Consider the following 60,948-nt stretch of genomic DNA (forward strand, 5'->3'; position numbering starts at 1 on the left):
GACTAATCAACCTCCAGGCTGTCAGGTTGAATCTGTGCAGATCTGGGCAGAGATGAGTGTCCCACGACACCAGGGTCTGCTCTGGGGGGAGTCTCCAATATTGTCCCCGACTCATCTGAATGAGCTGGGTAAACCAGGATCTCCTGGGCCAAAATGGTATGATGGCTATTACCGAGGCCTGATCCTGACGGATTTTCATCAATACCCTCGGTATCATGGAAAAAGGAAGGAAGATGTAAGCCAGCCTGAACCTCCACGGTATCGTCAGAGCGTCTATCGCCAGGGGGTTGTCCTCCCTGTATAGGGAACAGAACCTCTGCATCTTGGCGTTGAACCTTGGCGTTCCCATGAGATCCACCTCTGGCATGCCCCATCTGTGGACTAACTGCCTGAAGATCTCCGGATGCAGTGACCACTCCATGCTCGGTAAGCCGCGACTTAGGCGATCCACAATGATGTTGAGGGAGCCTCGGATGTGAGTGGCAGATACATGGGATAGGTTCAGCTCTGCCCACCGCAGAATTACCCCGATCTCTGAAAGAAGGGGTAAGGATCTTGTGCCTCCCTGCTTGTTTATATAAAGCACCGCAGTCATGTTGTCTGACTGGAGTTTCGCTGCCTTGCCCCGGATCTGAGGGGCGAAGTGGAGGAGGGCTAGCCGGATAGCGTGCATCTCGCGGAGATTCGAAGAAAGATGCCACTGCTGAGGATACCAAGATCCCCGAACTGGGGATCCGTCTAAATGGGCGCCCCAGCCTACAAAAGAAGCGTCTGTTGTCAATATGAGCCAATCTGGTTGGGTCATAGACTTTCATGCTGGCAGATGGAACCATCTGAGGGAATTCCGGGTTTGATTGGATAGGGAGCACAGGGAATCTAGTCCCGCAGGGCTGCCGTTCCATTTGTCTAAGAGCTCCGATTGAATAGGACGGAGGTGCCATAAAGCCCAAGGGACTGCATCCGCAGCCGCTGACATGAGCCCCAGCATCTTCATGAGAGTCCGGATGGAGACTCAACGTGGGACAGAAAGGATCCTCGCCAGGTCCTGAATCCGCGCTCTTCTTTCTGGCGTCAACTGGAGGGACATCTCCAAAGAGTCGACCACGAATCCTAAGTAATGGATTGAAGTCGATGGACTCACATTCGACTTCTGCCAGTTGATGATCCAGCCTAGGCGGAGCAGAAAGGAAATTGCGACATGAAGATGATGGGTAAGTATTGGAACTGAAGAGGCTAGAAGAAACCAATCATCCAAGTAGGGAACAATGGTCAGTCCCTGAAGTCTCAGAGCTGCCACCACCGACACTACCACCTTGGTGAAGATAAGAGGGGCAGATGAGATTCCGAAAGGAGGGTGGCAAACTGAAAATGCCTGCGCACTCCTGAAATCTGGACCGCGATCCTGAGAAATTTCCGAAAGGAGGGGTGGATCGGGATGTGGAGGTAAGCATCCTTGAGGTCCAGAGTAGCCATCACGTCTCCAGGGTTGAGGATGTGGCTGACTGACCTTATGGTTTCCATCCGGAACCTGGTTCTCCTTACGAATCGATTGAGAAATCTCAAATCTATGATCATCCAGAGATCTCCTGTTTTCTTGGGCACCAGGAATACTGGAGAATAAATCCCTAGACCCCTCTCCCCTGCTGGTACCTCCTCCAGGGCTCCCTTGGAAATGTAGTCCTGAATATAGGACTCTAGGATCCTCTGTTTGGCAGGCAGCGATGAATCTTTCTGGGGGGAGAGAAACAAGATCTATTAGATAACCGGCAGAAACTAAGCTTTGAACCCAGGAGTCTGAAATTTCCTGGGCCCATACATGTTTGAAGTGGGAAAGACGTCCCCCCACGGGAAGCTGGGGGAGGGGTATGGGAAAATCCAGAGGCGTAACGACAGGGGCAGCAGGGTTTAACCAAGAGCCTCTGAGAGGCCCATAGTCAGGAGGGTTTTGCCTCCTTGATGGGTTTGCGGGAGCATCTCGAGGATCTTCGAGACTGCCCCCCCCCCAATCTCTACGTGCCCTGGCCTGCTGTCCGGATCTGCCTCCGCAATCTTGCCTGCCACGACCCCGAAAGGGCTGTTGGGGGAGACTCTTCCCTTTCTTATCAGAGAGTCCCTCCATGATCTTGTCTAATTTCGAACCGAACAGGCGGTCCGGCTCGAAGGGGAGCCCACACAAATTGTATTTAGAAGCGTTATCCGCATTCCAGGGTTTCAGCCATAAAGGTCTTCGGGCAGCCGACACTAGGGCCAGTGTTTTGGCTGCCAACTTCAGTTGTAACTAGGACGTGTCACATAAGAAGTCCATGCCCAAATTAACCGATTTAAATGCGGCCAGGATATCGTCCCGGGAGACACTCTGGTCAACATCTGTTTGAATCTGGTTCAACTTGGAAAGCAAAAAGGAAGTGACCTCCGTAGCCGCAATAGACGTTGAGGCCGAGGCTGCGGCCGCCGAGTAGCTCCTTCTCAGGGTGCACTCTGCCCTCCTATCGAGAGGGTCCTGCAGACTAGACCCATCATCCGCAGGGACTAGAGTGCGCCTGGACAATTTGGCTATAGCCATGTCCACCTTGGGAATGGAACCCCATGATTCCACCAAGGGTTTGGCCATCGGGAACATCAATTTAAACTTTCTGGTGAGGACTGGACCTTTTTCCGGTTTCCTCCATTCTGTGTGCATCACAGAAAGAAGGGTCTCATCTGCCTTGAAGACACGCTGTGTCCAACCGGCGGGATCGGAGGACTCTCCTGTGTCAACATCATGGTCCCCCGACCTGATAGACTTCAATAACTTCTGTGTTTTTTCGGGTGGGAAAAAGCACGAAGTTGATTCCTCATCCTCAGAGGAAGATGACCCCACTGAAAAGGGCGTGGGTCTGTCAGCAGGGGCGGCAACTTCCATCGGAGTCTGGGAGGGAACCGGTAGCCTCTCATTCAGTAAACGCACTACCCCCTTGATAGAGTTGTCCACATACGTCTTCGCCCACTGGTACATATCTTACATAGTGGGTTCAGTGGTGGTGCGGGAACGACAACTGTCACACCTGGAGTAGGGGCAACTGTCGTCCAAGGGCGTGTTGCAGTCATAACAGGCCAGGTGTTTCCTCTTGGCCGATGACTTCCGCTGCTGATCTGACTCTCTAGGAGAACCCATCACTGTAACGAAAGGAAAGATTAAAACATCCCTAAAGCCCAACAACAGGGAGTTAAAAAACAAAAAATAACATAACGGTATGCCCACCAACTCTGGAAAAAAAACAGTGGCTGAAGAAATCACAGCCAAAAGACAGAGAAACTCTCAGTCAAAGCGCAAAAGGACTCTGGAGCTAGCTTGTCAAAGCAGCGAAACCAGAGACAGAATGATGGGATCAGGAAGCTTAAAAAGGAAAAGCTCCGCCCAGGGGTGGGATTTCCTGTTGAAATCCATCCCCCTGAAAGCATCACCCCCACCGTCTATACACACTCACCTAAAGAATTATTAGGAACACCATACTAATACGGTGTTGGACCCGCTTTTGCCTTCAGAACTGCCTTAATTCTATGTTGCATTGATTCAACAAGGTGCTGATAGCATTCTTTAGAAATGTTGGCCCATATTGATAGGATAGCATCTTGCAGTTGATGGAGATTTGAGGGATGCACATCCAGGGCACGAAGCTCCGTTCCACCACATCCCAAAGATGCTCTATTGGGTTGAGATCTGGTGACTGTGGGGGCCATTTTAGTACAGTGAACTCATTGTCATGTTCAAGAAACCAATTTGAAATGATTCGAGCTTTGTGACATGGTGCATTATCCTGCTGGAAGTAGCCATCAGAGGATAGGTACATGGTGGTCATGAAGGGATAGACATGGTCAGAAACAATTCTCAGGTAGCCCGTGGCATTTAAACGATGGCCAATTGGCACTAAGGGGCCTAAAGTGTGCCCAGAAAACATCCCCACACCATTACACCACCACCACCAGCCTGCACAGTGGTAACAAGGCATAATAGATACATGTTCTCATTCTGTTTACGCCAAATTCGGACTCTACCATTTGAATGTCTCAACAGAAATCGAGACTCATCAGACCAGGCAACATTTTTCCAGTCTTCAACAGTCCAATTTTGGTGAGCTCGTGAAAATTGTAGCCTCTTTTTCCTATTTGTAGTGGAGATGAGTGGTACCTGGTGGGGTCTTCTTCTGTTATAGCCCATCCGCCTCAAGGTTGTGCGTGTTGTGGCTTCACAAATGCTTTGCTGCATACCTTGGTTGTAACGAGTGGTTATTTCAATCAACGTTGCTCTTCTACCAGCTTGAATCAGTCGGCCCATTCTCCTCTGACCTCTAGCATCAACAAGGCATTTTTGCCCACAGGACTGCCGCATACTGGATGTTTTTCCCTTTTCACACCATTCTTTGTAAACCCTAGAAATGGTTGTGCGTGAAAATCCCAGTAACTGAGCAGATTGTGAAATACTCAGACTGGCCCGTCTGGCACCAACAACCATGCCACGCTCAAAATTGCTTAAATCACCTTTCTTTCCCATTCTGACATTCAGTTTGGAGTTCAGAAGATTGTCTTGACCAGGACCACAACCCTACATGCATTGAAGCAACTGCCATGTGATTGGTTGACTAGATAATCGCATTAATGAGAAATAGAACAGGTCTTCCTAATAATTCTTTAGGTGAGTGTATAATTTAGGTTTAAAATAACCTAATATTATCTTTATATTTAATAATAATAATAAAAGAAATGCCCCCCCTGTGAAATGCTCCAGGCCGGCAGCAGGAGAAAGCGCCGCCGGCCGGGAACGGAGAAACCGGAAGTGACGTCGCCGCTGGCCACGCGTCACCTCCTGTTATGGCGACGCCCATGCCCCGCCGGCATCGGAGCGCCGGGAGAGAGCGCGGCACCGCCAGCCACAGGAGGAGAGCGCCGCACCAAGAAATGTTACCGCACTACCCCCAAGTAAGCCGTAGGACCAGAGGTAGGTCCGATGGGGGGGAAAAAAGAGCGCAACAATAAGCGCAGACAGCAAAGAAAAAAGGAGACAAATGGGGGAGAAAAAAAGAAAGAAACCCCCATTTAAAAATACAGCCTCCTGCTCCCCCAAAAAGAGGGGGGAGCACCTCGCCAGTTCACCTGTCCAAAGGACAGAAAAAAAGCACGGTGGGCTGGGGGGTGATCCCCTCCCTTTATGGGAGCTGGAGTTTGTTCATTGGTTCTTTTGGGCTCATTAAAATTCCGTTGGTCCTACCAGTCCACAGGGGGCAGTTAACCCCATCTGTGCTGCTGGTAGGACGTAAGGGAATCCCTAATACCGGAGTCAATAACCTCTGGCAGTCCAACTGTTGTGAAACTACAAATCCAAGCATGCTCCATTCACTTTTATGGAAGTTCTGAGAACGGCCAAGTAAGTGTGCACTCTGAGAGTTGTAGTTTCACCACATCTGACTCCTGACGTAAGAGGTAGATCATCTACAGTAACCATGTTGGCTTCTACATATTGTTAAACCTATACAAAAGGCATGAGTTATTAAAACTTGTTACAGATGGTACACAAAATTGTAACAATGCTTCTAACACGCGATTCAGAAGAATAAATATATTGAAGCAACACGTCCCATCCAAGGCTATGTTCACAGTCAGATTAGCCTACCAGAGCTCACCATATCCAGTATTGCTGGATATGACAGTGTACTGCTGGATCCCTATTGATTATAATGGAATTTGGATGCTTTTCTGGCATTTGTGTCGAATCACCATGCCGCAGATGTGAACCCAGCTGAAAGCCTCCTTCACAGATCTCATTATCCAAAGCACCTCACCTGATGTTCATAAAAATGACGCACTACACTCGTCCCATTCAACTATTCTTCATCTGTTCCATCATTCACCTGTTTTCAATTCTCAGGATCCATTCTAACGTAGGAATGATGTTCTTTTAATTATACTCTAATCTGCCTGGCCGTTTGTGCTACTTATGCTTTTCTGCATGGATATTTTAATAGAGACACTACACAAAAAGTTAGGGATATTTGGCTTTTGGATGAAATTTATGGAAACTGTAGACTTTCCACTACAGTGATATTATACCATGAAAGTAAGGCATTTAAGTAGAAGCATGCAATGGTGATTTCATCATCTCAAACAATTTATTGAAGCATAAGCCAACAACAGTGGTGGGTATACCATCACAAAAATGTCAATGTCTCAAAAACTTGTCATGTGGCCTTGAGCATCGCCATCACATGCTGTTCACAAGTCGACTTATTGTCTGCTGAGGCATGGCATCCCACTCTTCTTGAAGGGCGGCCCTCAGGTCATTGAGGTTCTGGGGTACAGAGTTATGAACTATTAGAGGGGGGCAGTAACTAAATAAAACATCACTTTTAATAGATATAAGGATAAAAAAAAGGCCCCTACAGACAGACAAACATATAAGGAATGGTGGTATAGAGGCCCGTATGGTCATGGATTTAAGACCATATAGGGCTTCAATAGGACTGTCAAGTGGAGGAGATGCCCACACACCTGAAATGAGTAATTACCGGATACCAAGAGAGTGCTAAAAATATCACCGTGGGCACTAATAATGGACTAGCAAGTGATAAGAACCAAGTAGGGGAATGGTGGTGGGTGATAGTATGGTGTGTACACTGACCCTAGTAGAACCCTACTTGGCCTAATCCACCCTACGAATGTATCCTTGGAACAGGGTAAAAAAAAAAACCGCAAGGGGTGGCCCCGGCTGGAACTCTGGTCCTACGCTGGACGCCCTGTTGAGGCCATAAACAGTGATTGAAAGAACCATATACCAGTAAGGGGATACAGATTAGGGCTAAAAAAGCTTGATTAGGCTTGTAGATAAGAATGAAAAGTGTCCCGACGCATTTCATCAAAATGAGCCCCTAGATTCTTCAGGGGACACGGGGCATAACGATAGTACCCCCAGCTGGCGTATGGCTCAACAATAGGGGGTAGCCTAAAACATAACAGAGAAAGAAAAAACACATGAGGATAATGACCATAAAAACCCACATTTGTCCACATAAAGGATGATGGGGGAAGTGGCAACTTACTGTTTGATGGTTGCAGTCAGCGTATGGCAGTGGACCCAGTGGGGGGGAAACCAAGGTGATGGTGTCCACCTAGATGGAAAGACCTGCGGCCTCTGTGGCTGAGCGGCCCCATTAAAAAGGCAGAGGGGCCAGGTGAGACGCATACCTGCGAAACCCGCGTCACATGACCGGACGTCCGCTGATCACGTCAGTGAACGCAACCGCACCATTGCGGTCACGTGATCGAAAGTACAGCGGTCACGTGACCACACATGTGCAAGAAGACAGCCCCAGTATGCAAGCCGGCGGTGACTTCCGTATCACGTGACCGGTCGCCGACCGCTGACGTCAAGGGCAGCGACGGCGCCTTCATGGCCACGTGATCGAGAGACCGCCGGCCACGCATGCGCAAAGATGCAGCAGTGAGATATGTAAAGCACCCGAAGACTGGTAAATGCTAACAGGTGAAAAGAACAGTCCCTAGCCGCCGCATGTATGTGCCATATAACAAATAACCATATGTATATATGGCACAGTACCAACGGTGCCCCCTATTGGTCACATAGTAAAAATATAACCAAAAGAAGGGCATAAACCCGGTGTCAACAATTACAGGTGGGAGGGGGTGGGGGAGAGGAGGAAAAGATACCTCACACTGGGTTTAGGGGACCACAACCCCAACCAACGACCACCATAAATGCTGAGGGACACAACAATATACATAATGCCCCTCTAAGCAGACCGTTAGAAAGAATTATTAATCGACAGGATATAAGACCAAGGGACTGACGAAAAACAAGAATGATCATAAAAAGCTACCAAAATTAAATTGCTCGTTGGGGCCATAGGGGTTGATAGTATTTAATGTGAAGGTCCACCAGCATTCTTTTTGAAGAATATGCTTGTCCCAGTCCCCGCCCCGTTGTGGTTTTTTGATATGTTCGATGGCCATAAAACTGATTGATTAAATACGGCCATTATGAGAGCTCTGTACGTGTCGCGCTATAGTAGTGTCCTTGTTGTTCCGTATATCACTGAAGTGTTCACACATGCGCCTGCGCAGTTCTCTAAAAGGTCTTACCGACATAGCGTAAGGACCTCCGCCAGATCCGTGTCCATCAGTAATGTGTCCCAGTGGCGTGCTAAGATCTTTTTGACTTGGGATGCAGCTGCATCATATGTACCTATGACCCGAATAGTGTCTTGTGGTTTCTGCACTGTATGAGTCAGCTGAAGCAGTTCTGTATGTGTGAGTACTTGTGCTCGTTGGTAGGCTAATCTCAAAGTCTTATCAGGATACCCCCTTTCTTGAAATCTGTTTCTTAAGTCCCTTGCCTGGCACTTAAAGTCAATTTCCTCTGAGCAATTCCGTTTCAATCTAAGATATTAAGTGGGACAGGGTGACAACTGTCCCACCTAAGGAGGGAATTGGTAGATGTAGGCTTCCGATAGATAGATAGATAGATAGATAGATAGATAGATGTGCACAGTCCGCCCTTATCATCTCTGGAAATGAGAACATCCAAAAAGGGGAGACAGCCTTTAACAATAACTGAGGTGAATCTGAGATTTAGATTATTTTTATTCAGCTCAGAAACAAGTCTATTGAATTCGCTCTCTGACCCGTTCCACAACAAAAAAATGTCATCGATGTAGCGGGACCAGAGAGTGATATGATCGATAAACCACCGTGAGGGTTCACCAAAGACAACGGATTCTTCCCACCAGCCCAGGAGCTAATTTGCGTATGAGGGCGCACAAGAACTGCCAGATTGGTACATAGCCATTTTACCCGCCCAGAAAGACCTCGTACATGGTTGGATATGCCATTGACAGGTTGTTACAGATGCGGTTATTACAGCTTCTGTGACTACCTATCACAAGGGAAAACTTTTAGGGGCGAACCTAATGAGACCGTTTATCATATACGAGATTTTATAAATTGCCGCACAACTAGCGTAATTTATTTAATGACATGCATCTGTGGACTACGCTATGTCGGTAAGACCTTTAGAGAACTGCGCAAGCGCATGTGTGAACACATTAGTGATATACGGAACAACAAGGACACTACTATAGCGCGACACGTACAGAGCTCTCATAATGACCGTATTTAATCAATCAGTTTTATGGCCATCGAACATATAAAAAAAAACACAATGGGGCGGGGACTGAGACAAGCATATTCTTCAAAAAGAATTCTGGTGGACCTTCACATTAAATACTATCACCCCCATGGCCTCAACGAGCAATTTAATTTTGGTGTCTTTTTATGATCATTCTTGTTTTTCGTCAGTCCCTTGGTCTTATATCCGGTCGATTAATAATTCTTTATTACGGTCTGCTTAGAGGGGAATTATGTATATTGTTGAGTCCCTCAGCATTTATGGCGGTCGTTGGTTGGGGTTGTGGTCTCCTAAACCCAGTGTGAGGTATCTTTCCCCCCTCCCACCTGTAATTGTTGACACCGGGTTTATGCCCTTCTTTTGGTCATATTTTTACTATGTGACCAATAGGGGGCGCCCTTGGTACTGTGCCATATATACATATGGTTATTTGTTATATGGCACATACATGCGGCGGCTAGGGACTGTTCTTTTTACCTGTTAGCATTTACCAGGCTTCGGGTGCTTTACATGTCTCACCGCCGCATCTTTGTGCATGCGCGGCCGGTGGTCTCCCGATCACGTGGCAGTGAAGGCGCCGTCGCTACCCTTGACATCAGTGGTCAGCGCCCGGTCACATGATACGGAAGTCACTGCCGGCTTGCGTTCTACCAGGCCTCTTGGTATATACTGGGGCTGTCTTCTTGCGCATGTGCGGTCATGTGACCGCAATGGTGCGGTTGCATTCACCGACGTGATCAGCAGACGTCCGGTTATGTGACGCGGATGTCGCAAGTATGCGCCTCACCTGGCCCCTCTGCCTATTTAATGGGGCTGCTCGGCCACAGAGGCCGCTGGTCTTTCCATCTAGGTGGACACCATCACCTTGGTTTCCCCCCCACTGGGTCCACAGCCATACTCTGACTGCAGCCATCAAACAGTAAGTTGCCACTTCCCCCATCGTCCTTTAGGTGGACGAATGTGGGTTTTTATGGTCATTATCCTCATGTGGTTTTTATTTCTCTGTTATGTTTTAGGCTACCCCCTATTGTTGATCCATACGCCAGCTGGGGGTACTATCGTTATGCCCCGTGTCCCCTGAAGAATCTAGGGGCTCATTTTGATGAAACGTGTCGGGACACTTTTCATTCTTATCTACTAAGCCTAATCAAGCTTTTTTAGCCCTAATCTGTATCCCCTTACTGGTATATGGTTCTTTCAAATCGCTGTTTCGGGCCTCAACAGGGGGCGTCCAGAGTAGGACCAGAGTTTCAGCCGGGGCCACCCCTTGCAGGTTTTTTTGGGACCCTGTTCCAAGGATACATTCGTAGGGTGGACTAGGCCAAGTAGGGTTCTACTAGGGTCAGTGTACACACTATACTATCACCCACTACCATTCCCCTACTTGGCTCTTGTCACTTGCTAGTCCATTATTAGTGCCTACGGTGATATTTTTAGCACCTACTTGGTATCCTGTCATTCCTCATTTCAGGTATATAGTTGAGTGCTCTATTCAGTGCTACGCACTGTGTGGGCACCTCCTCCACTTGACGGTCCTATTGAAGCCCTATATGGTCTTAAATCCATGACCATACGGGCCTCTATACCACCATTCCTTATATGTTTGTGTCTCTGTAGGGGCCTTTTTTATCCTTATATTAAAAGTGATGTTTTATTTAGTTACTGCCCCCCTCTAATAGTTCAATTTTCAGCCTTGGAGCAGTGCTCAGGAAAGGCCTTATCCGCCTATCCTGTTTGACCTTCTTTAGTACAGAGTTACGAGCCTCTACATTGCGACTCAGCTGACCCCATAGGTTTTCTATGGGATTCAGGTCTGAAGAAAGTGCAGGCCAATCCATTTGAGGTACCCCAGTCTCCAGCTGCCGTTCCCTAATGTTTTGACCTCGATGAGCTGGCGCATTGTTGTCCATAAAGATGAAATTAGGCCTGTGTTGTTGATGCAGAGGCACAATGGCTGGATTAATGATGTTATTAAAGTACCGTAGTATGGGCTTGTCACTGTAGCATTCACAAAGTGTAGGGCAGTTCTGTATTGAATAGACACCGGCCCATACTGTAACACCACCACCAAAGACTCTTCTGGTGACAACAGTGGCTGATGCATAGCGCTCTCCTTGACATCTTCAACATGGTTGGCGGCCATAATTTCTGCTCAGCGTGAATAGACTTTCATCAGTGAACAGTAGTGAGGTAGGTGCTCCCTGGCCCATATAAGACAATGACGCCTGTGTCTGGTCAGGTACTAGCACGCAGACCACACTGAAGTAAACGGTTTTGACTGGTCTGATGTGACACTTGGGTGCCTCTCACCTCCCTTAAATCTGCCTGAAGTTGTGTGGCATTCATCATCCAGTTCCGCAGGGCATTGTTCACAATGAAGCGTTCATCAGTGTGGGATGTGGCCAAAGGATATCCACTTCAATGCCTTTCTGTGACTCTTCCAGTCTCTTTGTATCTCTGTTGCCGATAATACTGCTGTGACACTCTAAGCTCTGAGAACATCCTGCTTAAAGCCTCGCAATGGCGAGGTACTGTTGATCAATTGTTAGGTGTTGTCTTGGTCTCATGATGTCAAAATTTGAACAGCATGATGAGGAGCACTGTAAATACCAACTCTAATTAAACCAGGAAATTTATTGGGCAATTCATGGATGAAAAAACTGTTGTGAATTTTGCCGTTAAGCTCCTTATAAGAGAACAGCAAGTTGTGTAAAAAGTACTGAAACATTGAACAGTTGGACATGTGCATTCTAAAGTTTAGAGAAGGCCACATTATGTTCACCTATAAAAGGTTAGACTGCATTTTAGGTTCATCTTGAAATTTCACCCACAATCCAAATATCCCTAACTTGTTGTGAGTAGTGTATATCAAATTTACTGCTATCGCATGTAGAAAAACGGAATGATATGTAAATCCCTTCACAGGGTGATATACACAGCGCCGTTTGATGACGAAAGTGCCTTTAAGCTAGTTACATACGAGCATGTTCGGTGCAGGAAACACATCATCATGACTTATAATGATGCAAGTTCCTGTCTGACCATGGGTCTACTGTACACAGTGTAATTTGTGAGTACAGCACAATAGACCCAAGGCCAGGCAGGAATGGCACTAAGATGCTTTGGGAGTGTAACCATTTTTCAGAGGTTCCTCTGCAGGAAATCAGTGGCTTAGGGTTTGTGCTGTGAATTAACACATTTCTTTATTTAAAGACGAAGATGGAAAAGCCTGGCCTTCAGTGTTAGCATGAATAATTAGACTTGAAAGACATGTAATTCAGTCCATCTTCCTGCTCCTCGGGGGTGGAGCTAGCAGCACATCAAGGTTATCAAGAGCAAGAGCTGCAGTGTTTCAGCCTGTCACAGATCAGTGGCAAATATGAGGAATGAGTAAAAGTGGATAAGAACTGAGATTCTAGCTGCAGATAGTCCTCAGTCTGTGGCACAATAACCTGAATCCTAGGGGGGAAAAAACAAACACCCCCTTGTCCTTTATTCCAACACACTCATAGTGCATAACTTGGCGGGCAATCTCCTCATGTCATGGGTCCAGTGCCGTGCCCATCTTCTGCACAATGTCAATAGGCTTTACAAATATGTAAATGGAGATGTCCCAGGGTTCCTTTCAATGTCCTTCTTCACTGGCCTACAAGATGAGAAGTGCAGACGGTTTGCGCTGACAGCTGCTGTTCAAGCTTCTGTGACGCTGAGAGGGAGAAAACTACAGATTAGTCTGATGCCTAAATATTAACACATCTCACACTATACATTAGAATAAAATTACATGCCACCCTGTAATGAAATGCTCTACATCAGGGAAGCCCAACCTGCGGCCCTCCAGCTGTTGCAAAACTACAACGTCCATCATCCCTGGACAGCCTACAGCTATCAGGGCATGCTGGGACTTGTAGTTTTGCAACAGCTGGAGGGCAGCAGGTTGGGCATCACTGCTTTACATTATCCAGATCTCTGGTTTCTGTCAGTAAATAGGAGCATTCTTGCTTACCATACAATCACAGACTGAAAACCTGCCCAGAACTCACACAATTCACAGCTGAAGATTTGCCACAACTATATTCAATCCAGACAATCTGAGGTAATTACAACAGCCACATAAATCTACTCCTGTCCTGCGAAAGCGTTACAATGTGTCAGTGTAAGGTGTTTCGCTCAAACAGGATTGTCTAGACTTGGAAGAAATTGCAGCAAACCCTCAGCTGTGTGAAATAAATCATCAGGAAGGGTTTTTAAGCAGAAATCTGGTGGTGAGGAAACAAAACACAAAGCATGTTAGAAAGTTGCAGAACTAAAAACCCCAGTCACACGGAACTGAAAATTCTGCAGGGTTCTTGGCGGCTCTCAGGCTAAATGCAACAACTACTTACCGATTCTGCGGAGTATGCTCCACTGTGGAGCATTGTGGGAGATACAGAGGGACATTTATCAAGACTGATGCATCCATACGCCAGTCTCGATCTCCCTACACTGGTAAGGATGAGCCTTATTTATTAACCTTGACGTGGTGAGCGGCTTATTACGCTTTGGCCAAAATGTACACCAATGCCTTATTCAACATCCAGCATAAAGGCAGGGCAGAGTGCTGGTTGCAGAGTGCGATTGCATTTTGTGCTTTTGCGTTTGTATCTGTATTTCGCCATAGCAATCTGCACCTGCTAGGAGTTGTGCGGGCTGAATCCCCCATATTTTTTCTTTGTAGTATATATTGGAGGCGTGGCGATCTCCATGCAGTCATGCACACCTGACCTAGTTAATCTGCCCCCTGGAGGCTGGTTTTAAAGTCAGTATAAAACTGAGTCTGCTTATATAGCACCTACCAGTAGCCATTAGGCTCCAGGAGAAGTATATAGTGGGCTCAGCATGCATGTTGGTACTTGCATCCCTGGATCCGATGAAAGCTGTAATGGCACCGGACGGGGTTAAAAGCAGAGTGTGCTTGGCATGCATGCTGTACCTGCGCTCCCTGGACTTTGTGTGGCTGTCATGGCCCATAAAAAGGTAGGAACTAGTGTTAGGGACCACTCATTAAGGTGACCTTGACGTGGTGAGTGGCTTATTACTCTTTGGCCAAAATGTACACCAATGCCTTATTCAACATCCAGCATTAAGGCAGGGCAGAGTGCTGGTTGCAGAGTGTGATTGCATTTTGTGTTTTTGCGTTTGTATCATTATTTATTAAGAGGCCTCTTAATAAATTAGGCACATCTCTGCCCTGCCCTGTGCCAGATACGGACATCTATGCCAGCTACAAACTGGCATAGACTTCAGCTATATCTGCTGCCACTTTCTGGTGAAAGTTATAGTAAATGCGGCAGGTGACGCAAAGCTCGCCCCCTCTCTCTAAGCTCTGCCCCTTTTCTCAGCACTTCGGAAAAGTGCCAAGAAGTTTAAAAAGACACATATTATGGTGCACATATAATGTGGACAGTGTCCCTCACAGTGTTCACACCGAGCACCGCACAGCAGTCTGCATGTTACAAAACCTATTATAGAGGGGCACATACAGCAGAGACCTCAAGGTGTCACAAGTCAGTAGTCTATAAGCTACCCATAAAGGTGAATGGCAGCAGGTGCACAGAATAGGGTTTAGGGCAGGGATGGCCAACCTGTGGCTCTCCAGCTGTTGTAAAACTACAACTCCCACCATGCCCTGCTGTAGGCTGATAGCTGTAGGTAGAGCCTCAGGTTGGCCATCCCTGGTTTAGGGGCACCCGATTTGGATAGACGTGTAGTTTTTGCACCTGGCCCCTATTAATCAGCGGCTCTGCTCCAATCACCTTCACCGAAAACACTGCCTGGAGAAGAGCCGCCAGTTCACATATTACAGGAGCAGCAGAACAGGAAGGATGGATTCGGCACATAGCGGTGCAGAACAGAGCCTACAGATCCCTTATACTATAATGGGGTCCGGTAGATTTCTGTTCAGGGGATCGATTTTGTAGAGGAGATGAAAGTCCTGCATGCTCAACTTTTGTCTCCGCTACAAAAACCTTCCTCTGAACAGAAACCTACCACACTCCATTATAGTCTATGGGGTCTGTAGGCTCCGTTCAACTTAAGTTATGTGCTGAATCCAGTCCTTTCCATTCTTCTGCTCCTATAACAGAGCAGAAGAACGGAAAAGAGAACGTAGATGTGATAGCAGCCTAAGACCCCATTCACACGACCATATTTTTGGTCCACATTCGATTCATATTTTTTGCGTGTCCTATTCTTGTCCGTTTTAAGGAAAAGAATAGACCTTGTTACATTGGGTCAGAAAAAAAGGAGATTTTTGTATAACTTACCAGTTAAATCTCTTTCTCGCTCTTCCTTGGGGGACACAGACCTTGGGTATAGCTCAGCTCCCTAGGAGGCGTGACACTAAGTAAAACTGTTAAGCCCCTCCTCCATCAGCTATACCCTCAGCCTGGAGATAGAGGCTACCAGTTGCGTGTCCAAGTAGTGAAAGGATAACAACCAATAACGGAAACAACCAGCCAGCAACCCAACGGGGCGCCAGACCATAACCCTGTAACCAAACACAGAAGGGTGGGTGCTGTGTCCCCCAAGGAAGAGCGAGAAAGAGATTTAACTGGTAAGTTATACAAAAATCTCCTTTTCTCGCCCATTTTCCTTGGGGGACACAGACCTTGGGACGTTCAAGAGCAGTCCAAGAAGGGAGGGACCACAAACCCAAGGCGGAACACCACCAGAGCATCAGGAAACCGCTGCCTGCAAAACCAGGCGGCCCAAAGCAGCATCCGCTGATGCATGCGTATGCACCCTATAGAACTTTGTGAAAGTGTGCAGAGAGGACCAAGTGGCTGCTTTGCACAACTGTTCAGCCGAGGCCCGATGCCTCTGCGCCCAGGAAGCTCCGACTGCTCTGGTGGAATGAGCAGTGACGCCGAAAGGCGGAGGTCTGCCCTTGGCTCGATAAGCCTCAGACACCGCCAGTTTAATGAAACGGGCAATAGCCACCTTGGAGACCGCCAACCCTTTGCGCGAACCCTCCGGAACCACAAACAGGGAGTCCGTGCTCCGAAAGGACCCGGTGACCTCCAAGTAAATCCTCAACACCCTGACCACATCCAGACGGTGCAGTTCCCGTTCTCTGGGGTGGGAAGGAGAGGGACAGAGCGACGGAAGGACGATGTCCTCATTGATGTGAAAGGCGGAGACCACCTTTGGCAGGAAAGTCGGGACAGGCCGAAGCACAACCTTATCCTGGTGGAAGATCAGGAAAGGTTCGGAGCAAGAAAGAGCCGCTAACTCCGACACCCGTCGGAGAGACGTGACGGCCACAAGAAAGATGACCTTGCAGGACAGAAGGCGAAGGGAGACCTCCCGTAAAGGCTCGAAGGGGGCTGATTGGAGCGCCGAGAGCACCACATTCAGGTCCCAGGAAGGAACTGGAGGGCGGTACGGCAGAACAGAGTGAGCCACCCCTTGTAAAAAGGTCTTAATTGGCCCTAGAGGGGCCAGGGGACGCTGGAGAAGAATAGACAGCGCCGAAATCTGACCCTTCAGAGAACTGAGGCACAGCCCCAGGTCCAGACCCGACTGGAGGAAGGACAGGATTGTGGGAAGAGAAAACCGGAGAGGTGGGATGCTCCGGGACTCACAGAACCCCAGATAGGACCTCCAAACCCGATAGTAGATCCTAGAGGATACGGGCTTACGAGCCCGGATCATGGTGCGGACTACGTCCGCGGAGAAACCCCGTCGCGTTAAGACGGCGGTCTCAATAGCCACGCCGTCAAACGTAGCGAGCCTAAATGCTCGTGGAAGATCGGTCCCTGAGAGAGAAGGTCTTCCCTGGAGGGCAATGGCCACGGTGCGTCTGCCAACAGCAACATTAGGTCGGCGTACCAAGACCGGCGGGGCCAATCTGGGGCGATTAGAATCGCGGGGACGCCCTCTGCCGCGATCCTCCGAAGAACCCGTGGCAGGAGGGGAAAAGGAGGAAAGACGTACAGAAGGGAGAATTCGCGCCACGGAAGGACGAGCGCGTCGGCGCCGTATGCCTTCGGGTCCCGTGCCCTGGCCAGGTATAGGGGGACCTTGTGGTTGAATTTGGAGGCCATGAGGTCCACGTCGGGGCGACCCCAGCGAAGACAAAGGGCTTCGAACACCTCTGGGTGCAGGGACCATTCTCCCGGGTCGATGGTGGACCGGCTGAGGAAATCCGCCGCCCAGTTGTCCACCCCCGGGATGTAAATCGCAGATAAGGCCGGCACGTGCGTCTCCGCCCAGAGGAGAATGAGGGTCACCTCTTGCATCGCTGCGAGTGCCTCCCTGATGGTTTATGTATGCCACAGCCGTGGCATTGTCCGATTGGATCCGAACAGGGTGGCCCCTCAGCAGATGGGTCCAGTGTCTGAGGGACAGAAGAATCGCCCTCAGTTCCAGAATATTGATTGGAAGTCTGGACTCCGATAGAGACCAAACGCCCTGGACGGACCGGGGAGGGAAAACCCCCCCCCACCCCCGTAAGCTGGCATCTGTGGTAATCACCAGCCAGTTCAGTGGACGGAAGGACTTCCCCCTTAGAGGGATATGCAACCACCAGCCGAGGGAAGCCCGAGCCAGGGGAGGCAGAAGAAAGGTCCTGTCCAGACTCCTCGGTGATTTGTCCCAGGCCGACAGAATTGCCCTCTGAAAGGTGCGGGATCGGAATTGTGCGAACGGCACCGCTTCGAAACAGGCAACCATCTTTCCCAACAACCGCATGCTGGATCTGAGGGAAGGGCGGTGATGACGGAGGAGACTGCGAACCGACCCGCGAAGGGCCAGACGCTTGTCCGACGGAAGGCGGACCTCCGCCAACTCTGTATCCAGGAGCATCCCCAGGAAGATCAGCCGTCTGGAGGGGGTAAGGGAAGATTTGGGGTGGTTGATAATCCAACCTAACCGCGTCAGGGTCTCCAGAGTGAGTTCCACACTGCGGGATGTCTGAGAGAAGGAGGGTGCCTTGACCAGGATGTCGTCCAAGTATGGGAGAAGAAAAACACTTCTTGAACGTAGAAGGGCCAAGACAGGGGCCAGGACCTTGGTGAACACTCGAGGAGCCGTCGCCAGACCAAAGGGAAGGGCGACGAATTGGAAGTGATCGTCCCCCACCGCGAAGCGCAGGAAGCGGTGATGACATGGAGCAACCGGAACGTGGAGGTATGCATCCTGAATGTCAATTGAGGCCATGAAATCCCCTCTTTCCAGGGAGGCCACTGCGGACCTGAGAGACTCCATCCGGAATCTCTGCAGTCGGAGAAAACGGTTCAGGCGTTTTAGGTCCAAGATCGGACGCACTGAGCCTTCCTTCTTGGGAACCACAAAGAGGTTCGAGTAGAACCCCCTGAACCTTTCCGTCGGAGGCACGGGGGCGACGACACCCTTGTCCATTAGAGAGTGAATGGCCGCGAAGAAGGCGGCCACTCGTACGGGATCTCGCGGAGGACGGGATCGGAAGAAACGGTCTGGCGGAATGGACGCAAATTCGATTTTGTATCCGCAAGATACAATCTCGAGCGCCCATGCGTCTGAGATGTGGGCCCGCCATACGTTCCTGAATAGGAGAAGGTGGGGGCGCACCTTCAGGCAGAGGGCTGCTGGCCTGTGGGAGCCCGTGCAGGCTGGGACTTGCGCCAGGTAGGTTGCGTCCGAAAAAACGGCTTCTTGCGTCTATCCTGGGCTGGGCCAGAGGAAGAAGAACTGGCCGCGGGTCTAGACCCGGTGGGCTTGCGAAAGGACCGAAAATGGGACGAACCAGCGCGACCACGGGGGGCGCCCATTGGCCTGGACTGGGGGAGGTGAGTACTCTTCCCACCCGTGGCCTCTGATATAAGTTCGTCCAGACGGGTTCCGAACAGGCGGGAACCCGTGAATGGTAGGCCGGCCAAAGAGCGTTTGGAAGCGGCGTCCGCCACCCAAACCTTCAGCCAGAGTTCCCTCCTGACAGAAACTGCCAGGGCAGAGGAACGGGCAATGAGGGCACCCGCATCAAGGGAGGCCTCACAGACGAATTTTCCGGCCTGAACAATTAGTTGGGCTAAGGAACGGAGGTCCTGAACAGGGACGTCCGACCCTAACTCCCGTTCCAGTTGCAAACCCCATTCAGAGACCGCTTTGCCAACCCAGGCGGAGGCAAAGACCGGTCTAAGGGCCGAACCAGAGGCAGTAAATATGGCCTTGGAGAGGGATTCCGTACGACGGTCCTCAACAGACTGGAGGGAAGATCCGTCCTGTACAGGAATAGTAGTGCTTTTGGACAGGCGAGCCACGGGAGGATCAACCTTAGGCGGGGATGTCCACGTGGTCACAGAATCCGCTGGAAAGGGATAACAAATGTCCAGCTTTTTGGGTGTAATAAAGCGGACGTTAGGCCGAGTCCAAGCCTTGGATACCACAGAAGAAAAATCAGCGTGTATGGGAAAAACCTTGGAGGCCTGTTTGGGGCGGAGAAAGGACACGCCGGCCTGTTCAGAGCTGGGGGGGTCATCGTGTAGCTGAAAGGTATCACGGATGCTAGTGACAAGATGCCCCACCGCGGACGCCAATTTGGACGGAAGCTCTGAGTCCATGTCCACGTCCGAATCCGCCAGTCCTCCCTCAGAAAGCGTATCCCTTTGAGAGGATAGACTTGACTGAGCTCGCACGCATGGCGGAGAGAGCGAAGCATCTGGAGAAGATGTGCGCTCAACCCTTGAACGTTTCTGAGTATGCCGGGCCCTGGAAGATTCGCTGGGAGGCAGGGAACCAGTGGGGGCGGCAGAAACGGTAGTCCCAGCGGGTGCGACAGGGATTGTGGCAGCCTGCGGGAGAGGCGGTCTATCCACGAGACGGCCCACTACGTGTGTAAGGCTTTCCACCGCCTGAGACAGAGACCTAGCCCAGTCAGGGGGTTCAGAGGCACCGGGGGGCGCAGCGGGAAGCGGGCCCTGCACCGGGGCCTGACATGCAAGGCAATGCGGCTCAGATTGCCCCCGCGGAAAAAGTTCCTTACAGGCGGTACAGGCATGGTACCAGGGTTTGGGGGCACCTGTGGGATCTGACATGCTGAAGTGTGGTTGTACTCTAATATAGAGACCACAAAGGGTTATAGCAGCTATGACCAGGAGGGTTAGGAGAGGGTTAACTGTCCTACCAGTGCCTCAGAAGAACGTCAGGAGATGGCCCAGATCAGCAGCAGCAGAGAAGCAGTGAACAGCAGTGAGCAGCAGAGAGCGCCCACAGAAGCCGAGCGATGTACACAGGAGGTTAGAGTTCCCCACTGTGTCCCAGCTTCCTGTCAGGAGTGAGGAAGCGTGGGAAACCTCAGCAGAAAGCGCGGGGAACAAGCTCCGCCCCCTCCAGCGCTTGAAATGTCTCCTGTGAAGGAGAACGTAGCTCCGCCCCCAAAATGACGCACGCGTAAGCCCCGCCCCCTGCCGGGACCGCTAAGCCCCGCCCCCCGTTCTCGGCGGGAAGGGGGAGAGAGAGAAGAGAAAAATGGAGTCAGCCCCGAATGAGGGGGAGGGGAAGATAGCAGCGTGGGGGGGAACGGCGTGGGGGTGCTGAGGATGCTGCTGTGCTGCATTGTCCTGCAGATGAGCGCTCAGAATGAGCGACCACGGGTGCCCCCCTTACCCAGAGGGGTAGATGCTGCAGATAGGGACGGGGTATGGGCTGGAATAGCCATCTCACCGTCCGACGTCTTCACCCTCAGTCCTTTCCAGCAGGGTCGCCCCTTCAGCCACTGGCACCGCAGTGGCAGGAAGCTGGAAGAGGGGCTTGGCGTGCGGGCGACCCCCTAGCTGGCGGGATGTAGGGGAGCCATTGCTGCCCAGATCCTCCTATTGCTTCTGTGGGGGAGGCAGCAGTGCAGATAAGTTGGCACTGGCGCAGCTCAACCCCGGGAGAGCAGAGAGGTCTAATGCGTCTCTGGTATCCCTAGGAAAAAATAAAATAACAAAATTAGAAGAAAAAGTAAAAATAACAAGGAGAAAACAGCCCTGCAGTAGCAGGGAGTGTCTTGCCTCCTTGGACACTAAGCTAAAACTGGTAGCCTCTATCTCCAGGCTGAGGGTATAGCTGATGGAGGAGGGGCTTAACAGTTTTACTTAGTGTCACGCCTCCTAGGGAGCTGAGCTATACCCAAGGTCTGTGTCCCCCAAGGAAAATGGGCGAGAAAAACGAATGTCACACACATGATCTGTATTTTTTGCGAATCTGCCTATTGTGGGCCACAAAATACATATGGTCGTGCGAATGCCCCCTAAGTGACAGTCTCATGACAACTGAAGCAGGTGCTGTGCTTCATACTGGATTCCAGGCATTGACCTTGCCGCCCACACCGATATGTTTCCTTCTCCAGGCAAAAGTTAACTTTTTTTAGCTGCTACGTGCTTAAAAAGGATTCTCATCCAGTCACCTGTTACTCACAAGCTGCGTTCTTCCTCTGCTCCGACAACGTGTAGATCTCCTGCAGCTGTTTCTTCTGGTCATTGCTGAGCGTCGCTGTCAGAGAGTGATACCAGACGGGGTCTCTGCTCTGCACACCTGTGAATGAGAGTGGGTCAGGTCTCTGAGGGTCTTTATAACGCAGGCAGCACAGCAATGTACTGCAGGCACTTACTCAGCAATGCGTCTGTAAAGAGCTGATACTCATCCAGGGCCTCCTGACAATCTAGGGGTGTGCTGAACGCTTCCAGTGCCGTCTCTTCTAAGGCTTCATCATCCCAGTCATCATCTTCATCCTCCTCTTCCTCTTTCCCAGCATTCTCCTGCATTGCCTGGCTGCTGGATTCCTCCTCATCACTTGGGATCTCCTCTAAATGGAACATCGACATCAGTATTGGATGATTACTACTTTAGCTATAAATTCCTATTATAATGTTACAGGATCAGGCTTTATTACACCAGAGGCTGAAGAGCGCACTGTACAGCAGCACGCAGCATGTCACAAGCAGTGCGCCGGCTTCAGTCCACTGCAGTGAGGTGTAGACATTAAGTAGGTAATAGCCATCTGGTTAAACAACCCTCACTTTTTTTCATTAGGGGCAAAGTGTCAAAATATATACATTTTTTAAATACATTTTTATAGTTCTCTGATAAGTCCCAGCAGCTCTGCCATGCCAGGGGCACCCAGTGACAATGTGATCGCTGGGTCCAATAGAGGCAACAAGTTAAAGGCTATGTATGCCTTTGGAGGCAATGATGCATTTTAATAATTTTTGCCCAAAAAAAAATAAATCATATTTTCAATTGGCCTTTATTAAAAATATTGAGCTGTTCCATCACAAAGGGTTAACTGTGTTTCTAACTGTGTGACTGGTACTTTAACTTTCTGCTGGTCATCTAATAACCCTTATCGCTAAACTACTAAGTGGTCATAAACAGTTAAGCCACATTCTTATAAGTAAGATAAGAACTGAGCCATAAGTGTGAGTGTTTATAATGTCAGAGAGCAGAGATAAGGAGTCCGTCAGCTCCCCAAAGTGACGGAAAAGAGAGAAAATCCAGAGGCTGCTTCTAGGGCATCTCAGCTATGTATAGAGAAAAAAAAAAGTTGGATATTTGTATTGAAGACCAATTGAAAAAATTACTTTTAGCTCAAAAGGAGTACAATGCAATAATAAAAAAGAAATAGCCCCCAAAGATGAACATAGCCTTTAAACGAGGAAAAGACATGTCAATATACTCAAAATGGAGATGTTGATGGCTTTGCCAATTTCTAACCAGCTAAATATTCTGAATGACATCTACATGGAGGAAATCCCAGTGTGTGTGTGTAACGGATTGTGATGCATTTACCGTTTTCCTCAGTTTCAGTTTTGGTGGCACGAGACGAAGTCCGCCTATCTGGATGGTCCCGATGCGAGCACACTTGCCTCAGTCCAAGGAACAGGAGGAGAATGGAAGGCACAATGACTGAGGCAACAGCATTTACTGAAGGAGGTCTGCTAGGAAGCTCCATGAGGATGCTGAGGCCGATTATACAAATCTTCCGGTCATGAAGCCTGCAGGTAAATACAGCTATTACCATGTACATACCCTAAATTTCATAACACCATGCACTACACTGGTTGCCAGTGGTTGTAAGCTATATAAGTTAGGAGTACTTGCCCCAGGAAGCAGTCAGTGTCGTTAACCCACTGATTGATGAACTGTGCTGTGATGGGTTCTGAGCTGTGGGGGAATCGGATCTGTTCCAGAGTATTCAAGAGAAGTGGTGGATTATAGTACAGAGAAGCGATGACCACCTGAAGACACATGGTGCGCAGCTCGCTGGATTTAACACCTCGCGTTAAGCGTTCCAGCACAGCTTCTACAAAGAGCGGGATACACTGAAAAAAAACAAAGACATGTTACAGGTTACTTCTGAGCAGCTGTCATTAGGCCAGATTCCTTCAAATTGGACAAGGTGCCATCAACTAAATGGTCCCTCAAAAGCGAATGCAAATCCTTCAGGATTCAAGATGCAACTCACAGACTGCATTCAGAGTCTACACAGTGGCATCATTACAGCTTGTGAGCATTCTAAGCCCCTCCTTGCCTTCCGATTGGCCTTTGTGGGTCATCATGTAACCACTAGCGCACATTTTCTAAAGGATCCTAATAGCATTAACCACCTAACTGTTTTGCCCCAGTCCAGCTCCAGCAGTGATTAAAGTAGCTAACTGGAAGGGGAGGGCTGTTTTAGATGCTGCTATCTCCTGAATGGTAGCAGCTAGAAACATGCAACTGGTCTTGTTTGAAAGCTGACAAAGCTGAAAGCTTTCAGACAATACCAGAATGACAGCAATATGTTCAGTACAGGGGAAGATATCACTGATAGAATGCAGCTGAAAGTGAAAGTAAAAACAGGTTTTACCCGCGATTATTCCTGACTCGATTTCTAATAGTGATTTCTCCTCTGTTGCTTGGACTTTAGCTGTCATTTGGAATGTCAGCTTTCAAACAAGACCAGTTGCATATTTCTAGCTGCTACCATTCAGGAGATAGCAGCATGTAAAGCAGCTATTCGATAACTCAGAATAGGGCTATGTTCACATCTGTGTTGGAGGCTTCTTCCGGGGCCTCCATCACAGAGCTCGTCAAAAAAGAGAGGAGAAAAATCCTACATTCAGGACCTTTTTCTTTATAAAAAAAAAAATCTCTCCCAAATGAAAAAACTGAACAGATCCTATTATAGTCAATGGGATTTTTTAGGGTCTGTTGCGTTCAGTTATGTGTAGAATCCAGCACTTTTGTTATTTTCATTCTTCTGCTCCTATAACAGAGGGAAAATAAGGGAAAAGATATGCTGCTGTTCTGCGTTTAGAGCCACACCTGCTTTTGGCTCAAAATCACTGATGGAAAACACTGACGTGTGAATGAGGCATAATTCTCATGGCCCTGAGATACTGGGTGGAAACTAGCTACTATGATGTCTCCCATAAAGAGTACCTCTCATGGACAGAGAAGCAGCAGAACATGGAAGACATTATACAGAAGTACAGAGCAGTTGGCCATACATATGTGCATTGGCTGAACCTGACAATTCTGGTCAAGCATATAGGGGCACATTTATTAAGACCAGCATTTTAGACGCCGGTCTTAACCACTTCAGCCCCGCTAGCTGAAACCCCCTTCATGACCAGAGCACTTTTTACACTTCGGCACTACACTACTTTCACCGTTTATCGCTCGGTCATGCAACTTACCACCCAAATGAATTTTACCTCCTTTTCTTCTCACTAATAGAGCTTTCATTTGGTGGTATTTTATTGCTGCTGACATTTTTACTTTTTTTGTTATTAATCGAAATGTAACGATTTTTTTGCAAAAAAATGACATTTTTCACTTACAGCTGTAAAATTTTGCAAAAAAAACGACATCCATATATAAATTTTTTGCTAAATTTATAGTTCTACATGTCTTTGATAAAAAAAAAAAATGTTTGGGCAAAAAAAAAAATAATGGTTTGGGTAAAAGTTATAGCGTTTACAAACTATGGTACAAAAATGTGAATTTCCGCTTTTTGAAGCAGCTCTGACTTTCTGAGCACCTGTCATGATTCCTGAGGTTCTACAATGCCCAAACAGTAGAAAAACCCCACAAATGACCCCATTTCGGAAAGTAGACACCCTAAGGTATTCGCTGATGGGCATAGTGAGTTCATAGAACTTTTTATTTTTTGTCACAAGTTAGCGGAAAATGATGATGATTTTTTATTTTTATTTTTTTCTTACAAAGTCTCATATTCCACTAACTTGCGACAAAAAATAAAAAATTCTAGGAACTCGCCATGCCCCTCACGGAATACCTTGGGGTGTCTTCTTTCCAAAATAAGGGTCACTTGTGGCGTAGTTATACTGCCCTGGCAATTTAGGGGCCCAAATGTGTGAGAAGAACTTTGCAATCAAAATGTGTAAAAAATGACCGGTGAAATCCGAAAGGTGCACTTTGGAATATGTGCCCCTTTGCCCACCTTGGCTGCAAAAAAGTGTCACACATCTGGTATCGCCGTACTCAGGAGAAGTTGGGGAATGTGTATTGGGGTGTCATTTTACATATACCCATGCTGGGTGAGAGAAATATCTTGGCAAAAGACAACTTTTCCAATTTTTTTATACAAAGTTGGCATTTGACCAAGATATTTTTCTCACCCAGCATGGGTATATGTAAAATGACACCCCAAAACACATTCCCCAACTTCTCCTGAGTACGGCGATACCAGATGTGTCACACTTTTTTGCAGCCAAGGTGGGCAAAGGGGCACATATTCCAAAGTGCACCTTTCGGATTTCGCAGGCCATTTTTTACACATTTTGATTGCAAGGTACTTCTTACACATTTGGGCCCCTAAATTGCCAGGGCAGTATAACTACCCCACAAGTGACCCAATTTTGGAAAGAAGACACCCCAAGGTATTCCGTGAGGGGCACGGCGAGTTCCTAGAAATTTTTATTTTTTGTCGCAAGTTAGTGGAATATGAGACTTTGAAAGGAAAAAAGAAAAAAAAAGAAAAATCATCATTTTCCGCTAACTTGTGACAAAAAATAAAAAATTCTAGGAACTCGCCGTGCCCCTCACGGAATACCTTGGGGTGTCTTCTTTCCAAAATGGGGTCACTTGTGGCGTAGTTATACTGCCCTCGCAATTTAGGGGCCCAAATGTGTAAGAAGTACCTTGCAATCAAAATCTGTAAAAAATGGCCTGTGAAATCCGAAAGGTGCTCTTTGGAATGTGTGCCCCTTTGCCCACCTTGGCTGCAAAAAACTGTCACACATGTGGTATCGCCGTACTCAGGAGAAGTTGGGGAATGTGTTTTGGGGTGTCATTTTACATATAACCATGCTGGATGAGAGAAATATCTTGGCAAAAGATAACTTTTCCCATTTTTTTTATACAAAGTTGGCATTTGACCAAGATATTTTTCTCACCCAGCATGGGTATATGTAAAATGACACCCCAAAACACATTCCCCAACTTCTCCTGAGTACGGCGATACCAGATGTGTCACACTTTTTTGCAGCCTAGATGCGCAAAGGGGCCCAAATTCCTTTTAGGAGGGCATTTTTAGACATTTGGATCCCAGTCTTCTTCTCACGCTTTAGGGCCCCTAAAAAGCCAGGGCAGTATAAATACCCCACATGTGACCCCACTTTGGAAAGAAGACACCCCGAGGTATTCAATGAGGGGCCTGGCGAGTTCATAGAAATTTTTTTTTTTTTGCATAAGTTAGCGGATATTGATTTTTTTTGTTTTTTTCTCACAAAGTCTCACTTTCCGCTAACTAAGGACAAAAATTTCAATCTTTCATGGACTCAATATGCCCCTCACGGAATACCTTGGGGTGTCTTCTTTCCGAAATGGGGTCACATGTGGGGTATTTATACTACCCTGGCTTTTTAGGGGCCCTAAAGCGTGAGAAGAAGTCTGGAATATAAATGTCTAAAAATGTTTACACATTTGGATTCCGTGAGGGGTATGGCGAGTTCATGTGAGATTTTATTTTTTGACACAAGTTAGTGGAATATGAGACTTTGTAAGAAAAAACAAAAACAAACAAAAAATTTCTGCTAACTTGGGCCAAAAAAATGTCTGAATGGAGCCTTACAGGGGGGGGGGGGGGTGATCAATGACAGGGGGGTGATCACCCATATAGACTCCCTGATCACCCCCCTGTCATTGATCACCCCCCTGTAAGGCTCCATTCAGACGTCCGTATGATTTTTACGGATCCATGGATACATGGATCGGATCCGCAAAACACATGCGGACGTCTGAATGGAGCCTTACAGGGGGGTTATCAATGACAGGGGGTGATCAGGGTGATCACCCGCCTGTCATTGATCACCCCCCTGTAAGGCTCCATTCAGACGTCCGCATGTGTTTTGCGGATCCGATCCATGTATCCGTGGATCCGTAAAAATCATACGGACGTCTGAACTGAGCCTTACAGGGGGGTGATCAATGACAGGGGGGTGATCAGGGAGTTTATATGGGGTGATCATGGGTGATCAGGGGTTCATAAAGGGTTAATAAGTGACGGGGGCGGGGGGGGTGTAGTGTAGTGTAGTGTTTGGGTGCGACTTTACTGACCTACCTGTGTCCTCTGGTGGTCGATCCTAACAAAAGGGACCACCAGAGGACCAGGTAGCAGGTAAATTAGACGCTGTTATCAAAACAGCGTCTAATATACCTGTTAGGGGTTAAAAAAATCAGATCTCCAGCTGGCCAGCGAGCGATCGCCGCTGGCAGGCTGGAGATCCACTCGTTTACCTTCCGTTCCTGTGAGCGCGCGCGCCTGTGTGCGCGCGTTCACAGGAAATCCCGGCCCTCGCGAGATGACGCGTATATGCGTCGCTGAGCGCAGGGCTGCCGCCTCCGGACCGCACATCTGCGTTAGGCGGTCCGGAGGCGGTTAATAAACCCCATAGCTGGCGGTGGACCCGCCGGCATTATGAGAAGAGGAGTCGTCCTCTTCATAACTTCGGCAGATACTCCACCAATTCTAAATGTAAGACAGCGTCCAAGCTGTCTTACATTTAGACCTTTTTCTACGTCTTAAACAGGCGTAGAAAATGGTAAATAAGACAGGCCTGCCAATCCGTTCCCTTTTTTAGACTTGTCTTGAGCGGGGAGAAGTGGCAGATTGTTGGAGGAGATAAGGATCGGCAGACTGGATTTCAACCAGATCTATTTTCTCTCAGGAGCTAAGCCACTGCCAGAGGTATTTAGCAGCGACTTTCTACTCTCCCCCCATTACTTACACATGCATGTAAGGATCAGGAGACAGTGACAATTATCTCGTGTATGGCCAACTTCACTTTCTAACTGCAGCTCTCTGCTCCTCCCCCTCCCCTCTCTTCCTAGACTTCTCTACCAGACACTGTCTAAAGCCTCATTCACACATCAATGTTTTGGTCAGTGATTTCTATCAGTGATTGTGAGCCAAAACCAGGAATGAAGAGAGATCAGGTATAAGGGAAAGATCTGCTCCTGTTCTGTGTTTAGAGCCGCACCTGGTTTGGGCTCAAAATCACTGACCGAACACTGATGTGTTAATGGGGCATAACAGACTGCTCTCTGTCCACAAGAGAAAAAAATATTTCTCGCCCATTTTCCTTGGGGGACACAGACCTTGGGTATAGCTCAGCTCCCTAGGAGGCGTGACACTAAGTAAAACTGTTAAGCCCCTCCTCCATCAGCTATACCCTCAGCCTGGAGATAGAGGCTACCAGTTTTAGCTTAGTGTCCAAGGAGGCAAGACACCCCTGCTACTGCAGGGCTGTTTTCTCCTTGTTGTTTTAATTTTTCTCAAATTTTGTTATTTTATTTTTGTTTTTTCCTAGGGATAACAGAGACGCATTGGACCTCTCTGTTCTCCCGGGGTTGAGCTGCACCAGTGCCAACGTATTTGCGCTGCTGCCTCCCCCACTGAAGCAATAGGAGGATCTGGGCAGCACTGGCTCCCCTACATCCCGCCAGCTAGGGGGTCGCCCGCACGCCAAGCCCCTCTTCCAGCTTCCTGCCACTGCGGTGCCAGTGGCTGAAGGGGCGACCCTGCTGGAAGGAACTGAGGGTGAAGACAGGTAAGATGGCTTTTTCCAGCCCATTCCCTGTCCCTGTTTGCACTGGGTTCGGGGGGCACCCGTGATCGACCGCTTCCTGCGCTTCTCATTGAGCGCTCTGTCAGATCTCCCCATCTGCGGCTGCTTCCACATCCCCAAGCTGACGTCCCCCCACGCTGTTTAGACATCGCATACCTTTGATAGCCCGGCTTACTCTCCTCCTTGCTACCTCCCCGCCGCCGCCCGCTCCGTGCCGTGATCGGGGGGTCAGGGCTTAGGCCCGACATCGGCGGTTCGGGTTCGGCGGGACGAGGGACAGGTGACGGAGGTCACCCACCTTACGAGCTCAGTCAAGTACATATCGCCGCGCTCTTGGGGCCTGCGGGCCTTTATTCTACAGCATAAGCCTGAGAATCTTCGGCAGCAGGGGGTGTGTTTTTTTTTTTTCTTTCTTTCGCGCGCGCGTCATTGGGGGCGGAGTTTCGTTCGGAGACATTCAAGCATGGAGGGGGCGGAGCTTGTTCCCGTGCCTCTGCTGAAGTTTGCCGCGCTTCCTAACTCCGGACTGAAGCTGAGACACGTGGGAGACTCCTGGTGCATTGCTGTGGACGCACGCTGGCTTTCTGCTATTGCTGCCTTCCGCGGCTGCTGATCTGGACCTTCACTCCTAGGGAGATGACCTGACGTTCTTCTGAGGCACTGGTAGGACAGTTAACCCTCTCCTAACCCTCCTGGTCATAGCCGCTGCAACCCCTTGTGGTCCCTGTATCAAGGTACGACCACTTGTCAGCATGTCTGATCCCACGGGTGCCCCCAAACCCTGGTACCATGCCTGTACCGCCTGCAAGGAACTTTTTCCGCGTGGGCAATCTGAGCCGCATTGCCTTGCATGTCAGGCCCCGGTGCAGGGCCCGCTTCCCGCTGCGCCCCCTGTTGTCTCTGAACCCCCTGACTGGGCTAGGTCTCTGTCTCTGGCGGTGGAGAGCCTTACACACGTAGTGGGCCGTCTCGTGGATAGACCGCCTCTCCCGCAGGCTGCCGAAATCCCTGTCGCACCCGCTGGGAATTCCGTTTCTGCTGCCCCCACTGATTCCCTGCCTCCCAGTGAATCTTCCAGGGCCCGGCGTACTCAGAAACGTTCAAGGGTTGAGCGCACATCTTCTCCTGATGTTTCGCTCTCTCCGCCATGCGTGCGAGCTCAGTCAAGTCTATCCTCTCAAAGGGATACGCCTTCTGAGGGAGAACTGGCGGATTCGGATGTGGACATGGACTCAGAGCTCCCGTCAAAATTGTCATCCGCGGTGGGGCATCTTATCACTAGTATCCGCGATACCTTTCAGATACACGATGACCCCCCCAGCTCTGAGCAGGCCGGCGTGTCCTTTCTCCGACCCAGACAGGCCTCCAAGGTTTTTCCCATACATGCAGATTTTTCTTCTGTGGTATCCAAGGCTTGGACTCGGCCTAACGTCCGCTTTGTTACACCAAAAAAACTGGACATTTGCTATCCCTTTCCTGCGGATTCTGTGACCACCTGGACATCTCCGCCCAAGGTTGATCCTCCCGTGGCTCGCCTGTCCAAAAGCACTGCTATTCCTGTACAGGACGGATCTTCCCTCCAGTCTGCTGAGGACCGTCGTACGGAATCCCTCTCCAAGGCAATATTCACTGCCTCTGGTTCGGCCCTTAGACCGGTCTTTGCCTCCGCCTGGGTTGGTAAAGCGGTCTCTGAATGGGGTTTGCAGCTGGAGCAGGAGTTGGGGTCGGACGTTCCTGTTCAGGACCTCCGTTCCTTAGCCCAGCTAATTATCCAGGCTGGAAAATTTATCTGTGAGGCCTCCCTTGATGCGGGTGCCCTCATTGCCCGTTCCTCTGCCCTGGCAGTTTCTGTCAGGAGGGAACTCTGGCTGAAGGTTTGGGCGGCGGACGCCACTTCCAAACGCTCCTTGGCCGGCCTACCGTTCACGGGTTCCCGCTTGTTCGGGACCCGCCTGGACGAACTTATATCAGAGGCCACGGGTGGGAAAAGTACTCACCTCCCCCAGTCCAGGCCAAAGGGCGCCCCACGTGGTCGCGCGGGTTCGTCGCGCTTTCGGTCCTTTCGTAAGCCCTCCGGATCTAGACCCGGGGCCGGTTCTTCTTCCTCTGGCCCAACCCAGGATAGACGCAAGAAGCCGTTTTTTCGGGCGCAACCTACCTGGCGCAAGACCCAGCCTGCACGGGCTCCCACAGGCCAGCAGCCCTCTGCCTGAAGGTGCGCCCCCACCCACCCGGGTGGGGGGCCGCCTTCTCCTTTTCAGGAACGTTTGGCGGAACCACATCTCAGACGCATGGGCGCTCGAGATTGTATCTTGCGGGTACAAGATCGAATTTGCGTCCATTCCGCCAGACCGTTTCTTCCGGTCCCGTCCTCCGCGGGATCCCGTACGAGCGGCCTCTTTCTTCGCGGCCGTTCGCTCACTAATGGACAAGGGTGTCGTCGCCCCGGTGCCTCCGACGGAAAGGTTCAGGGGGTTCTATTCGAACCTCTTTGTGGTCCCCAAGAAGGAAGGCTCGGTGCGACCGATCTTGGACCTAAAGCGCCTGAACCGCTTTCTCCGCCTGCAGAGATTCCGGATGGAGTCTCTCCGGTCCGCAGTGGCCTCCCTGGAAAAGGGGGATTTCATGGCCTCCATCGACGTTCAGGATGCATACCTCCACGTTCCGGTTGCTCCATGTCATCACCGCTTCCTGCGCTTCGCGGTGGGGGGCGATCACTTCCAGTTCGTCGCCCTTCCCTTTGGTCTAGCAACGGCTCCTCGGGTGTTCACCAAGGTCCTGGCCCCTGTCTTGGCCCTTCTACGTTCAAGAAGTGTTTTTCTTCTTCCGTACTTGGACGACATCTTGGTCAAGGCACCCTCCTTTTCACAGGCATCCGGCAGTGTGGATCTCACTCTGGAGACCCTGACGCGGTTTGGTTGGATTGTCAACCACCCCAAGTCTTCCCTTACCCCCTCCAGACGGCTGATCTTCCTGGGGATGCTCCTGGATACGGAACTGGCAGAGGTCCGCCTTCCGTCGGACAAGCGTCTGGCCCTTCGCAGGTCGGTTCGCAGCCTTCTCCGTCATCACCGTCCTTCCCTCAGATCCAGCATGCGGTTGCTGGGGAAGATGGTTGCCTGTTTCGAAGCGGTGCCGTTCGCACAATTCCGATCCCGCACCTTTCAGAGGGCGATTCTGTCGGCCTGGGACAAATCACTGAGGAGTCTGGACAGGACCTTCCTTCTGCCTCCCCTGGCTCGGGCTTCCCTCAGCTGGTGGTTGCATATCCCTCTAAGGGGGAGGTCCTTCCTTCCACTGAACTGGCTGGTGATTACCACCGATGCCAGCTTTCGGGGGTGGGGGGGGGGGGGTTTCCCTCCCCGATCCGTCCAGGGCGTTTGGTCTCTATCGGAGTCCAGACTTCCAATCAACATTCTGGAGCTGAGGGCGGTTCTTTTGTCCCTCAGACACTGGACCCATCTACTGAGGGGCCACCCTGTTCGGATCCAATCGGACAATGCCACGGCGGTGGCGTACATAAACCATCAGGGAGGCACCCGCAGCGCTGCGGCGATGCAAGAGGTGTCCCTCATTCTCCTCTGGGCGGAGACGCACGTGCCAGCCTTGTCTGCGATTTACATCCCGGGGGTAGACAACTGGGCGGCGGATTTCCTCAGCCGGTCCACCATCGATCCGGGAGAATGGTCTCTGCACCCAGAGGTGTTCGAGGCCCTTTGTCTTCGCTGGGGTCGCCCCGATGTGGACCTCATGGCCTCCAAATTCAACCACAAGGTTCCCCTATACCTAGCCAGGGCACGGGACCCGGAGGCATACGGCGCCGACGCGCTCGTCCTTCCGTGGCGCCAATTCTCCCTTCTGTACGTCTTTCCTCCTCTTCCCCTCCTGCCACGGGTTCTTCGGAGGATCGCGGCAGAGGGCGTTCCCGCGATTCTGATCACCCCGGATTGGCCCCGTCGGTCCTGGTACGCCGACCTAATGTTGCTGTTGGCAGACGTTCCGTGGCCACTGCCCTCCAGGGAGGACCTTCTCTCTCAGGGTCCGATCTTCCACGAGCATTTAGGCTCGCTACGTTTGACGGCGTGGCTGTTGAGACCGCCGTCTTAACGCGACGGGGTTTCTCCGCGGACGTAGTCCGCACCATGATCCGTGCTCGTAAGCCCGTATCCTCGAGGATCTACTATCGGGTTTGGAGGTCCTATCTGGGGTTCTGTGAGTCCCGGAGCATCCCACCTCTCCGGTTTTCTCTTCCCACGATCCTGTCCTTCCTCCAGTCGGGTCTGGACCTGGGGCTGGGCCTCAGTTCTCTGAAGGGACAGATTTCGGCGCTGTCTATTCTTCTCCAGCGTCCCCTGGCCCCTCTAGGGCCGATTAAGACCTTTTTGCAAGGGGTGGCTCACTCTGTTCCGCCGTACCGCCCTCCGGTTCCTTCCTGGGACCTGAATGTGGTGCTCTCGGCGCTTCAATCTGCCCCCTTCGAGCCCTTGCGGGAGGTCTCCCTTCGCCTTCTGTCCTGCAAGGTCATCTTTCTTGTGGCCATCACGTCTCTCCGACGGGTGTCGGAGTTAGTGGCTCTTTCTTGCTCCGAACCTTTCCTGATCTTCCACCAGGATAAGGTTGTGCTTCGGCCAGTCCCGGCCTTCCTGCCAAAGGTGGTCTCCGCCTTTCACATCAATGAGGACATCGTCCTTCCGTCGCTCTGTCCCTCTCCTTCCCACTCCAGAGAACGGGAACTGCACCGTCTGGATGTGGTCAGGGCGTTGAGGATTTACTTGGAGGTCACCGGATCCTTCCGGCGCACGGATTCCCTGTTTGTGGTTCCGGAGGGTTCGCGCAAGGGTTTGGCGGTCTCCAAGGTGGCCATTGCCCGTTTCATTAAACTGGTCGTGTCTGAGGCTTATCGAGCCAAGGGCAGGGCTCCGCCCTTCGGCGTCACTGCTCATTCCACCAGAGCAGTCGGGGCTTCCTGGGCGCAGAGGCATCGAGCCTCGGCTGAGCAGTTGTGCAAAGCGGCCACTTGGTCCTCTCTGCACACTTTCACCAGGTTCTATAGAGTGCATACGCATGCGTCTGCGGATGCTGCTTTGGGCCGCCTGGTTTTGCAGGCTGCGGTTTCCTGATGCTCCGGTGGTCCGCCTTGGGTTGTAGTCCCTCCCTTCTTGGACTGCTCTTGAACGTCCCAAGGTCTGTGTCCCCCAAGGAAAATGGGCGAGAAAAGGAGATTTTTGTATAACTTACCAGTTAAATCTCTTTCTCGCTCTTCCTTGGGGGACACAGCACCCACCCTTCTGTGTTTTGGTTATAGGGTTATGGTCTGGCGCCCCGTTGGGTTGCTGGCTGTTGTTTGCATTGTTGGTTGTTATCCTTTCACTACTTGGACACGCAACTGGTAGCCTCTATCTCCAGGCTGAGGGTATAGCTGATGGAGGAGGGGCTTAACAGTTTTACTTAGTGTCACGCCTCCTAGGGAGCTGAGCTATACCCAAGGTCTGTGTCCCCCAAGGAAGAGCGAGAAAGAGATTTAACTGGTAAGTTATACAAAAATCTCCTTATATGTGCAGATGATAATGTGCATTTAATGTAATAAAACAATATCATGAAAAACCTTCACAATGTAAACCTGAGCCAGACAAACACTCCTACTCCAAGTTACCTGGTCGATCCCTCTTCCTTTACACTGCAGAATGATGACCTCCAGAAGCTTGGCTGCATGACACTCGGCATCTTCACCAGCATCTCCCATCAGCACCTGGAGAAAGTATAGTTATTGGGACACTGGTTATTTAAAGGGGTTGCCCCACGAAAAATATTCTACATTTTTCAAACAAGTACCTGAATACTTTTGTAATTGCATGTAATTAAACATTTTGTATAGCCACCGAGTTATTCACAGAAATCTATTTGTACAGCGCCACCTGCTGTTTGCTCTTTTTCTTTCATTTCTCTGTCCTGCTCACTGAGATGGAAGCACATGCTCGGTTTCATCCTTCAACTGCCACCAGCTGCAGCAGAAAGGACACACCTCCTCGGAAAGTGGATGCCCCTAAGCTGCCAGCTTGAAATAAATCTAGCAGAAAAACTGAAGCAATGAATAGGGAGATCTCTGGATCCATGTGAGGCACAGAGCTGGTTCTAAGCTTGTTAGAAAGAGATTACCATGTTCTATATGGTCTTCATTTTTACATTAATTATGAGAGAGTACTTTTAAGGCTACATGTACACGACCGTATGTGTTTTGCGGTCCCCAAATTGGATCCAGAAAAAAAAAAAAAAAAAAAAAAACTGATGACCTCCGTAAGGCATCCGTTTTTTTTGCGGATCCATTGTAACAATGCCTAAAAGGGACACGAATAGGACATGTTCAATTTTTTTTGTGGGGCTACGGAACGGACATACTGATGTGGACAGCAAACGGTGCCGTCTGCATTTTTGGCGGATCCATTGAAATAAATAGGTCTGCATCCTATCCGCAAAAAACAAACAAAACAAAAAAAACGGAACGGACACGGAAACAAACAACATTCGTGTGCATGTAGCGTAAAGGACATACAGTACAGTCACCTTTAAATGTTTTATTCACACAACCTCAATGTTTTCTTATGGAGCAAAAGGTTGCTAGAAATTGTGTGAATTTGCAAATCAGGAATGGGCACATACTTTACTGGCAATAGTGTTGACAAATGCACCCATGTATGGTCGCCCCCCTGTTACCATCTTACCTTCTTACACATAGTGTAAATAATCTCCAGGTGCTTGGGGTTTGACAGCAGGGTCCCTGTATCTACAGTAATGTAGTTGTGCAGTAGCGGCATCATATCTGCAGCAAAGAAGACACACTATCACTACAATTATTTTAAATGACTCACAAACTAAGGTGGTCATTTATTATACCGAGATACACCCATATTAGGCTCAGCAATCTGCGACTTCTCTCCGCTCATGGCAGGTCTAAAAAAGTGGGCGTGACAGGTCTTACATTTACACCATTGGTGGATGCGCTCAAGTTATGTAAAGGTCGGCACCTATTCATAACTCTGGCGGTTCCACCGCCAATGCAGGGGCTTTATTACGACCGGCGTCTAAAACGCCGGTGTTAATAAACGACCTCCTAAATGCTTTTTTTTCCATGGGCCAATGGCCAGGCAATTGTCAGAGACGAAATAAACATTCCTAATTATTTCATGATCATGAGTGAAGGTGATAACTGCATTTACATGCAACAATCATCCGCTCTGTACGGGAAGGAGCGATCGCTACTGTGATCATTCCTCCTCATCAATTCATAGTTTACACAGGGTACTGACAAATGATGATTTTATGTGCTAAATAAAACATGCACTCACTCCATGTACAAGCGTTTGTGCGTTGGGCGATCATCAGTACATTTACATTGGGCAATTATGGGAAACAGCTGTTCAAACAAACACTCATCCCCGCTAATTGCCCTGATCCTTAGACCATGTAAAAAGGCTTTAAAGGGGTTCTGCGGTTCTTTTAAACTGGGACCCCCGCCGATCAGCTGTTTGAGAAAGCAGAGGCGCTGGGAGTAGCGCCACAGCCTTTTCGCTGTTTACCGCAGGCCCAGTGACATCACAACTAGTATCACTGGCCTGGGCGGGGCTAAGGTCTGTTTACTTAAATGGAGCTTAGCCCCGCCCAGGCCAGTGATACTAGTCGTGACATCACTGGGCCTGCGGTAAACAGCAAGAAGGGTGCTGCGCTACTCCCAGCACCTCTGCCTTCTTAAACAGCTGATCGGCGGGGGTCCCAGGTGTTGGACCCCCGCTCATCAGATGCTGATGATCAATCCAGAGGATAGATCATCAGTTTTAAAAAAATGCAGAACCCCTTTAAGGGTGATGCAGCTTTTTTCAAGTCTATGGGAGTGGTGCTGACATCTGCAGACTTTGAGAAACATGGAGTTGAAAGCAGAAGGGGCATATCTCCAATAAGACATATAACAAAGTTAATGAAAATCCGAACCTGTAAAATACTCATAGCAGTCCCTCTGAAAGACTTCAAACAAGATCCCGAGGAGCTGCCACATTTGTGGTGAAATGGTCTGGTTGGTGAGGCTGTAAGCCAGGGACAGAATCTCCTCGTAGAATTCTGCAAAAGAAAAGTAAAGTATAGGACATAGGAGCTAAGCTAGGGGAGTAGAGTAGAAGAGTAGAACAGATGAACTGACGATCCCTCTTACAGGGCTGTTTTGCCACAGAGTGCCAGTTCCTCGGATTTCTCCACATGATATAAGATTTAGGTTCAGTCCTGCAAGGACTTTTCTCCTCAATGACGTCATTACAGTTTATATATCGTATCATCATAATAAGTGGAGTCACTGCGTACATTTATTACATTATATATAATTTATTTGTATTATATGCTGATGAATAGCTTGTGATTTAAGTTCATGTTTTTTAAGCCCATGTTTATCTAGAAATAATACCTATAATATGTTTCTGGAGCACAAGGCCCACAATCTGCAGACATATTCCTTCCAGTTGCTCCTTCACCTATAAAAGAAATATTATTATTATTATTATTAATATTATTATTATTATTAATAATAATTATATATATAGTAATATACTGTATACTTTTTTTAATGAAACCTGGCGAGGAGAACTATGAGCAGAACGTGGAAACTTACTTCTTTGTGATCTTCTACAACTGTCAAGACAATGTCAATGGTGTGCAGGATTCCCAACGCCATCACGGTCTTGTCTTCTACTTCTTCATATTCCTCACTCTGCAGCACTTTTACAAAGATTTCTGCCTATAAAGTAAAATGTGCCAGGTATAGAAACTATAAAACCCACAGGAAATATTTACTACTGAAAATGCTAATTTCAAATATACTTTGTTTTTCAATTCTTTGCCATTTTCAAGATTCTGCTTTCTGTCAGTGATTGGGAATGTTTAACCTTACAACCAGAAAACCTGAGCGACCTGTAGTCACAGACTGGGCAAAGAGTAGAAGGTGGTGACTTGGCCTTCAAATACCTCATATCTCAAAATGACCGAAAAACCTCTGCAATGTGCCGAGAAATACGACTTATACATGGAGGCCCATCTTGCAACTTACAGGATATAAAGAATCTGCTGGTAAAGTTTTCGTGGACATCTTCAGAAGTCTTGAAATCCATGCCTGGATGGGCCAGAGTTGTACTGGTGGCAAGACAGGGGCCTATGGTTCTAACATTTAAGGGGGATTGTCTCATCTTGCTGCTAAGGTGACATGAGACAGTTTCGACCACCAGCCGTCCAGGAAACAGCACAGCGCACCAGCGCTCCCTGTTTGAGTAGCTCCCATTGAGGTGCAGAAGTGATAGGGACATAGTGTAACAGAGCAAGCTACGCCATTTCCCAAACTTGCAATGGGAGCTGCACCTACATCAGCACGAGACAACCCCTTTAAAGGGGTATTCTGGTTGCTTGACGTTATCTCCTCCCCTATCCACAGGATAGTGGATAACTATTAGATGGGTGGGGGTCGATCACGAGAATGAGGACCTGTACCCACTGCAGCCCCCCTGAATTAAACTCAGCTGCCAGTCAGGGATGTGCGAGGCCATTCCATTCATTTCTATGGTTATTCCGGAGATGAGCACTGTACTTGGCTATCTCCAGAACTCCCATGAAAACAAATGGAGCGGCCACATGCATGGGCAATCAGCCGGTCCGTTCATTTAGGGGGGATGTAATGTGTATGGGCAGTAGGAGTACCCACCAATCTGTTATCCTCTATCCTATGGATAGGGAATAACTTCAAACCACCGAAATACCCCTTTAAGTCCGATCGTTGTATATCTTTACTTAGTAAGCCAAAACTTCCCAAAATCCTTTTTAAAATCGTCAGTTACCAGGTGCCTGGTCATGTCGACTGCAATGGGTGCCACCTCCTGGCTATACTCGCAGATCATCTTCTGAATGACATTAGTTAGGTCGTCATTTTCGGTCTCTCTGACGATATGTAGAAGTTCTTGCATGACGGATCGGATGTACGGCCTCATGTACTCTTTAGCTGTGAGATGCAGGGACATTAGTTGGGCTTTTGAACCCGACTCTCTACAGTGTCTATTATGACTTATTAGACACCGTGATTGCCCTTACCTGCACCTTGGTCGCTTATTAATGTCTGCAAGGCGATGGCGGCCTCGACTTTCACCGGCAGCTCCTTATCCTCTAGCAGGCTTTTCTTGGCCAGCTCTACAGCATTTCTGAGGTTCAGCTCGTTGTGAAATTTTAGTGTACAGAATGAATGAAGCACCCAACAACACTGGCCGAAAGAGAGAGCAAAAGGTCACGTATAGGAGGAAAAAAAATAAAAATAAAACTCTACATCTGATGGGGTGGATAAAGATAATGGAAGACAGAGAGGAAGGCGACATAGGATAAAAGGAAAAAATAAACCTGGAAGAGGAAGGAATACAAGGATAGGATACTGGAATACAGGACTGTGTGATGTATACATGAAACGGTGAGAGGGTGACGTGACGAAATGAAAGATATTACAAGACAAATTCAGAAGAGGGGGACATCGATAACATTGTGTCATTTGTATATGATGGATGGATCATTTTAGTGGAAGGAATGGCTGTACCCCATATTTCAGCAGACTTACCCGTGCTCGGATATAGCCCAGCTCTGACAAAAACAGGGGAAAAACATGATTCTGAATGAACATTTCCATCTGATCCTTGTAGACAGATTTCTGTAAGAGATTATATACATTTTATTATATAAAGGCTACACTAGTTGTTATTCTACGCTGCCCAACTATAGCTAAGTTAGTGGGTGCAACTGAAGAGGCTTAAATATATGGTAAAATATGTGTCTGTGCGGGTAACTTGCACTTATGACTGTCTTAGGGGGCCGCAACCCCTAATTTCTCTTTATAAGGGCATCTTAAATTAAAGGGGTTATCCAATAGTACAATTACCCCCTAAAATACCCAGGCCCCTCCTATAGACAATACGTAGGTGACGCCAGGGAGGCTCATCACCGTTGCGGCCTGCTATTGGCTGCCCCTTCATCGCCGGATATTTTGATCTGTGTGAAGGGAAGATGGAGTGGTGGCCGTGCATGGATCTGGAGGGATGCGGGTGCCGAGAATCGGGTAAGTATCATCTATAGGAGGGGCATTTGTACTATTGAATAACCCATTTAAAAGGGATCTAAGGCCAGACAACCATTACCTTCAATAAAATGTCTGCTAGGGACCCCAAAACATGTAGAGCCCCATCTATTTTACGAGGGTCTACAGAGGATATGGTGAGGATCTGGTAGCAGAAGTTCATCATCTTTGGGAGGACCTAGAACAGAGACACAATTAGTAATTCTTCACGGTTACAATTGATGGAAATGTTCTGCACGGTTACATCTCACCTCTTTCCTCTTCTTGGAGGCCGTAAAGAGAAAATTCTGAGCTGCTGTAGCAGGAGATATGTAATCTTCAAACACATCTAAAGAGGAGCTCGTGTTAGGGCAGTATGTGATAGCCGACATAATATGAAGGCTGTTCTGACGAGACAATGAGAGGGGGCTGGTGCACAAGTCTTACCAAACTTCATGCGGATGTACTCATAGGGGTCATCCTGCCATAAGTCCTCATCTTCATCTTTGTAGCACATAAGAGGGAAAATAACTTCCTCGGAAATGCTCTAGGAGAAAGTGAGTCACAACAAATCTACTAACTTATGGATTTAAGTGAACTAAATCAAAAGCTTACTTGATCTCTTTCATCAAATAATAGTCAGGAAGTATACAAAAAGCATTCACTGTGTACATACATTACTTATCCTGTACTGATTAAGAGTTGCATCCTCTAATATACTCCAGAGCTGCACTCACTATTCGGCTGGTGGAGTCCCTGTGTGCATACATTACATTACTTATCCTGTACTGATCCTGAGCTACATCCTGTATTATATTCCAGAGCTGTACTCACTATTCTGCTGGTATACAGTGACTCCCCTAGCAGAATAGTGAGTACAGCTCTGGAGTATAATACAGGATGTAGCTCAGGATCAGTACAGGATAAATAATGTAATGTATGTACACAGGGACTCCACCAGCAGAATAGCGAGTACAGCTCTGGAGTATAATACAGGATGCAATTCAGGATCAGTACAGGATAAATAACATAATGTATCTACAGTATAATAGTTTTTAAAGGGGAACACATACTTTAAAGGGGTTATGCAACCACTAAAATGCCTCCCCTACTGCCCGGGCCCCTCACACCGATTCTACTTGCTTGGCTCCCCATCTCCCGTGCAGCTTCTGACACCCACACAGTCGCCGCTGCATCTCCCAGTTGTGCGGATGAAAAAATCCAGGTGATGGGGGGGGGGAGCAGCCAATAGCAAGCCACGACAGGGACGAGCCTCCTTGGCATCGCAGGTGACGCTAGTCCCCGGCGCAGCCTGCTATAGGCAGCTCCCCCGGTCACCAGAAGTTTTCATCCACGCGATGGGGAGATGCAGCGGCGGCCATCAGAAGTGATGTGGGAGGAAGGTAAGTACAATTAGTGTGAGGGGCCCGTGCAGTAGGGGAGGCATTTTAGGGGTTGGATAACCACTTTAAATATGCATTACATAACACTTATGCAGTAATTTATACACCCCCATATCTAGATCTCACCTGCATGCTTGGCTTCAGTATCTTCCATGTGACAGCATGAGAGACACCTAGATTCAGGTAGTTTAGGGTCTGCTGTAGAACTCGAGGGGCCACATACTGCTTCTGTCTGTGAAGTTCTAAGACTTTCAGAAGAACCTGGAGAAGTAACACACAACCCAAGTCAATATTCTCAGATCAGTCTGTAACCTGCTACCACCACCAAACGTGTCAGAAGTCTATAGATGATATTCGAGACCTAAGGACATTTCACATGAACTGCACAATATGCGCTTATGTCCGTGTGTCAGTATTTTCTTTACGTTCTTTAACACTGCAGACGCAAATACCGAGTAAACACCCTAATGATACACATAATAACAGCGCAGCAGCATTTATAAAAAGAGTGGATGATAAACAGTCACACAGCAGGATGTCAGTGTTTCAGGAAATACAGGAGCCAGGTGATACAGTGGCCGATAACAGGGAACAATAAATTGCACTGTAAATCTAGATTTTTCTTCACATTAATCTCTGTTTATTAGTATATCAGCCAAGTGGACGCTTTACCTGCAGAACCCCAACAGCGTAAGTCTTCAGAAAGAATTCTGAGAATTCAATATATTCTTTTGTCACGCTCCCAGGGCTGCCATACCTAAAGAGAAAAAAAACTTCAGTAAGTGGGTAATAATGACAAGGTAAATAAGCAAGATCCATGGTGACGTAACTAACATTCAGTACGATTACATGACATATGTGCTGTGTCAACACAACGGTGGTAACCATTGTGGCTATTACAACAAGTACTTCAATGTATGCGTGTTTACATGGCTGCCTGTTTCCAGGTGGTGATAAAATGGCTGCCTGTCTCTAGGTGATGTTGTCATGTTGTTAATAAAGTTAACTGTAAAATAAAAAAAATGACAAATGCAGCACATACAGGGGAGATAGGGAGAACAATCTAAGATGCGCTTCTATACTGCCAGACATGATAAGATGCTGCTGGAGGTAGTAATGCTGTATATACTGCACATATATGTACACCCCCGCCAACCAGCTGTTTGAAGAGGCGGGTCTCCGTGCGAGCTCCACTTCCTCTTCATCACACCGCACTTCTTCTCAGAAGTGCAGTGTAATACAGGCACTTTCTCCCTTCACGTGAATCGAAATGGTGCCTGTGATTACACTTCATTGGAGTGTCTTTCATTGAAGACAAGATGTGGTGTGAGGATGAGGAAGAGGTGCTCGCATGGAGCGTTGCCTCCTCGTCTCACAGGTGATCAGCAGGGGTGCTGGGTGTGGGACCCCCGCCGATCAGATATTGATGACTTATCCTGATCATAGTTCATCAATATTATAGGCTGGATTACCCTTGTAAAGGGAGAGACTAGAAATACTTGAGCAGATCACAGTAACTGGTAGTCTGACCTCTGGATCCTTCCCAATCCCAAAAATGAAAGAACCAAGTGCCCAATCTCCTAAGAGATAAATGGACTCACACTTGGCTTCTTATTTTGCACCCATTCAACTCTATGGAGATTGGAGGTGCAAAGCCAGTCTTCTGAGAAAATAAACAGGGGGTTGGGATCTCTTGTTCTAAGAATTGGTGAGAGCAACCTCTGTAATTAACAGAAAAGCCTGCATCCTAACTTCCTAGACCTGAGCAATGTGAATCATGATTAGTAGGATGAGCTCCTTATTACAGGGCTGATCTGTTATAACACAATCACTATCATTACCGCTCAAAAAGGCGCGTGATGATATGGAGGGCCCACTTCTTACACTTCCACCACACCAGCTCCGGACGATCATCTTCATCCACCTGCATGGTTTCCTGAAGGCAAAACGGAAAAGAAAATGGTTAATACCCAATTGTCATTTTATTCATACATTTCCAGGAGGGATAACATATTTACTAAAACAAATAAGTCTGGGAGTCTGGTGCCGAGTCAAAAGGTTGTTTAGTTGAGAAAACCTATTAGGACTGTAAAAGACAAGCTCTAGCTCTTGCGGACCCGGTTCATCTGGGCATTATACAAATGGACCAATGAATGGACCATCATGCTTTGGTTGATGTCAGCTGATCCTGAAATGGAAGGGGTCCTGGCAGAGGGCACTTACCGGTGGTACATCCCGATCAGCGATGCTGCTAAATATTCCCATCCATTGAGTCATCATCTGATTGTTCACTAGCTGGAGCGGCAGAGAGTACTGCAGATACATTCAAGTGAGTGAGTATACTGTTCACCGAGAACATGGGTGACCACAATGATGCCTAAAGTAAAAGTGTTCGATACATATTCTCCCAAAACTCAAGACATCACCAGTAAATACAAGTCTCAGGTCTACATCATTCCAGAGTGTAAAAGAACTACCATGTTTCTCCATAAGACAAACTTATTTCCCCCAGTGTAGGAAAATGGCACTGCGTCTTTTGAAGCGAATACTAGTGGGCGTTTATTTTATGGAAGCTCTAACTAAAACACAGCAGTACCATACCGCTCCTTCTGCTGGCTGTATTCACCACTCCCTGGTCGTCTGCTGGCGCTGCACGCTGTGCTGTGTGTGACCTGACGTCAAACAGCGTAAGCATGCATTGCACTATGACCTGCTGCTGTCAGAGGTCAGGTCACAGCACAACGCTCAGTGTCGGCAGAAGAAGACACGGGATCTTTGAGTGGCGCCGCTGTCTGGAGCAGGAGAGTTCATTTATTTATTTTTTGTCTCATGTGGGGGTCTGACCTGACGTCTGATGAGCAATGGGGGTCTGAGGACGAATGAAGGTCTGATATGAGGTCTGATGAACATTGTGGCTCTGATGAAAAATATTTTTTCTCCTATCCTCTAAAACCTTGGTGTGTCTTATTGTCAGGTGTGTCTTATGGTGCGGGTAATGCATTATTTAGTCAATTACCAGCTCTATATGCTTCTAGGAAAGCTTGGTGAGAATCACTATGGTTACAGCTCCCCGAAAGGCAGATATATATATATATATATATACACACACATACACATATACATACACACACACACACACACACACACACACCATTTTTATTTTCTTTTTTGTGCTCTTTTGTCATTTGCATTTTGGGTAATTGCCTATTCCCTTATGGCTTGCACCTATCCTTTGTAAAGGTTTGCCATTATTGCCAGTGCTGCTATTTATATATGTGTGTATGTGTATATATATATTTTATTTTATTTTTTACATACACACACACACACACACCTATTTGGCTTTCGGGTGAAATTAGGCCTGCCTGTGTTGTCCATGCAGAGGCACAACGACTGGATTAATGATGTTATTCAAGTAGTATGGGCTTGTCACTGTACCAGTCACAAAGTGTAGGGCAGTTCTGTATTGACTAGACGCACCTGCCCACTTCTATGCCTGTCTGTGACTCTTCCAGTCTCTCTGTATCTGTACCTCAGTTGCAACCTGCTGATGACACGCTGTGACACTCTAAGATCAGTGGCCACTTCCGTCTGAGAACATCCTGCTTAAAGCCTCGCAATGGCGAGGTACTGTTGATCAATTGTTAAGTGTCGTCTTAGTCTCATGATGTCAAAATGTGAAGAGCATGATGAGGAGGACTGTTTAAATACCAATTCTAATTGAACCTGGAAAATTATTGGGCGATTCATGGATCAAACACCCGTCGTGAATTTTGTCGTTAGGCTCCTTGTTAGAGAACAGCAAGTTGTGCAAAAAGTACTGAAACATTGAGCAGTTGGACAAAGTTTAGACAAGGTTACATTAAGTTCACCTGCAAAGGTTAGAGTACATTTTAGGTTCATCCTGAAATTTCACCCACAAGCCAAATATCCCTAACTTTTTGTATAGAGATAGATAGATAGAGAGAAAGAGAGAAAGAGAGAAAGAGAGAAAGAGAGAAAGAGAGAAAGAGAGAAAGAAAGAGAAAGAAAGAGAGAGAGATTTAGTGGCTGTTACTGAGACATTGTTCATTGGGAGTAATGACTGAGATATAAAAATACCAGGGTTCTCTCTATATAGGAAAGACAGAGAAGGCAAGAAAGGGAAAGGGGTGGCCCTGTATGTGAAAGATAGCATAAAATCTAATTTAAGTTAGCAAGACCAATTTAGAGTCAGTTTGGGTTACCTTGCAGCTTGATAATCATAAGGTAACTCGTGTAGGTGTGATATATAGACCACCTAGCCAAGTCAAAGAATTAGATGATCTACTAGTTGAGGAAATAGCTAACATGACATTGAAAGGGGAAGTTATCATTATGGGATACTTTAATAATCCTGATGTAAACTGGAAAACAAAAAAAGCTAGTTCTGCCAAGAGTACAGATATTCTACCGGTAGAATAGCCAACCCGGAAGGAGGCCATTTTAGATTTAGTATTCACAAATGGGAATTTGGTATCTGATATTACTGTAGGGAAAAGCTTGGTATCTAGTGATCACCAGTCAGTGCGGTTTACTATAAGTACAGTGACTGAGTCACACCACACAAAAACAAAAAAGTTTTAGATTTTAGAAAAACAGACTTTTCTAAAATTAGATTAGTGGTATACGAGTCTCTATCAGATTGTAAGAGTTTCAATGGAGTCCAGGAGAAATGAGACTACTTAAAAGTGGCACTATTGAAGGCAACAGATAATTGCATTAGGCTTGTCAGTAAAAGCAAAAAAAGGAAGAGACCACTGTGGTACTGAGCAGAAGTGGCCCATATCATTAAAAACAAAAAGATAGCATTTAGCAATTATAAAAAATAAAATACAATAGGATGACAGGAAAATTTATAAGATTAGGCAGAGAGAGGCCAAGCAAGTTATAGGAGCTTCTAAAGCACAGGCAGAAGAGAAATTAGCCCAGTCAGTGAAAAAGGGCGATAAGACATTCTTCAGATACATATATTAAAAAAGGAAACTAAAACAAGGAATTAAATTAAAAACAAAAGAAGGAAGGTATATGGAAGAAGATAAAGAACTAGCTGACTGCCTCAATGAATACTTCTGTTCAGTTTTTACAAAGGAAAGGAAAACTAATGAATCTTTTGATGCATGTGTCTTTACAGAGGAAGAGGTTCTAAGTCAGCTGTCTAAAATTAATACAAATAAGTCACAGGGGCCTGATGGGATACAGCCAAAGCTATTAAAATAGCTTAGCAGTGAACTAGAAAAACCATTACCAGATTTATTTAACCAATCACTAGTAACAGGAGTCGTCCCAGAAGATTGGAAATTAGCAAATGTGCCCATTTACAAGAAAGGTAGTAGGGAGGAATCGGGCAACTATAGGCCAGTAAGCCTGACATCAATAGTGGGGAAATTAATGGAAACCATACTTAAGGAGAGGATTGTGGAACATCTAAAATCCCATGAATTGAAAGATTAAAAACAGTATGGGTTTACTTTAGGGAGATCATGTCAAACTAATCTTATTGATTTTTTTGATTGGGCGACTAAAATAATAGATGGCGGAGGTGCAGTAGACATCGCATATCTAGACTAGTAAGGCTTTTGATACTGTCCCACATAGAAGGCTTATCAATAAAGTGCAGTCTTTGGGCTTGGACTCCCATATTGTTGAATAGATTAGGCAGTGGCTGAGGGACAGACAACAGAGGGTTGTAGTCAATGGAGTATATTCAGACCATGGTCCTGTTACCAGTGGGGTACATCGGGGATCTGTTCTGGGACCCATATTGTTTAATATCTTTATCAGCGAAATTGCAGAAGGCCTCGATGGTAAGGTGTGTCTTTTTGCTGATGACACAAAGATTTGTAACAGGGTTGATGTTCCTGGAGGGATATACCAAATGGAAAAGGATTTAGGAAAACTAGAGGAATGCTCAAAAATCTGGTAACTAAAATTTAATGTTGATAAGTGCAAGATAATTCACCTGGGGCGTAAAAACCCAAGAGCAGAAAATAAAATCAGTGATACAGTCCTAACCTCAGTATCTGAGGAAAGGGATTTAGGGATCATTATTTCAGAAGACTTAAAGGTAGGCAGACAAGGTCATAGAGCAGCAGGAAATGCTAGCAGAATGCTTGGGTGTATAGGGAGAGGCATTACCAGTAGAAAGAGGGAGGTGCTCATGCTGCTCTACAGAGCACTAGTGAGACCTCATTTGGAGTATTGTGCTCAATATTGGAGACCATATCTCCAGAAGGATATTGATACTTTGGAGAGAGTTCAGAGAAGAGCTACTAAACTGGTACATGGATTGCAGGATAAAACTTACCAGGAAAGACTAAAGGACCTTAACATGTATAGCTTGGAAGAAAGACGATATGATAGAAACTTTTAAAGGGAGTCTGTCACCACATTTTAGCATGTTAGACCGTTAAAATAGGGTTATGTGATCCACCCAGAACATAAAAACGGTACCTTTGTTGTAGAAAACAGACTTTTCTTTTTGCCGAAAATGAACTCAAAAATGCCCAGGGCGGTCTCTCAATCCTCGGAGCCCCAGGCAGCACCTCCTAAACGGCTCATAACCCCGCCCTCCGTGCGCCTCTGCCCGCCCGTTTACTCCCCTCCCCTGTCCTTTTCCACTGCGGCTGTGCGGTCCAAATCGTAGCGGGCGCATGCGCAATGCGATGCCCGCTCCTGGCAGGGCATCGCAATACCTACTGCGCATGCGCCCGCTACGATTTGGACCGCACAGCCACAGTGGAAAAGGACAGGGGAGTAAACGGGCGGGCAGAGGCGCACGGAGGGCGGGGTTATGAGCCGTTTAGGAGGTGCTGCCTGGGGCTCCGAGGATTGAGAGACCGCCCTGGGCACTTGAGAGGGCTCAGAACATAATCTTATAAGTTCATTTTCGGCAAAAAGAAAAGTCAGTTTTCTACAACAAAGGTACCGTTTTTATGTTCTGGGTGGATCACATAACCCTATTTTAACGGTCTAACATGCTAAAATGTGGTGACAGACTCCCTTTAAATACATAAAGGGAATCAACAAGGTAAAAGAGGAGAGAATATTTAAAAGAAGAAAAACTGCTACAAGAGGACATTGTTTTAAATTAGAGGGGCAAAGGTTTAATAGTAATATCAGGAAGTATTACTTTACTGAGAGAGTAGTGGATGCATGGAATAGCCTTCCTGCAGAAGCGGTAGCTGCAAATACAGTGAAGGAGTTTAAGCATGCATGGGATAGGCATAAGGCTATCCTTCATATAAGATAGGGCCAGGGGCTATCCATAGTATTCAGTATATTGGGCAGACTAGATGGGCCAAATGGTTCTTATCTGCCGACACATTCTATGTTTCCATTCTATATTATATATACACACATACACTTTCCACTGTAGGCAGACAGTCCAATCCTCCCTATAGGAAACATTTATTCACCCACCTGAATCAGGGCATAGAAGATCTTTAGGATCTGCTTCTGAATCAGTACAGAGTAGTGAGTGGGATCTGGGAGGAGATGAACTATCTGTTGTTGGAGACGGGGTAGGAACATCTGCATGGCGGCAATAAGGGGCGTCCGCTCATCAGCCTTCTTGTACCTAGAAGGCAGTCAAAGAATAGATGGAACACAAGTCAGTTTCAGGAACTGATAACCACTCGGCTACGTTATAGACAGAAGACTACACTGCACAGTGCTCCCTACTCTCTCCTCTACTACACTAGTGCTCCCTACTCTCTCCTCTACTACACTAGTGCTCCCTACTCTCTCCTCTACTTCACTAGTGCTCCCTACTCTCTCCTCTACTACACTAGTGCTCCCTACTCTCTCCTCTACTACACTAGTGCTCCCTACTCTCTCCTCTACTACACTAGTGCTCCCTACTCTCTCCTCTACTACACTAGTGCTCCCTACTCTCTCCTCTACTACACTAGTGCTCCCTACTCTCTCCTCTACTACACTAGTGCTCCCTACTCTCTCCTCTACTACACTAGTGCTCCCTACTCTCTCCTCTACTACACTAGTGCTCCCTACTCTCTCCTCTACTACACTAGTGCTCCCTACTCTCTCCTCTACTACACTAGTGCTCCCTACTCTCTCCTCTACTTCACTAGTGCTCCCTACTCTCTCCTCTACTACACTAGTGCTCCCTACTCTCTCCTCTACTACACTAGTGCTCCCTACTCTCTCCTCTACTACACTAGTGCTCCCTACTCTCTCCTCTACTACACTAGTGCTCCCTACTCTCTCCTGTAGTACAATAATCAGTGCACCCTACTCCCTCCTCTAGTACTCTGTACTAGAGCAGAGAGTAGGGAGCACTAAGCAGGGTACTAGAGGAGGGAGTAGGGTGCACTGATTATTGTACTACAGGAGAGAGTAGGGAGCACGGAACATTGTACTAGAGCAGAGAGCACTAAGCAAACAGCTGAATACTCCCTCTTGTAGTACAATGTTCAGTGCCCCATACTATCTCCTCCAGTACACTACAGTGTCCCCATTCTTTCTTCTAGTATACAACTCAGTGCTATCTACTCTCTCCTCTTTTACACTATTCAGTACTTCCCATTCTCTCTTTTATTAGTGATCCCTACAAAATCCTTTTTAGAGATCCCTACTGTCTACTTTATTATACTACTCAGTGTTTCCCCATTCTCTACTTTTTTAGTGATCCCTACTCTCTCCTCTGCTACACTACTCCCTACATTCTTCTTTATTATTATACTCTGTGCTGCCTATTCCGTTTATTCCCATTATCTACTCTCTCATCTTACGGTATATACTTTTCATTCATCTTCCTCTATTTTATATATGTATATATATATTTATATTACACACTACTCAGTTCAATCTACTCAATGTTTAACTTTTCTGTACTCCCTATTCTCTTCCCTATTACTACATGCCCTCCCTGCTGTCACATTACTCCTGCTCTTTCCTGACGTCCACTCCATGCTCTTCACATTCAGTAGCCATCATTATTCCTCACTCGTATGTCTTCACCAGCTGGTAGAGACACAGCAAGCTGCCCAGCCAGCTCCCCGAGTTTGATGACTGTAGGTAGAAGCCGATCTTTTCAACCACTCCAGTCCAGCGCCCTGGGAAGTCATGCTTAATGATGACACGTAAGCAGAGCGTCAGTTGAGCCCTGGGGACATAAAACAAGGTTATTTCCTGAAATCCAAGCTAAATTTCCACATTAGTAACCACAGAATTCACCAAACTGCAGCGCTCCATACCTCACAAGGTCAGGGGAGCGGATGATGCCCTCCACTATGTTTTCCCGGATCTGGTGACGATCATTTTCATGGATGTTGAATGGGAATACGATTTCACCTATCATGGGTTCCCTGTCTGGCCAGTACTGAGTCACCATGTTCTTCAGGTAGATTGCCGCTGTCACAAGTAGAAGGAAGAGACATGAGCAGCAGAGGCCAACATCAGAAAACAATGAGATGAGCCAACAGACGAGACTGCACTGCTCTTTGTAATCATTCGCTGAATGATGCAGCCATAAATGACAAGATTCACTTTGTGTACCTCAGAGCTGCACTCACCACTTACTATTTTATTAACTATCCTGTACTGATCCTGAGTTACATCCTGTATTATAGTCCAGAGCTGCACTCACTATTCTGCTGGTAGAGTCACTGTGCACATACATTACTTATCCTGTACTGATCCTCAGTTACATCCTGTATTATACTCCAGAGCTGCACTCACTATTCTGCTGGTGCAGTCACTGTGTATATACATTACTTAACCTGCACTGATCCTGAGTTGCATCCTGTATTACATAAAACTATTCTGCTGGTTGAGTACATACATTACATTACTTATCCGTCTTCAAAATGCGTTCAGTGTTACTATGGCAGCCAGGACGCTATTAAAGTCCTGGTTGCCATAGTAGTAGTGGGGAGCGGGGGAGCAGTATACTTACCGTCCGTGCGGCTCCCGGGGCGCTCCAGAATGACGTCAGAGCGCCCTATGCGCATGGATGACGTGCCATGCGATCACGTCATCCATGCACCTGGGGCGCCCTGAGGTCACTCTGAAGCGCCCCGGGAGCCGCACGGACGGTAAGTATACTGCTCCCCCGCTCCCCACTACACTTTACCATGGCTGCCAGGACTTTAGCGTCCTGGCAGCCATGGTAACCATTCAGAAAAAGCTAAAGGTCGCATCCGGCAATGCGCCGAAACGACATTTAGCTTAAGGCCGGATCCGGATTAATGCCTTTCAATGGGCCTTCATTCCGGATCCGGCCTTGCGGCAAGTCTTCAGGATTTTTGGCCTGAGCAAAAAGCGCAGCATGCTGCGGTATTTTCTCCGGCCAAAAAACGTTCCGGTCCTGAACTGAAGACATCCTGATGCATCCTGAACGGATTTCACTCCATTCAGAATGCATGGGGATAATCCTGATCAGGATTCTTCCGGCATAGAGCCCCGATGACGGAACTCTATGCCGGAAGAAAAGAACGCAAGTGTGAAAGAGCCCTAACTAAGGATCAGTACAGGCTAAATAATGTATGTACATGGTGACTGCACCAGCAGAATAGTGAGTGCAGCTCTGGAATATAATACAGGATGTAACTCAGGATCAGTACAGGATAAGGCTACTTTCACACTAGCGTTTTCTTTTCCGGCACTGAGTTCCGTCAAAAGGGCTCAATGCCGGAAAAGAACTGATCAGGTATTTCCCCATGCATTCTGAATGGAGAGTAATCCGTTCAGTTTGCATCAGGATCTCTTCAGTTCAGTCATTTTGACTGATCAGGCAAAAGATAAAACGGCAGCATGCTACGGTTTTATCTCCGGCGAAAAAAACTGAAGACTTGCCTGAATGCATTTTTTCACATAGGAATGCATTAGTTCCGGATCCGGCATTCAAAATACCGGAATGCAGGATCCATCCTTCCGGTCTGCGCATGCGCAGACCGAAAAAAAGGTGAAAATAAATAATTGCCGAATCCGTTTTGCCGGATGACACCAGAAAGATGGATCTGGCATTTCAATGCATTTTTTTGACTGATCAGGATCCTGATCAGTCTTACTAATGCCATCAGTTGGCATACTCTGGAGTATAATACTGAATATAACTCAGGGTCAGTACAGGATAAGTAATGTATGTACACTGTGACCCCACCAGCAGAATAGTGAGTGCAGCTCTGGAGTATAATACAGGATGTAACTGAGAATCAGTACAGGATAAGTAATGTATGTACACAGGGACTCCACCAGCAGAATAGTGAGTGCAGCTCTGGAGTATAATACAGGATGTAACTTAGGATCAGTACAGGATAAACAAAGTAAGTGAACTAAATCAATAGCTTACTTGATCTCTTTCATCAAATAATAGTCAGGAAATATATAAAAATCAGTCACTGTGCACATACATTACTTATCCTGTACTGATTTAGAGTTACATCCTCTAAAATACTCCAGAGCTGCACTCGCTATTTGGCTGGTGGAGTCCCTGTGTACATACATTACATTATTTATCCTGTACTGATCCTGAGTTACATCCTGTATTATATTCCAGAGCTGTAGTCACTATTCTGCTGGTATACAGTGACTCCTCCAGCAAAATAGTGAGTACAGCTCTGGAGTATAATGCAGGATGTAACGCAGGATAAGTAATGTAATGTACAGTATGTACACTAGGGCTACACCGGGTATCGAATTATCGATACCTAATCGATACTTTTGTACCGGTATCGATTCGATACCGGGATTTGCCTTTTACCGATACTAGGCAGCACTACTGCACAGCCTAGTATCACAGAATATGGCACGCGGGGAGGGGAGGGGCTGTGGCCACTGCGCCACCAATGAAGATAATTAACGTCTAATACAGATACAGGAGGCAGGTGCCAGCGGCAGAATCACATAGCTGGGACTCAGCCTCTATGACAGGGAGCTGTGATCAGCGGCAGTTAACCCCCCAGGTGCAGCACCTGAGGGGTTAATTGCCGCTGAGCGCCACTTCCTGTCAGAGGCCGAGTGCCAGTTAAGTGATTCTGCCGCTGGCACCTGCCTCCTGTATCTGTATTAAACGTTAATTATCTTCATTGGTGGCGCAGTGGCCACAGCCCCTCCCCCCAAGTATTAAAGTCATTGTTGGCGCAGTGCGCCCCCCCAATATTATAATCATTGCTCCCCTCCGCCCTTTTCATTGGTGGTGCAGTGGCAGTTGTGATCGGAGCCCCAGCAGTGAAGTCGTGGGGCTCCGATCGGTTACCATGGCAGCCAGGACATTACTGAAGTTCTGGCTGCCATGGTAATCTCCCTGCTGCTGTGTGTACAAAGCCCGGGGCACAGGATGTAACTCAGGATCAGTACAGGATAAGTAATGTATGTACACAGCGACTCCACCAGTAGAATAGTGAGTATAGTTCTGGAGTATAATACAGGATGTAACTCAGGATCAGTACAGGATGAGTAATGTATGTACACAGGGACTCCACCAGCAGAATAGTGAGTGCAGCTCTGGAGTATAATACAGGATGTAACTAAGGATCAGTACAGGATAAGTAATGTATGTACACAGTGACTCCACCAGCAGAATAGTGAGTACAGCTCTGGAGTATAATACAGGATGTAACTTAGGATCAGTACAATATAAGTAATGTATGTACACAGTGACTCCACCAGCAGAATAGTGAGTGCAGCTCTGGAGTATAATACAGGATGTAACTCATGATCACTACAGGATAAGTAATGTAATGTACAGTGACTCCACCAGCAGAATAGTGAGTGCAGCTGTGAATATACATGCATTACAAAATATGAAGGATAATTGCAGGATAAGTAATGAAAAGTGACTCAACTTTTTCTATAGAAAATGGAAAAGGGTGCTTAAGGGTTTATGCACACGACTGTGCTTTTTGTTCACATCTGATCCGCATTTTGTGAAGGTTAGATGTAGACCTATTCATCTCAATGGGATCGCAAAAGATGCGCACAGCACACTTTGTGCTGTCTGCATCTGTCCGTTCTGTTGCACTCACAAAAAAATAGAACATTTTACGGACAAGTGTAGGACTGTTCTAAAGAGGACAGAGTACGCCATTCTGCAAAAAGCAGAACGCACACGGCTGGTATCTGTGTTTTGCGGATCTGCAATGTGCTGGACAGGCTACGGTCGTGTGCATGAGCCCTACAGGTAACGTGTGCTATATAAGCCTAATGATTATCTTCACTTACATTACTGCACAGGGCAATCGTCGGTCTGATTATTGGGAATGAACGTTAGTACGAACAATCATTCCCAATAATCGGCCATGTAAAGGTGCCGCAAATCACCAGCTGAACAAGGAAAATGCTTGTTTATTGGGTGAAATCATCGTTTATGTGGACACCTAAAGATCGCGCTGTGTGAACAATGGATCTGTATGAGGATGAGCATTAGGACATTGCTCCTCCTGTATAGGAAATGCAGCTTTGTCCTCCCCGGATGAGGCTAGCTTCACACCAGCGTTAGACACCTCTGGCAGGGAGCAGCCTGCCGGAGATATCTGGATCTGGCACTGCTGGACGCTACCCGATACCCACTGGACCCATTAACTATAATGGGGAATGGCGGAGATTGGGACGCAACCCGGCAAACATACCGAGAATCAGACGGACTAAAACCGCTGCGCGCAAGGCACTTACTAATGTATTGGGATCTCCATATTAACATGCTGCAGGTTTCAAAATCCGCACATCAGGTCAATTGTCTCACAGAAGAAAAAAGCCTAGTGTACATTTGTCAAATCTTGTTCCCCCTGTGGCATGAGTGAATGACCCTTTGCTGGCTGGATTCCTTTTTCCATCACATTATACACTGCTCATTTCTATGGTTACAGACCACCCTGCAATCCAGCAGTGGTGGTCATGCTTGCACACTACAGGAAAAACCACTGGCCCCGCTGGAGGCCAGGACCGTGGGAGCTCACATAGGCATGCATGCGCAGCAGCTCCCATGCCAGCCACCTCTGCACCGCAGCGGATGTCATAATTCCTGGAGACGAGCAGTGTATAATGTGATGGAAAAATTAATCCAGCCACCAAAAGAAGCAATATGGACAATGACAATACATTAGTAAGTGCCTTATATTAACTTTCTCTACATAATAAATGCCACTTGCTGAAGTGACACAACCCCCTTTAAGAGTACAGCCACACATTCAGGTTTCGCGATGTGGTTTTGGAAGCCAAAAATAAGGAGTGGATCATAAAAAGGAGAGAAAGTAATAGAAAGGACAGATACGACTTCCTCATATTTAAAGTCACTTCTGGTTTTGGCGTCCAAAACTGCATCAAGATACCCAGACGTATGGCCGTGTCCTAAGCTCTGGAACGAAACACATTACAGCGCCACTTGTCAGGCCGCATGTGGATGTGCAAGAAAGAAAGCTGGCAACTCACCTGCCTGTCGTACAGGGAACTCCACCTCATCAGACACAATGATCTGCAGCAGGGTTGGCGCAAAGCTGATGATCTTGTAGGACTGGAAGAGAAGTGAGAAGACAAGACAGCGTGATGGCCACATATAATTACCTCTTCTGCCTCACATATATGACTCCTGATATCAGCCTCTTCCCTGAGAATATTCCCAGGACAGAAACATTGGCACATACTAATTAGCCGCCAGCAGCAGTCATGCGCCACCATACTGATAGCCGCCAGCAGCCGTCATGAGCCACCATACTGATAGCCGCCAGCAGCCGTCATGAGTAGAGATGAGCGAACTTCTGTTTTAAGTTCGGCGTCTAAAGTTCGGGTTTGGATTAGCGGAGAATCCCGATCTGGATCCGGATATGGATTCCGACTTCCGTCGTGGTCCGTGGTAGCGGAATCAATAATCGGCCATTATTGATTCCGCTACCACGGACCACAACGGAAGTCGGAATCCATATCGGGAACCATATCGGGATTCTCCGCTAACCGGAAGCCGAACTTTAGACGCCGAACTTAAAACAGAAGTTCGCTCATCTCTAGTCATGAGCCACCATACTGATAGCCGCCAGTAGCCGTCATGAGCCACCATACTGATAGCCACCAGCAGCCATCATGAGCCACCATACTGATAGCCGCCAGCAGCCATCATGAGCCACCACACGGATAGCCGCCAGCAGCCGTCATGAGCCACCACACGGATAGCCGCCAGCAGCTGTCATGAGCCACCATACGGATAGCCGCCAGCAGCTGTCATGAGCCAGCATACGGATAGCCGCCAGCAGCCGTCATGAGCCACCATACTGATAGCCGCCAGCAGCCGTCATGAGCCACCATACTGATAGCCGCCAGCAGCCGTCATGAGCCACCATACGGATAGCCGCCAGCAGCTGTCATGAGCCACCATACGGATAGCCGCCAGCAGCTGTCATGAGCCACCATACGGATAGCCGCCAGCAGCCGTCATGAGCCAGCATACGGATAGCCGCCAGCAGCCGTCATGAGCCTAGCAGCATCCCACCAGTTACTTGACCAGTGCATGACGACGTGCCCACCGTGGTAGTAGATATCTAACCTTTCGGGCAGCTGGAACCCTATCCATCCCCTGCCCATGTCATACAACTGGGTGCCTCAAAGGACTGGCAGCACATGGGTGCAGCCTCAGGGATCATCACATTATGTCACTCCAGTGGCACAAGTCACAAGATGAGATATTAATTATGCAAATCCCTTGCCCCAGGCTTTACAGTCATGTGTCACTGCCTTATTGTCCCCCACAAATTTAAGAAAATAGGATCTTCCTCCATTGTCAGGCAATTATTTGCAATGTTTTGGGGGCAGGAGATTTGTATCCATGAGGGGTGCACTGCCCTCCTTCTCACCTGGTTGAGCTCAGTCTCAGCCGCCAGGCGCATCTTGGGGTCGATGGTACCCCGCAGGGCCTGGATAATCCGGTTCGGATCCATCACGAACCCGAATAGACAACAACAGTTGGAATCTAAACGGGTTCACACGGCCGTAAAGCAAGAGCGCTTCATCTGTCTGCCTTCATTTCCGGCTGTCGCAAAATGACAGACAATAACACTGCATGGAACGCAAAATGTAAGACGAGCGCCATGCCATAAAGAACAGTAGGGAGTGACGCGAGGGACAGTTAGTACGGATCGGCTCGTGGGTCAATTTGTACGGACTTGTGTGTGCAGAGATTACATTATAAAGACGTTTGTGAAATCTTTGTGACAGGGCTGCTCCTGGTCCTCCCTACAGCATCTACCAGGAGCGACCCCAGTCTAGACGATCACTGCCAGGAGCTGCTCATGGAAACTGCATTCTAGTCCTAAATTAGAGAAAATGAAGCACATTTATCAGTTTATTAATGGGTATTAATTATATATTTATATATTTACATGTAATGTGAATTTTATAATTTTATCCTTTTTTATTATGGTTAACATGAATTTTATATAAAGCAAATGTTTCGTTTTTGTGTTTTCCTTTCGTTCCTTCCTACCTGATTTTATATATTTTGCTTTTCTTTTCGAGGAGCCTTATTATGGCTTAGAGCGACACGTTGTACTCTTTAATAGCACATTGTAATTTTTTTTCTTTTTCATTTTGATATTTTTGGAATTGAAGATAGGGTTGGGCGATATGGCCTAAAATCTATATTGCGATATAATTTGAAGCATGTGCAATATAGCTATATATCGCAATATATTATTTTCTTCTGTATGTATACAAATTACATGGCCATCATCATCCATTACATGGCCAGCCAGCCCCATGCCATTTGCCATCATCCGTGTCCCCCAGCCAGCGCCAGCAGCCCCATGCCATTGCCACCATCATCATGTCCCACAGCCAGCGCCATCAGCCCCATGCCATTGCTACCATCATCATGTCCCCCAGCCAGCACCATCAGCCCCATGCCACTGCGACCATCATCATGTCCCCCAGCCAGCGCCATCAGCCCCATGCCACTGCCACCATCATCATGTCCCCCCAGCACCATCAGCCTCATGCCATTGCCACCATTATCATGTCCCACAGCCAGCGCCATCAGCCCCATGCCATTGCAATATCATCCATGTCCCCCAGCCAGCACCATCAGCTCCATGCCATTGCCACCATCATCATGTCCCACAGCCAGTGCCATCAGCCCCATGCCATTGCAATATCATCCATGTCCCCCAGCCAGCGCCATCAGCCCCATGCCATTGCCACCATCATAATGTCCCACAGCCAGTGCCATCAGCCCCATGCCATTGTTACCATCATCATGTCCCACAGCCAGCGCCATCAGCCCCATGCCATTGTTACCATCATCATGTCCCACAGCCAGCGCCATCAGCCCCATGCCATTGCCACCATCATCATGCCCCACAGCCAGTGCCATCAGCCCCATGCCATTGCAATATCATCCATGTCCCCCAGCCAGCACCATCAGCTCCATGCCATTGCCACCATCATCATGTCCCACAGCCAGTGCCATCAGCCCCATGCCATTGCAATATCATCCATGTCCCCCAGCCAGCGCCATCAGCCCCATGCCATTGCCACCATCATCATGTTCCACAGACAGCGCCATCAGCCCCATGCCATTGCCATATCATCCATGTCCCCCAGCCAGCGCCATCAGCCCCATGCCATTGCAATATCATCCATGTCCCCCAGCCAGCGCCATTAGCCCCATGCCATTGCAATATCATCCATGTCCCCCAGCCAGCACCATCAGCCCCATGCCATTGCCATATTTTCCATGTCCCCCAGCCAGCGCCATCAGCCCCATGCCATTGCAATATCATCCATGTCCCCCAGCCAGCACCATCAGCTCCATGCCATTGCCACCATCATCATGTCCCACAGCCAGTGCCATCAGCCCCATGCCATTGCAATATCATCCATGTCCCCCAGCCAGCGCCATCAGGCCCATGCCATTGCCACCATCATCATGTTCCACAGACAGCGCCATCAGCCCCATGCCATTGCCATATCATCCATGTCCCCCAGCCAGCGCCATCAGCCCCATGCCATTGCCATATTTTCCATGTCCCCCAGCCAGCGCCATCAGCCCCATGCCATTGCCATATTTTCCATGTCCCCCAGCCAGCGCCATCAGCCCCATGCCATTGCCACCATCATGTCCCCCAGCCAGCACCATCAGCCCCATGCCATTGCCATATCATCCATGTCCCCCAGCCAGCGCCATCAGCCCCATGCCATTGCCACCATCATCATGTCCCACAGCCAGCGCCATCAGCCCCATGCCATTACCATTTGCCATCATCCGTGTCCCCCAGCCAGCACCATCAGCCCCATGCCATTGCCACCATCATGTCCCCCAGCCAGCACCATCAGCCCCATGCCATTGCCATATCATTCATGTCCCCCAGCCAGCGCCATCAGCCCCATGCCATTGCCACCATCATCATGTCCCACAGCCAGCGCCATCAGCCCCATGCCATTACCATTTGCCATCATCCGTGTCCCCCAGCCAGCACCATCAGCCCCATGCCATTGCCACCATCATCATGTCCCACAGCCAGTGCCATCAGCCCCATGCCATTGCTACCATCATCATGTCCCCCAGCCAGTGCCATCAGCCCCATGCCATTGCCACCATCATCATGTTCCACAGCCAGCGGCATCAGCCCCATGCCATTGCCACCATCATCATGTCCCACAGCCAGCGCCATCAGCCCCATGCCATTGCAATATCATCCATGTCCCCCAGCCAGCACCATCAGCCCCATGCCATTGCAACCATCATCATGTCCCACAGCCAGCGCCATCAGCCCCATGCCATTGCAATATCATCCATGTCCCCCAGCCAGCACCATCAGCCCCATGCCATTGCCATATCATCCATGTCCCCCAGTCAACGCCATCAGCCCCATGCCATTGCCATATTTTCCATGTCCCCCAGCCAGCGCCATCAGCCCATGCCATTGCCACCATCATCATGTCCCACAGCCAGCGCCATCAGCCCCATGCCATTACCATTTGCCATCATCCGTGTCCCCCAGCCAGCACCATCAGCCCCATGCCATTGCCACCATCATCATGTCCCCCAGCCAGTGCCATCAGCCCCATGCCATTGCCACCATTATCATGTCCGACAGCCAGCGCCATCAGCCCCATGCCATTGCAATATCATCCATGTCCCCCAGCCAGCACCATCAGCTCCATGCCATTGCCATCATCATCATGCCCCACAGCCAGTGCCATCAGCCCCAT

At 48.1% G+C, this 60,948-nt stretch overlaps 1 protein-coding gene across 2 annotated transcripts; it reads right to left on the reverse strand.

The window, feature by feature from the left end:
* Positions 1–11,814: 11,814 nt before the first annotated feature.
* Positions 11,815–57,784, reverse strand: IPO8 (importin 8). Of its 2 annotated transcripts, none has more exons than XM_044281417.1 (25): positions 57,594–57,784; positions 56,182–56,263; positions 51,009–51,165; positions 50,759–50,917; positions 49,213–49,369; positions 43,996–44,085; positions 43,614–43,708; positions 42,445–42,529; positions 41,899–42,033; positions 40,817–40,916; positions 40,642–40,718; positions 40,452–40,568; positions 39,878–39,967; positions 39,367–39,532; positions 39,117–39,277; positions 37,904–38,029; positions 37,700–37,766; positions 37,237–37,362; positions 35,973–36,070; positions 34,907–35,002; positions 23,279–23,499; positions 22,967–23,172; positions 21,789–21,983; positions 21,585–21,712; positions 11,815–12,881 (listed from the first exon to the last, which is right to left on the reverse strand). In XM_044281417.1, exons 1-24 carry the CDS (start codon positions 57,675–57,677, stop codon positions 21,588–21,590), a joined length of 3,015 nt encoding a protein of 1,004 aa, XP_044137352.1. In that variant the 5' UTR covers positions 57,678–57,784; the 3' UTR covers positions 11,815–12,881; positions 21,585–21,587. The 2 variants fall into 2 exon arrangements, with proteins under 2 accessions (XP_044137352.1, XP_044137351.1); XM_044281416.1 differs by having other exon boundaries at positions 11,816–12,881; positions 21,596–21,712.
* Between the last annotated feature and the right edge of the window lie 3,164 nt (positions 57,785–60,948).

This window comes from Bufo gargarizans, chromosome 2, assembly GCF_014858855.1.
Source record: "Bufo gargarizans isolate SCDJY-AF-19 chromosome 2, ASM1485885v1, whole genome shotgun sequence".
Lineage (NCBI taxonomy): Eukaryota > Metazoa > Chordata > Amphibia > Anura > Bufonidae > Bufo > Bufo gargarizans.

Bases quoted from the DNA above. Each gene is read 5' to 3' on its own strand.
- IPO8 (XM_044281416.1), bottom strand. From the start codon at position 57,677: ATGGATCCGAACCGGATTATCCAGGCCCTGCGGGGTACCATCGACCCC. The intron at 56,264-57,593 runs GTGAGAAGGAGG...CTTCTCTTCCAG, and splicing joins CTGAGACTGAGCTCAACCAG to TCCTACAAGATCATCAGCTT. The intron at 50,918-51,008 runs GTATGGAGCGCT...TTATGTCCCCAG, and splicing joins CGCTCCCCTGACCTTGTGAG to GGCTCAACTGACGCTCTGCT.